This window comes from Arvicanthis niloticus, chromosome 14 (assembly GCF_011762505.2).
Source record: "Arvicanthis niloticus isolate mArvNil1 chromosome 14, mArvNil1.pat.X, whole genome shotgun sequence".
In the NCBI taxonomy this organism is placed as follows: domain Eukaryota; kingdom Metazoa; phylum Chordata; class Mammalia; order Rodentia; family Muridae; genus Arvicanthis; species Arvicanthis niloticus.
The window spans coordinates 54,123,038-54,195,126 of NC_047671.1; the positions used below are offsets into that span (position 1 = coordinate 54,123,038).

At 40.4% G+C, this 72,089-nt stretch overlaps 1 protein-coding gene and 1 pseudogene across 2 annotated transcripts in view; both read left to right on the plus strand.

Annotated features, from left to right (window-relative positions):
* Positions 1-22,127: 22,127 nt before the first annotated feature.
* Positions 22,128-22,919, plus strand: LOC117719985 (large ribosomal subunit protein uL30 pseudogene; annotated as a pseudogene).
* Positions 22,920-63,386: 40,467 nt separating this feature from the next.
* Stard4 (StAR related lipid transfer domain containing 4) overlaps positions 63,387-72,089 on the plus strand; it is a 16,002-nt gene continuing 7,299 nt past the window's right edge. The window contains exons 1-3 of one of the 2 annotated variants that reach the window (XM_034518429.2): positions 63,387-63,614; positions 67,426-67,540; positions 68,413-68,462. In XM_034518429.2, coding sequence (XP_034374320.1) covers positions 63,577-63,614; positions 67,426-67,540; positions 68,413-68,462 — 203 coding nt within the window. In that variant the 5' untranslated portion in view covers positions 63,387-63,576. Of the gene's footprint in view, positions 63,615-67,100; positions 67,216-67,425; positions 67,541-68,412; positions 68,463-72,089 lie in introns of those variants that run through there. The other variant, XM_076912859.1, reaches the window with a different exon arrangement.

The following is a 72,089-nucleotide window of genomic DNA, read 5'->3' on the forward strand; positions in this document are numbered from 1 at the left end:
CACACCCAACAAAACCCCAAAACCCAAAGAATAAATAATCCTAGGCCATCAAATTAAAATAGAGGAAAACAAACACACACACACACACACACACACACACACACACACACCGCCACCACTACTGCCACCACTACCACCACCACCAGAACAAAATAACAGGAATCAACTAATTTCTGCGCATTGATAACGCTCAACATCAATGGCCACAATTCTTCCAACAGAAAGACACAGAGAAGCAGTGATTAAAAGTCTACCAACCAAAAAATACACAGGGCCAGAGGTTTTAGTGCAGAATTCTATTATATTTCAAAGAAAAGTTAATGCCAATACTACTCAAATTATTCTTCAAAATTGTAACACAAAAGACATTGCCAATTCATTTTATGGAATCCTAAACCACATAAAAACCCAACACAGAAAGAGAATTACAGAACAATTCCCCTTATTAACATAGATGCGAGAATTCTTAATAAAATACTTGCAAACAGAATCTAAAAACACATCAAAAAGATCATTCACCATGACAAAGTAGGCATCTAAGATGCAGGAATTGTTTAACATATGTAAATTAATAAATTTAATTCACCATATAAACAAACTGAAAGACAACAACCACATGATAATCTTATTAGATGCAAAAAATTGCCTTTGATAAAATTCAACACTTTTTTGTGATAAAGTCTTGGAGAGAGCAGGGATACAAGAGACATACCTTAAAGTAATATAGGCAGTTTACAGCAAGCCCACAGCTGATATTAACCTAAACACAAAGAGACTCAGGCATTTTGACTAAAATAAGAAACAAGACAAGGTTGTCCTCTCTTCCCAGACCTATTCAATATAGTACTTGAAGTCATGACTGAAGCAGTGAGGCAATTGCTGAAGATCAAAGGGATATAAATTAAAAGGAAGAATTCAACGTATCTTATCTTAAGTTTATATAATTGCATACATAAGTTACCCTAAAAATTCCATCAGGAAACTCCTACAGCCTATAAACACTTTCAGCAACATAGCTGGGTGCAATATAAGCTCACAAAATCAGTAGCTCTCCTGTATACAAATGACAAATGGTCCGAGAAATAAATCAGAGAAACAACACCCTTCACAACAAACTCAAATAATATAAAATATCTTGGGTATCAAGGAAGTGAAAGATTTCTATGATTAAAAAACCAACAAACCTTCAAGTCCTTGAAGAAATAAATTGAAGGAAGATATCAGAAGATGGAACCATCTCCCATACTCATGGATCAATGGGATTAACATACTAAAAATGGCCATCTTACCAAAAGCAATCTACAGATTTAGTACAATCTCAGTCAAAATTCCAACAGAATTCTTCACAGATCTTGAAAAGATAATTTTCAGCTTCATATGAAAAACAAAATAAAACAAAAACCTAACAAGAAAAAAAAATGAAGGACAGCTCTAAAACAATCTGGAATAATAAATGGTTGGCAGTATCACACCATTCTACGTTTCAAGTTGTACTGCAAAGCAACAGCAATAAAAACAGCATGGAATTAGCATAAAAATGAACATGTTGATCAATGGAATTGAATTGATGACACAGACATAAATTCACACAGCATCTTATTTTTGGTTAAAAAAAAAAAAAGCCAGAAATAAACACTAAACTACGAACAGCATCTTTAAAAAATGGTGCTTATCAAACTGGATGGAAGCATCTTAGAAAAGTACAAATAGATGTACACTTTACACTCTGCACAAACTCAACTCCAAATGGATCAATGATATCAACATAAAATCATGTCCACCTGATAAAAGAGAAACCATATGAAACTGAAAAGTTTCTATATGGCAAAGGACGCCATCATTTGGACAAAGGGACAGGCTACAAAATGGAAAAAATAATTACCAACTATATATCTAATAAAGGGCTAATATGCAACATATATAAAGGACTCAAGAAATGTAATATCAAGAAAACAAGACCCAGTTTTTAAAATGGGGTACAGGTCTAAACAGAGAATTCTCAGTAGAGGAATCTCAAATGGCTGAGAAGTACTCAAAGAAATATTCAACATTCTGAGTCATCAAAGAAATAAGTTCAAATCAAAACTACTTTGATATCTTATCTTAAATGAGTCATAATGACCAAAATCAATAAAATAAGTGCCAGCACATGCTAGCAAAATGTGGAGTAAAAACACTCATCCATGGCTGGTGGGTGCAAACTCATAGAGCCACTATGGTAATCAGTGTGTCAATTTCTCAGGAAGATGAGCATCCATCTTTCTCAAGATCTAGCTGGGCTATTCTTGGGCATAAGCCCAAAGGACATTGCATCCACTACAGAGACACTTGTTCAGCCATGTTCATTGTTGCTCTATTAATAATATTCAGAAATTGAAGCAGTCTAGATGTTCATAAACAACTGAATGAATAAGGAAATGATGTTACATTTATATAACAAAATGTTACTTTGTCATTAAAAAAAAAGAAAGAAAAGACATTCACAAATGAATGTATAGAACTAGAAAAAAATCATCCTGAGTAAGGTGACCTAGACCCAGAAAGACAAATATGATATGTAGTCACGTATATATGGATGTTAACTGTTACATCAGAGAAAAATAAGCTACAATTCATAAAATTCAGAGAATGGGTTCAGAATAAGGGACTGGGAGTATAGATAGATCTCCTTAAGAAGGGGAAATAAAGATAGTTATAGATGGATGGAGGCACTGGAACAGGATGATCAAATGAGGAGGGGGAAGAGGAGGACAAGGGAGGGAATGCAAGTAACAGCAGCTAAAATTAAGGAGAATTTAAGGGGTCATATGGACACCTAATATAATAGAAACTTCCTTAATTATATACATAACATGAAGCCAATGTAAATGAAGTCACCGAAGAATAGGGGAGACAGATTCCCAACTGGGCTTCCAATACTGGGAATGGATTACATCTAATTGAGTTATTGAACAAAGGCATCCATGGGCTCACATCCAGGGCTGTCACAAAGGTTATAGATTGCTGTCTATAAACTGACAGCAGGGTCCTATTGCTTAAAATGACACCTATGCAACTCACTGAACACTGAAACATCAACCTAGTTCCTGCTTAGAGCTTTCACCCCTAGTGGCTATTGTTCTTGGTCCCAGAAGGTACTCTGTACCCTACCAAAGGAGAAATATAAACACCAACCCAGCTACAAAGTCATCAATCTACAATGAGGTCAGTACTCTAACTATAAAGATGTGGTACAGCAATGGTGGTGCAGATCTTACAGGAGTAACCAACCAATATATGATCTGATTGCAGCCCACTCCAAAAGATGGAACTCATACCTGATGACCAAGAAGCTCAGACTTGATAGCCCAGGGACCTAAGGGGAAAACCAAATACTACTGAAGGAATGTAGAAATAAAATGAGACTTAATGACATTCTGCTATACTCATAGATCGGTGCCTTGCTCAGCCCATCATCAGAGAAGCTTCCTCTTGCAGTCGATGGGAGCAAATAGAGAGATGCACAGCCAGAAAACATGCAGAGAGCAGGAGACCTGGGACCATGTAGCTCTAAAAAGAATGTCTCCATCATATCCCTTCCTTTGGGGCTCAGGAAACCCTGTAGAAGAGGAGGCTGCAGAAGAGTGTAAGAGCCAGAGGGACTAGTGAACACCAAGTAAGCAAAGTGCTCTATACACAACAGGGCTGATACATATGTGAACTCACAGAGACTGAGACAACATGCACAGGGCCTGCACAGGTTTAAACCAAGAGGGACCTAGAGCTGAAAAGAGAAGTGGACACATGTTCCCATCCCTAACCCAGAACCAATCTCCAATTGGTAACCATTTCCAAATATAAAACTAGTTTTTTCCAAGGGAGTGGTCACTGAGGGAACAAACTATTCTTAAGGGTAGACTCCATGGCAGGCAGTAGGTGACTGACAGAAAATAAACTCAAATTATAAATACACATTTTGTAATGAATACCTTTAAGGAAGTTACCAGTTCATGTCTGGGACTTGTACAAGGGTAAGTTATAATTTTGTAACATCAACCAAAGGATCACAGAATTATAAAAACAACAGCAACAAAAATACCAAAAAACAGTGTTTTTGATGTTATTCAGATTATACTTGTATAAATTCAAGTGATAATGTCAACTGCAGTCTCCATAGTAACCACAAGGAAAATGGCTACAGGACTCCACAAAATGATATAAGAAAAGAATTTAAACATGTCACCATATACATAAAAATCTGACCATAAAGTAATATACGGAGTTAGGAAATAAAAGATGAAAACATACAAAACACATAGGAAAAATGTTTCCAGCCAGTACAAGCCTAGCAGTATAAGCACCTCACAAGTAGCTCAGTGGCTCCAGCTGGTACCAGAAGAGCAAAGGCAGAGCCTCAAGATGCTCACCCACATTGGACAATGAGGAATCAGGACATTTGATTCACTTTGTCCTTCTCTGACTTACCTGTGAGAAGGCTAGGCTGATTCCAGACTTCAAATTGGCAGTTAAGGAGACTAGGCCTAAAAACTTCGTAATCCAAGCAAGCCCAGGCAAGCCAATTACTAGTAGAAAAAAACCCTAAGCTCCAGCCTTCATGCTCAAGTAATGGAATGTCACAGCCACCTGGCCTAAAGCAAGGACAATAATGGGTCAACAGCAGTTTCCAGACTTCCTCAGTTACAGTTTGCAGACCTCCCCAGCAAGTTTCCAAGCCCCCACACACCTGTAATGGAATGTCTGTAGAGATGGACCAAACAGATTAACATAGAGGTCACCTACCCTGGAATTCTCTAACATGCTTTAAATCAGGCCTGCAAGCTCACTTGGTTTTCTCTCTATTCTGGTAATGGGGGACCCCAGCATGCTGGACTTCTGTAGAATAAAACACTCTTTGCCTTTACATACTATTTGAGTCCCAGGTGTCATTCTTTGGTGAATCATGGACCCTTACACCAGGATGATTTCTAGTCTATCCACATTCTCTCAGGTGACAGAATTTCATTCTTTTTTTTTTTGGTAATTGTTTTTAGTACTATCACATCGTGTTCCAAAATGTGTTCAATTGTGTCAATCAAAACTAAAAATCAATAGCAGATTAGAAACATTATATAGAAAAAAAGCAACAAAGTGACAGGAATAAGCCCTCCCTCATTAGTGATAACTTTAAGGGTAAATGTACCAAACTCTTCGATCAAAAGACATGGCTGGGGAAATGAATTAAAACAGAACAACAAACAACAAACAAACAAATAAACATGAAATCTAGAGGCTGAAGAAATAGCTCTGGTTGAGCAGCGGCTCCTCTTCCAGAAGACCTGGGTTTAATTCCCAGCACCCACATGGCAGCTCACAACTGTCTATAACTCTAGTTCCAGAAAATCCAACACCCTCACACAGTCACACATGAAGGCAAAACGCAAAGGCGCATAAAAATGAAAATCATTTCAAACAAAACAAAGCAAACACCCCAAAACATAAAATTTAACTATTGCTGTTCATGGAGATTTACTTTAGATACAAAGACACAAATAGATTAAAAATAAAAGGAGAGAAATAAGAGTTCTATGAAATAGTAATGTTAAAAGAACATATTCAAATAAGTCAATAAACATCATCTCAATTGATGCAGCATAGAAATGGAAAAAAATCTATTGCAGGGTATAAAAGAAAAAAACAGCAACGTATGTATAAAAGACAACAACTTCAGTATAATAAAACACTAATATGGAAAAATATATGACAGAATTGTATTGATGGAAGTACTATACACTCTTCTGAGAACCCTAAGGTAATTGTAGAGGTGATATTTAGAAAATGGTGCCTGGTCCAGCTTGTTCCTGGGCAGCCACCATTCTCCTGCTGCTCCGGATCTAGAATCACTGGCCCTGGCACCCACGAGACACCAGCATGGTGGCTGGCTCTGCCAATCAACGGCAGAGCCCAGACCATTTAGTACCCGGTAGACTGAAGGCTCGTAATGCTTAAAGATTATCCAAGGGATTTATGTATTTGGAAATGCTCAATTAACAAGATGCCCACACAATTAGAATTGTTGCCCAATTATCTAACCTAGATATTGTAACTACCTTAGACTGCTAGAGACACGTGTACATACACAGCCATCTTCTCTCCTCCTCCTTCTCTCTCCTCCCCTTCCTCTCCTTTTTTCCTCTCAACTCCTCACCACCTACCTTTCATACACTCCCAATGACCGAGCTTTATTGAAAATGTAGCGGGAAAATATCCCATTACATGTCACCCTTCTTGTTAGAATAATAAAAAATAAAAAATAAAAAAACCTTTCCCTCAAAATATAATTTGGTTCTGTACCTGACTTATATCCTGGCTTTAGAAAGAATGTCAGCTACAGGTAATAAATAAATTCAGCATAGTAGCTGTCAACACCCTCAAAACAAAATCAGTTACATTTATGTACACTAGCAATGAGAGTTCTAAAAGAGGTTATTTGACAACAATTCATTCTTAAATATGAAAAAGTTAAAAAGCTAAATATGGTAGTTCACACTTGAGATTCTAGTTCTTAGAAAGCTGAGACAGGAGGATCTTCATGAACTAAAGGCCAACCTGGGCTACACTGAGTTGTAGGATAACCTGAGCTAAAGAATAAGAAGGAGGAGAAGGAGCAAGAAGAGAAGGAAGAAGAGGAGGATAAGGAAGGTGAGGAGGAGAGGGAAGGGGAAAAGAGAGAAGGGAAGGAGGAAAGGGAGGAAGCAGTAACTTAAGAATTAACTTATCCAAATAGCAAAAAGCCTGTATAATGAAAACAGCAAAATGTTTCTGGAAAAGACTAAAGGACACTTAAGTAAATGGAAACAAATCTCATGTTAATAAGCTGGAAGACATAACATTAAGATGTCAATACTATCCAAATTAATTCCTATAAAAACTCTAATGTCATTTTTTTGTATGATTAGAAAAATGCAACTAAAATACTTATGTGAAATCTCAAGGAGACCAGAACAGTCAAATAGTCTTGGGGGGAAAACAAGGTAGAGAGAGAACTTACCTTTCTTAATTTCAATACTTATTAGGTGATAAGAGTAATCACATCTATATAGTAGGCCCATCTAGACAGATATATGGAACAATGAGATGGGATAGAAGGCACAGAAATAACTGTCACATGCATGATCATATGGGTCTTACTAGAGTATCTGGAGCATTCAATAGGAAAAGGGGAATCTTTCCAATAAACAGTTCTTGGAAAATTATATATCTTCATGCTAAGAAATGAAATTAGATCCTTACCTACCCCCCTATTCAAAAACTAATTCAAGATTGAAAAATGTTCACCAAAGGTTGGGTGTAGGAAAGAGGGGATGGAATGAGAAACAGGGATGTGTTGATGAAAACACAAATTCTGTTAGACTAGAGTAAGTTTTAATGATGTATTTGTATTGTTTGGTAATGGCAGTTAACAATAATATACTCTATGTTGCAAAATCACTCCAAGAATAATTATTTTACATTTGTATCACACAAGAAAATACATTGATGAAACAATGTTAATTAACTTGATTGAATGTCTCTACAATGTATACACAAATAAAATCATCATATTGTGACCACAGACACAATTTTTATTTGACAATTAAAATTTAATAAAATGGCAAAAATACTAAGTCAAACTACTTTAAAGACCTGAATATAAGAGATATTGAATTTTTAAAGTGTGTGTGTGTGTGTGTGTGTGTGTGTGTGTGTAAAACTTCTTGAACTCTGAGAACCTGGCAAGCACTCTATCACTGAGCTTCCCAGTGTTGTAATATGCATTACTAGATGTTCAAAAATTTACACAATCGATACTGAGTCCCCATTGCCCTCTCCCATCTTCCTTTGGACTCCCATCACCCATTAGATTTATCTGCCATGTCCCCACAAACATCTGAGCTCCCCAAATCCTTTTTTAACATGGCAACATGTATTTTGTTTGTTTTATTCAAATTTTATTTGAAATTTTCAGTTTCCTCTGGTCTTCACTTTAGGTACCAAAATTCTACTTACCCCAACGCTGCTGAGAGTTTTCAGTGCCTCTAAGAAGCAACTTAGTTTTAGAAGATCTTAACTATTTGCTTTCAAAGAACATTCTTTATTTTCAAGAACTTTTAATTCACCTTTCTTTCTCTAATCTCTTCCTGAAGAAGCCCTGGGTTCTGAAGAGCGTTTTCTCTTCCATCTACTTTGGCTTAAGTTAGAAAATCACCAAACACAATAGCACTTCTGCTCAATTCCTTAAACACTGGAAAGTACTGCGCTTCCATTTAAGAGCTATGAGAGTCTTAGACATTATGGTAAGTCAGCTCCAGGGCACAAGCACTGATTCCTCAGTGGGTCACAAAGTTGTCATGTTCTTCTCTTCAAATGAGACCCAAGAAACCAACCTGGCACTCGTGAAAGGCCCGGCATAGGAGGACTAGCTGTGCAGCTCGGCATATTCTCTTCCTAATCCACACAGTAAATATGCAATCAAGTCTCATGACACTGGGAATCAATGGAGTTCAGCGACTAGAAAGTCTTTGGAGGGCAATCAGGTGCTATTAAAAATATGCTAATGATAGCTTGTGATTGAGCAGCAGGACCCCAGGATTTGGGGTTGGCATGGTAACTGCCAACAGATAGTTCATGCAGAACAGGAGGGAGAGAATTAGAATGAACTGCTTAAGTGTAAGTGTTAATGAAATCCCAGGGAAGGGTTAGTGCTCCCACGCCAAAAAAAAAAAAAAAAAAAAAAAAAAAAAAACCAGCCCAAACTCAGAAAACACAACCTGAAAGGAAAGCTGAGTGTCTCTCCAGCAGTAGAAAGAGAGGCAACCAATGGGAATTCAGTGGGTTTTTTTAGTCTTTTACCAAGGACCTACGACTCCGACTCTGTTGTAACCTCGGTGTCTCATAAGTGGGTGACAGAATTGTCATAACTGTATGTTGCATATGTCTTCTAGCCAAGGCTAAAGGCAAAGTTCTGACAGCCAACAGATTTTACCAATGTATTATATGGAAGGTAATGCAGATCTCAGGTTAGCTATAGAGAAGACAGTGAAGATGGCAGGTTTGCTTTTTTAGCTTAACTGGATACCAAAGATTTAGAGAGAATCTCTTGTACTGTATGGGAGCATCACTTGTCAATAGATAGCCTATGGCCAATGAACTGAGGCAGGATTAGACGGTGGGACATCCAGCAGACAGAGAGAAGATTCTGAAAAATAGTCAGGTGCGAAAGATTCGCCCGAGCGCCGATGAACACAGACGCATAAACCTGATGAGAGGTAACTGACCATGTGGCATGACTTAGACTAGTTTAAACAGGTTAATTGAGGTATGAACTAGAGGAAATGAGCCACAGCTATTGGCCTATGAAGCTATTGGCATATGAGGCATATGAAGTATGAAGCCTCAGAGTCCTTGTGTCACAGAACAAAGAGGCCAGGTGGGAAAGCCGGCAGTTACAAATGGCGCACTGAATGTGATGCTACAATCCAGGCGTAGAGCCTGAGAAATCACCTGGAAGGACGACGGTTCAGCACTCTGCTCTGTAGTAGCTGAAATCCTTCTGGCCATAGGAGCCAGCAAATGGTGGGAATAGGAAACTTCAGAGAGGTCTAATGCAGTTCCTTTAGAGCCTCTGCAGTACAGCAAGGGTGGCGACCAACTGCTGTGTTCTTGAAGGGCCTGTGAAGAGCAGGCTCACCAAGCAAGTGCTGCATGGCAATCTCTCGGGCAAGTCCACTCCTGACGGGAGGGGTCCACAGTTTCCTGGGCCAGACACTGCAGTGGCAGCTGGCAGATACCACAGAGAAGCCTTCAAATGGCTCATAGTATTGAGGGGTCACCTCTTCCTGTATGGTAGGTCATGGCCGGAGGCTTGGCCCTTTAAGGCTTGGCCTGCACAGCACAGTAGACAATGGTGGCAGGGATCTGTAGCCAGGCTCAGAGTGAGAAAAACCTCTGAACATAGACAATATGCTTTAAAAATGTGCTTAGGTACTAAGAAAAAATTTTAAAAAAAACTGTGTACAAAAAAATCATAGGAAGAAATATTTATTTTGAAAATTAAAAGTTAAATCATTAAGGAGAAAGAGATTAAAAAGAAAATATTTTCTATGTTAAAAAAAATGGGAAAAAATCCACAATGACAGAGGGCACTTGGACCCTGTACAATTTTGTTTTACTTATCAGCATACAAATAATTATTTTTTCAATAACAATTACAATTTTATATACCCTTTAAAAGGAGATAAGAATAAAACAGGCTTGGAAAAAGAGAAGACAGAAAGAATGTTAGATCTGAGGCCATAGAACTGAGGTTACTGATTCTTTAAATCAGAATAAAGAACCTTCAGAAGAATCAAATCTGGAATCTACAATAACAGCAAAAAAAAAAAAAAAAAAAAAAAAAAAAAAAAAAAGTAGTTCCAGATGGGGAAAATGCACAAGGGCTTGTGGCAATTCAGAGAGATGCAATATATTGAATTAAGAGTACAAAATATGCTTAGCGCTACCTTAGAGCAACACCACATAATAGCTTATATGTTTTACTTTGTAGCATTTGGAGAATTAAGATATGTGCATACATGTTGATACACCATACTATTGATACATATTCAGAATTCCAAAGGGCTTCTACCTGAAATAGGATTCCAAGATTGCATATTTATTAGAGACTGTGGCTATCTTTAAAATGTCTTTGCAGACTGCAGCTGATAATGCTTCAATGCATATATCCATTAGAATACAACAGTTTTTTTAGACATTTTGGAATAAAACGTGTGACAAATATATCTTATAATCCTACAGGTCAAGCAATTATGGAAAGATCTAACAGGATTTTAAAGGAAATGCTCATAGAACAGAAGGGGGAAAAGATCTCCCAGAGATAGATTAAGTAATACCTTATTGACTTTAAATTTTTTTAAATGTCAATGAGACAGGTAACACAGCTGTTGACAGACAATGGGTTATTTAAAAAAAAAACTGCTGAACAAAATCAGCTGTTTATATTAAGGGTGTTCTAACTTCACAAAGGAGGGAAGGAAATATGTTATACTGGGGGAGAGGTTTTGTATTTGTTTCAGTAAAGGAAGAGCTGAGGATTCCTTCCAAATTGATAAATCCAATTTGACAGTGGGAGACCCATTGAAGATCTAGGCTATACTCATGAAGGAAGAAACCAAGAAGAACAAAGCAGGTAACATATCTGATGACCCTCTGCTTCTCCATGGGAACAGCTGTGAAGCTGGATGAGACATGAAAGTGTCTCCCGGAGAACTTCAACTATGCATAGCCAATAAATCTTGTTGGCTACAGAATCCTTAAGACTTATCATGCCATCCTTTCAAATGGCATAGGGAGAATTTTATATTACAGTTTGGTTATACAATCCAATCTAATTTATAAAGAAAGATAAATACCTTACTTGCTCAGAGAGCAGAGAATCATCTTTAACATTTTGCTACAGTATATTATGTATATATGTTTCAACTCTTGTTTAAGGTATTTAACTATATAATGTGAAGTTCTAGTCCTTGAAAGCTGCTATTGCAAACTGTCTAGGATAATTACGAAATGCAAGTTAGAGGAGGCTGAACTCCCAGGAGCTCTAACACACCCAGGACCTACTCACACCCAGGTAAGTAGGTCGAACCCTCCCCCCACCCCACACACACACCGAACAGGGAATAACTTGGGACCTTCGGGGACCTAGGAACTCCCTCTAGGCCAGTGGTAGTGGAACCCTTCCAGTCTGCACCTGCATCTGGAACATAGGATAATAGGATCACAGGATCTTAGGAGCTTGGCACACCAGGATTTCAGGATCCCAGAAACAGCCTAACTCCCAGGAGCTATCGCAACCAGGGTCTCAGGATCACAGAGACAACTGGACTCTGAGTAGTTCTGCCATAACTAAGTTAGCAGGACAAACACGTTCCAGTAAGAGACAGTGAGTGAAGGTAGCACTAGAAATAACCAGATGGCGAAAGGCAAGAACATAAGCAACAGAAACCAAGGTTACTTGGCATCATCAGAACCCAGTTCTCCCACCATAGTAAGTCCTGAATACCCGATGACACCAGAAAAGCGAGATTCAGATTTAAAATCACTTCTCATGATGATGATAGAAGACTTTTAAAAGGACATAAATAACTCCCTCAAAGAAACACAGGAGAACACATGTAAACAGGTAGAAGCCTTTAAAGAGGAAACACAAAAAATTCCTTAAAGAATTACAAGAAAACACAACCAAATAGGTGAAAGAATTGAACAAAATAATTCAAGACATAAAAATGGAAGTAGAAACAATAAAGAAATCACAAAGGGAGACTATCCAGGAGATAGAAAACCTAGGAAAGAGATCAGGAGTCATGGATGCAAGCATCGCCAACAGAATACAAGAGATTGAAGAGGGAATCTCAGGTGCAGAAGATACCATGGAAAACATTGGCAAAACTGTCAAAAATATAAAATGCAAAAAGAAATAGAAGTTAATAGTCAGACTTAGAGTTATGTTAGATACTAGTTTAGTTAATTACAGAAATATTCGTCCAAGGTTGAACAGATAGGAATAGCTAGAAACAACTAACATTTGCCTATTCAGATACTCAATAGATAATAAATAAATAGATAGATGGATGGATAGATAGATACTTTTCTAAAACCTCAGAGACCTACAGATTATGACACCTAAAGATGTTTTATTATTAAAAGGCCCCTTTTGACAATGAGACAGGTCTACACATGGCAGCAGCCCCATTGGACTTCAGAGAAGATGAGCATCCAAGAACTTTCATATGGAATGTGCTTCACATGTGGGAAGCTGCCACTGGGTAAGAAACTATCCTTGCTTCAACTACAGACTGAATGCTGTCTAAACTGGACAAACAAAACTCAGGAAAGTCAACTGCCAAGCTCTGTAAGGACAAGGTACACAAGTCCTTCGTATTTCCTGCTTCACAGAAAATCTATTAGATATTTCAGGGCCGGAAGGGTGAAGATAGGTACTCCAATGTCACAAAGAAGTTTTGCAGGACTGTCCTGGCAGCCAGACTTTTCTGTCATTTCTATAGTTTTGGAAACGGCTTGCCTGCACGTTCTGCATACTGACGTAATTATTCTTTCTCAAGACTCTGACGGGGTTGAAGATTAATAGTTATAGTCCTGCAGTTAGGCTTAAGTTGTTAAGGATTTAGGAAAGTGTTTTAAGGTCTAAAAAAAAAAACCTGTTTTTAGGTTGTTAATGCTAGTTATGATAGAAATTGATTTAAATACAGAACTCTGAACTAACCAAGATAGGATAGATAGTAAAATACTTTCTCCAAGGTTACCAAATACATATGGACTGGACATTATGAATATAAATCTTACCTGATAGTTTTCATAATTGTTATTATTGTTTATAATTTATTATTGTAAGAGAAAGAGGCTTTTCTTGGACTAAAAGGGGAAATGTAGAGAGACTCTCTTGTACTTTATAGAAGCATCGCTTGTCAATAAAAAAGCCTGTGGCCAATGAGCTGAAGCAGAGTGATCTAGCCGGGACAATGGTGGACAGTGCACCCTGATGGTGTAGGTGCAGGAAAGCTAGCAGGCTGGCCAACCCAGCTATCTACCAGGCCCAGATCCAGGGCTTTGAGTTGGCCCGCCCTAGCATCTACCCCATCTGTGATCTTCTGGAGTGTTTGAAGGGGCTGGTTCTGCAGATCAAAGCTGCAGCATCTCCATGACACAGGGCATCAGCAGTCTATCCAAGAGGAATGCCTGTGAAGATCCAGTATAAAGTGGAGCAGAAGCCTGAGACCTGGAAACAGACCAATAACTCATTGCAATGAACATTTGCCAGTAAAGATGTGTGGACAAAAGTATATATTGTATGACACACTGTGACATACTACAGCTTCTATAACAGTATATTTTATTCTATCTTATTTTATTTTTTTGTAGGGAGGTTGGAAGGGCAAAGGGTGAATCCAAAGGGCGATGAATGGGACTGGGGTGCATGAAATTCACAAAGAATCAATAAAAGGTTAACAAAAAAGAGAGCTTCCTCAAAAGCTTATCTTGTAGCATGTGGTGAGGTTGAATCTGGGATAAAAACCAGGTATATATGTCTTTATGTTTTATGGAGTAAACATGATGCATGGTACACATGCATGTGTTCTCACAGCATAGCTGGGCTCTCTACACCATATCTGTCTCTGTCTGAAGCTACCAGTTTTACAATAAAGTCAGCTTCTGCCACTAAGGGCTTGAGACCACAAAGCACAAGATGCTTCCCTCTTCCTATTTCAGGGCTCCATGCTGTTGGAGGGGATTATCTCATGGTTCATTAGCTTTGCCTATCAATGTGGCTAACAGGGATTACAGAATTCACAAAGAACGTGAAAAGGAGCTAAGGGAGTCTGCTAAAGGACTCGACCAGCTCCAAGAAGACACAGGTAGTCAGAGTTTCCCCACAGCGAGGTTCTTGTGTGTGGAAGAAATGCCGAAACTGTCAAAGCAGAAAGTAGGCACATCTGTGAGGGACTTGGGGGGGAAAAAAAGAAAGGCAAACACACTGTGAAGTAACTGGGCTTGGGGAGGCAGAGAATGCTGGGAAAACTCAAAACATAGACAGAGAGTACCGGCAGGTAGGGGAGGGAGCCCTTCAAGATCTGTTTCTATCCACAATGTCCTTAGCCATGTCTGAAGCACTTGCTTTGATGTGGGGAGGGGAGTCTCTTCATTTGAAAAATATACTTTTAAAATTACTTAGACACACACTTCCTTTTCTTCGTCACTTCCTTCCTTCTCTTTGATACAATAGTGCCTTAAAGGAAAACCAGGGAAGAGCTCCAGGAGGTTCAGGCAACCTGAAACAATTGCCATTGTCCTGGGCTAGCTCAATTTAGCAGGAGCTGACAGGTGTTCTTCTGTCACACAGATGGGTCTGGACTCAACATCATATAAATAACCTCTGAAGAAACAAGGCTTTGTGGAGACCATATCAAGTTTGTATGATTTGAGGCATCTCCACTGGAGAAAGAGTTCAGGATGATAATACATCATACCAAGATCCCCAAGAGCTCAGGAAAGGGCCCAGACACGGGAGGGGCTATCACAGATAATATCTGATTCTTACCAGGTCTTGTTGTTTACAGCTCTGTGCAGGAGGAGCACCCTTCCAACAGGGGGCTTTGAGACAAGCGAAAATAGGGGTCCATTTGTTTTTTCTATTTAAATTGTTTTGGGCTTAGAATGTCCATGTCTCCGTCTGCTTATTAGAAAGGTGAAAAGGGCTGCATCCTGTGCTGCTAATAACACTTCCCGAGGAAATAAGCTGAAATTCCGAGATAAAAATCACCAAGAAGCAGAGTGATTCTAAGGTGCCAGATATATTTTAAGGATGCCTAAATGACTGTAGTATTTCACCTAAACTAAGACCTGTATCAAGTCTTGGTCTCCTAGGAGATCTGACAGAGATATGTCAGAAGCCAACTCATCTGGTAAATTCAGGCATTATAAATCCCGTGAGGGTCACTTGTTGTGAGTTGTCAGAAAATAGATCAGTGTTCAAGAGGAATCGTTTGTCTGTGAAATCACAGGAAGACCTGTGCTTCAGCTCTTAGGACTTAAGTCGACTATGTCCTTCCTTTGCTTTCCTCGGCAAAGGAAATTTGCATAAGCTAGCAAGTCAGACAGGTGTTAATGGGAGAGCTGGGATTTCTTCTGTTAGGGTGAGAATCTCATCTAGGGGCCTGCAAGGGAAGGGTCTAACTATCTGTAGCATTAGCTTGTGAAGATTCATGTTGTGTATAGTCTCATCTGGACTTTCTCCTGATTCTGCATGGCCTTGACCAAGGCTGTCCCAACCTTTCCCATTCGAATGCTTCTCCGTTAATATTCATTTCCTCAGAGTCTGACGTGGAGATGTATTCTCTGCTCCCAACACTTTCCCTCCGGTCTCTCACCTATGCTCACACAAATCTGCATGCTTTCTATTAACCTTCTCCAAACTTAATTGACTTTTTTTTTTATTAAGTTTTATGATGGCCGCTGTTGAAGGACACTGTCGAGAGGGCATGAGAGCAATGCAGCACAAGTACAGAATCAGTTCCCTTCTTCCAAGCACCTAACTGAAGTGGTCTGACTTACAGAGCAAGTGCTCTACCCACTGACTCATCTTGCTGGCCTTTCTCCACATTCTAACTGTCCTTCAGGTCCCAGTCTCACAGTCTAGGAAAGGTTCCCTCATCCTTTATGACTGGAGCTTGTCCTTTCCCGTGAGACTCAGGCTTCACTCTCGTTAGCATCTCTCACTAGTGCTGCCTCCCAGAGGACAGGAATTCTGCTTGTTTCCTGGTTTATGTGTGGTTCCCGACTGTAACTTTGGTACCCAATCTGTTGTCTGACACATAACAAGTGCTAAATATGGTTTTCAATAATAAATAAGCAGACTCCCGCCATGCTCTCATAGCATATAGACTGATTTAACCACTAATGCATACGCATCCAGTGTAATTCTGAGGCTGTATTGAATTGCCATCAGTGTATTCATGAGCCTATAAACAATTACCTATACCAACTGTGTCAAACACCCGTGCACTATGAAGGGAATTGGTAACGCAGTTAAAGAGAAGTAGTTGACAACCAGGGAAGAAGAGCAATTTCCAATGCCAAGGGAAGGAAGTTATCAGCCCAAGATTTTTCTGTGGAGAAGGCAAAGTCCTCAGAGGATCTTCTACTCTGGCAGCCATCATGGGGACACTATCACAAGAAATTTCATGTCAGCAGTGAGAATGACTAGCACTGTGAACAGAGGCAATTTTAATCATGTCTTAAGGTGGAGTCGGCACTTTTGTGCCTACTGCAATAAAGGTCTCTAAGCAGGTGTTAGTTTTTATTAAATCCCCACATCTGTGCCTTCCAAGTGAAAGGCTCTGATTTGGATGACCTCAGTGGAACTCCAAATCCCCCAAAATCACTCAGCCTCCTTTGATGCCTCCTCTGTATTTAGTGCCTCAGCATCTCATCAGACTTGAGAAATAACCCAAGATTGTATAAGAGGCCTTGGAGCTTTCTTGGAGAAGGACAATTATTGCAAACGACTAAAGAAAGCCTCCCAATGTTACCTGGAACTCTAAACCTTGAAATCATGTAATAATTATTCTGAGGTTCCTTGACAGCCCTTAAGTACAATTATCATGAAATCTTCAAGGCAAGAAACTTACTTTCAGAGAAGCATAAATTCAAAAGGTACCTTTTGGCCACTTCAGTCTCTATTTGCCCCACTAGTAAGAATCACAGCTAGGGTCACCCCCATAGACTCCCCACAGCCTCCCCCATTCCAGGTCTCCAGCTAGTCACAGAGATGTCCCCACTGACTTCTGTTCTTATACCTAGCTCTCTCCAGCTCCCTGCCCCTCTTTACCTCCTGTAGCCAGGCGGACTTTAGGTAGAGGGAGGGGGACATCAACCCATCCACAACACCTTCAACCCAAAACTTGTCCTGCCTACAAGACGCACAAAGATAAAGGAGCAGAGATTGAGAAAATGGCCAACAAATGATTCACCCATCCCAGGTAAGAGAGCCAATCCAATCCCTGACACTATTAATGATACCCCACTATGTTTGCAGACAGAAGCCTAGCACAACTGTCTTCTGAGAGGCTTCATTCAGCAGCTGATAGAAACAGATTCACAGACCCACAAATAAGTATCAGGTGGGGATCAGGGAGTCTTGCAGAAGAGGATTGAGCAAGCCAGATGGGTCAAGGACACCACAAGAGCTACAGAGTCAACTAACCCGGGCCCAGAGGATTCACAGAGACTGAACCACCAACCAGAGGTTGGAACTAGGTCCCCTGCCATTGGATCCCCTTCCCATAACTGGATTACCTGGTAGGGCCTCAGTGGAAGAGGATGTACTTAGTTCTGCTGTGACTGGATGACCCAAAGCAGGGTGGTACCCAAGGGGCTTCCCTTTCTCTAAGGAGAAGGGGAAGAGATAATAAAGGGAGGTACTGCTGCTGATGGGAACTGGAGGAGAGGAAGGAGGGGCTGAAATAGGGATGTAAAGAGAATTAAATAAATAAATAAATAAATAAATAAATAAATAAGGAAAAAAGATGGCTTGTGAGGCTCCTCCTTGTATTTCTTAGCACAGCCCTGCTCCTAGGCCAAAAAGGCCAAAGTTGTGTCCAGAATCCATCAGCTTTTGGATGATGTCACTAGTGGCTTCTTTCATCACCTGGAGCAATGTGATAACCTTGCCTTCTGCTTGCACTGACCAGGGATTCTGTGACTTTGTGTTTCCCTTCACAGACTGCACCTGGGGTGTGTATTTCCTAGGTGAAATACTCAAGCATCTCTAAAGAACTTCAGATTAACACAGAGCAAATTAACTTTATCAGCGTGTCAGATGGTGTGCTCACACTTATTTAGACTGCCATGTACAAAGGGGAGATTGGTATCAAAGGCACAAAAGTTGACAAGCTTGATAGTAATCTATTCAGGGTGAGGTTTGCCCTTCTCTTACCAGGGAACACAGCAGTGCTTACCTTCCTCCTCCAACGAAGCACTGCCCCAGTACAAAATACAGTGACTATGTTTAAGGAAAGAAGCATGAGACAACTTCACAGCTCAGGACAGGAGCTCAAAAGAGGCCAAACAAAAAGAGGGGCTCAAACGTGGCTATTTAGGACCTATTAGGAGAAAGACAATTTTCAAATCTCAGCCAGCCTCTGCCAAGCTGAGAAGAGCTAACTTAGGGCAGCAGTAACAATAACTCAGGGACAAGCATAGAGGATGGAAGAACTGGATTGTGAGAGCAGGCAGGACGGAGCTCTGCTTCAGTCATCACGAAAACTCAAGCTGCAAGCTGTGATGAGCCCTTAGCCGTGGGTGAATGAATACTACCCCTTCTCTGTGCAGAAATCTAAGTTGTTTTTAGTAGTAGCATATAGTAAGTGAAAGCAGGGGAGGGGAGAGAGAAATGGAAGGTCTGAGAGTATGGGACATATCTGCTGTCCGTGACTGTGATCATGGAAAAGGCTGCAGGTGTGTAAGGTGTATACGATATAACTGCTGTCCTTGAATGTTATTAAGGAAGAGGCTGTGAGGGTATACCTATTATAACTGCTGTCCTTGAATATTATCAGGTTTGTCCCTGTTCTCACGGTCGCCTCAAATAGCAGCCCAAGTCTGAAACACCACCCCAGCGGGCAGTCACACCTTTCCCTGACAACTTCTACACTCAGCCCCTGCCTCAAGAGCCAATGCTAGAAAGGTCTTTATAAATGTTAGTCTCCCACAAAAGACAGAATATCAAGAATGAATTTTAAAATAAATCAATAAATTTTAATGTTTTGTCTAATCTGTAAATATAAGGGAAATAAGAGAAAACTCGTAAGTAGAAAGAACTTTCCAAGTTGTGTAAAATCAATATAGTTGTGAAAAATCACCTGTGCTGATTTTTGACTCGAAGTTCCATTTTATCTTTTTAAGCAGTGTTTGGTTTGGTGTTTTTAATGAAATTGTGGGTATAAACGACTTAACTGCTCTTTAATGAACAATGGATAAGCAAATTACAGTATGTTCACAAAATGCCATTTTTAGGTATTAAAAGAAAATCTACCAATATTAAAAAAAAAAACTTGTATAAATTTTAGGAGTTGTTCTGGCTTAGTCTTATGTCAACTTGACATAAGGTAGAGTTAATCTGAAGGGAAGATGTTCCATTGAGAAAATGCCTCCACAAGACCCGGCTGTAATGTGTTTTCTTAATAAGTGATGGATGGAGAAGGAGCCCAGTTCACTGTAGGTAGTTCCATCCCTGGGCTAGTGGTCCTGGGTTCTATAAGAAGCAGGTTGAGCATGGGCAGCAAGCCAGTAAGCAGCGTTCATCCATGGTCTCTGTATTAGCTCTGGCTACCAGGTTCCTGCCCTAGTTGAGTTCCTGTCCTTTGGTGGTGAACAGCAATATGGAAGCGTAAGCCAAATAAACCTTTCCTCTCCTGCTTGCTTTTTGGTCATGGTGTTTCATTGCAGCAATAGAAACCCTAAGTAAGGGAGAAGTGTTATGTGAACTAAGAGAGACAACATCAAAGAGTTGCATAGTATAATAGTCTATGTATTTGACACATTGACAAAAATTAGGTCAGTGGTTGCTAGAAACTATGAGTAGAAAGAGGATTCCAAAGGGATAGTTCAGGAATGTTTTTTTTCTTTTTTGAATAATTCAAGAGTTTGGTTTCTTAGCTGTGGTAACACTTACAATCTATACATGTGTTAAATCTTACAGGATTCTGCTTCAAAGACTGATTTTACCATATGCTTATTTTTGAAAATTAAGTTAAAATGAAAGCTAAAGAGTTATTTTTTTAAGGAAAAATATCACTAAAATGTTACTAGGGAGGCAGCCAGATGGCCCAGGATAGAAGAGCCCCTGGAACCTCTGTGGAACCTCTGGACTGCTCAAGCCACAGGTGTAATGTGGTTCCATCTTCACTTTTTCTCTTGGAATGTCCAGGTGCTGCTGCACACCAAGCAGGGAAGGATGCAACAGAGCTGAGTTCCATGACCCACTCACGTCTTCCCTCGGGGTATCTGGACCCCAAGGCACACAGGGTGGAAAAGGATAAAGTGAAATCCAAAACAGGTGGGTCAGGAGGATTACAGCTCTTTTAGATGCTATACAAAGAAAGCAGGCAAGGTCCAATGTAGTATAGCTTGTCATATGCACTGCATTTGGGGCAAACCAGGGCCGTATGTATGTATGTATGTACGTATGTATGTATGTATGTATATATGTATATATGTATGTTTATGAACCTTGGATAGTGAGGAGGGCTTCTTCTTAGGTTGAAGTTTCATTGGATGAGGTTTAAAGTACTGGGGATACCTCATTTTCATCGAGAGGCATTCCAGAAAGTTGAACTTGTTATTTTCCGTCAGGTAGAGTGTGGGTTGGGCTCCCCAGGTCAAGGAGAGAAGAGGAAGCCCCACTAAGAAAAGAGAGTCCTCCATTTGGAGCTGAGCTCGGGAGAGCTGTCTGGACATGGTAGACTACAACCTAACTAGCAAGGTGCAACAGTACAATTTAAATGAAAAGAGCTTAATAGACAGAAGACCTCCCAACTGTCTTACAGATGCTCTGACAAAAGAATACCCAAAATATGAGATAAATTCAGGGCATTCCTGAATCTCAAGGTACCCATGTAGTAACATTTATGGTGAAAGGAAAGACACCCCATACCAAAATGCCTCTTCTATCAATAGGAGAATAGTCACATAGAATTTCTCATTCGGTGATTTTTTTCTCATTGCCCTTTTCATTGTTTCTTGTTTCTAATTATTATTTCTTTTTAATAAACATGGATAATTGAGTTTATTATGACACCTTTGCTGTGTAATATAATTATAACTCCCTGACTACCCATCTAACTCATCCTTCTACAGCCCTCTTAGACATGCTAGTAGCCTTCTATTTTCATGCCATACTGTAGCATACAAGTGGATACACATGACTTCACACAACGGTTTGCTTTTCATTTGGTATTGCTAACTGTGCAACTAAATTCTGTGTCTTGATAATACTTTTTAACAATTCAGAAAGCTTCTAAGCTTTTATCTAAAGAAACATAAATACACATGTGGATTGAAGAATTTTCTAACAAAATATCTGAATTTTCCTACAGAAATTCTTTGTTAGTTTTGTGTGTGTGTGTGTGTGTGTGTGTGTGTGTGTATGTATGTATGTATGTATGCGTATTATATAGGTGCCTTGCCACAATGGTGCCTATGTGGTAGTCAAAAGACCACACTCTGGAGTTGGTTCTCTCCTCCCACTAAATGGGTCCCAGAGATTGAATTTGGGCCCTCAGGCTTGGCAGCAGGTGCCCTTTACCCATTTTTTTCACCAGCCCTCTTTCGGTAATTTTTGTTGTTGTTGTTTTTTTTTTTTGTTTTTTGAGACAGTGTTTCTCTGTGTAGCCCTGGCTGTCCTGGAACTCACTCTGTAGACCAGGCTGGCCTCGAACTCAGAAATGCGCCTGCCTCTGCCTCCCAAGTGCTGGGATTAAAGGTGTGCGCCACCACCGCCTGACTGGTAATATTTTAAAAACAATTTTTGGTCTCCTTTTCCGGCTGGAACCATGGAGGCTGTTCCAGAAAAGAAAAAGGTTGCTGGTATACCAGACACCCTTAAGAAAAAGGTTCCTGCTGTGCCAGAAACCCTTAAGAAAAAGCGAAAGAGTTTCGCAGAGTTGAAGGTGAAGGGCCTGAGGAAGACGTTTGCCCTGAAGACACTTCGAAAGGCAAGGCAGAAGCTCATCTATGAGAAGGCAAAGCATTGTCACAAGGAATACAGGCAGATGTACCGGACTGAGATTCGCATGGCCAGGATGACAAGGAAAGCTGGCAACTTCTATGTGCCCGCAGAACCAAAATTAGCGTTTGTCATCAGAATCCGAGGTATCAATGGAGTAAGCCCAAAGGTCCGCAAGGTATTGCAGCTTCTTCGCCTTCGACAGATCTTCAATGACACCTTTGTTAAGCTCAACAAGGCTTCAGTTAACATGCTGAGGATTGTGGAACCGTACATTGCATGGGGGTACCCCAACCGGAAGTCAGTAGATGAGCTCATCTACAAGCGAGGCTACGGCAAAATCAATAAGAAGCAGATTGCCTTGACAGATAATTCCTTGATTGCTCTACTTCTTGGTAAATTTGGCATCATCTGCATGGAGGTTCTAATTCATGAGATCTATACAGTTGGGAAACACTTCAAGGAAGCAAATAACTTCCTGTGGCCTTTCAAATTATCTTCCCCACGAGGTGGAATGAAGAAAAAGACAATTCAATCTGTAGAAGGTAGAGATGCTGGCAACAGGGAAGATCAGATAAAAAGGCTTATTAGACAGATGAACTAAGGTGTTGCCCCTGGTATTTTTGTAATATGGTCAGTTAATAAACAGTCACAGCTTGGCAAATTTAAAAAAAAAAAATAAAAAAATAAATAAAAACAATTTTTGATTTCAGTATTTGTTCTTAGTTAGATGTTGCGGTTTGGTCTGGTGCTATGTATTGTAATGCTAAGTACTGGCCATGGCTGCCCCCAGGGATGTGAAGATTCCCACATAGAAGCAAATAATCCTATGTAACCTTGCCCACCAAGCTATCCCTGATTGGTGATGCCATGGAGTAGGTGAGTCATGAAAACTGGTGATGGCCAGTTGGAGGGAAGAGCTGCCCACATGGAACACGGCAAGTTATAACTTGGGGTTATTGATGGGGAAATAGATAAAGTAGCTTAGAGGGTTGATGTCTGCCCAACTCTAGTTCATTAAAGGCTTATTATAAATGTAAAAGTTTTGTGTCTTTTATCTGGAAACTGAATGATCAAAGACAGGGTTGAAACCTTTGACTCAGATTTAATAATCAATATAACAGTTATACTTTAAGTTTCTCAAATACTAAAACTCTATCTGGATTATATTTTGTCCAGTATCATGTTAGACACAGAGGAATGATCCCGTAAATATGTATTTAGTTGAATCAAACATGAATAGATGCCATCTACAATGCTGTTCTGTGATCTTTGGTATTTTTTCCTGTTTAAATTCCTTGGAATTAAACAAGTTGTCATTACTTTTGACATAAATCATAGTTTCTTTCCTAAAATAGTCTTTTCTTTTCTTCCTTCTTTCCTTCTTTCCTTCCTTCCTCCCTTCCTTTCTTTTTAAGAAGGTTCTCAGTTCTCATAGAACCCAGGATGGCCTCAGACTCACTGAGTACCAGAGGCTGGCCTCGGACACCTGTTTCTCCTGCCTCCGTCTCCCTATGTTGGATATTATTTGTTGTCTTAAGAGCATGATACTCTTGCTTTCTGGGTTGCTCTCTTTCTTTGCTCTTCCCATTATTTATTTACTGATATTTCCTGGAATTCTCCATTCTACCTTTCTGTTCCTTTGGCAAAAATACCTCAAACGCAATGACATTACTTCTCCCCTTCCCCTTCCTCCTCACAAGCTACCTCCACCTTCTGTGCCCCACCACACTCCCTCAAAACAAACTCCCTCTTTTTCCATTATTATTATTGTTACACACACATGCACACACACGCACATGCACACGTATGTATGCATGCATATGTATTACTCATATATATATATAAATAACCTGATAAGTTATTTTTGTTGTTTCTGTGATGTAGCTTCAGGGCTGACCACTTTGTATTGTACAGCTTATCTATTAAGGGGCTTACTGCTGGGAGAGCTAAACTCTCCCAAACTCTCCCAGCTATGAGAATCCATCAGCTGCCTGTCGTTCGTTGTCCAGAGGACTGACCCTTGAGATGTCTCCCCTTCCCACGCTAGTGTTCCTATTGTCACTGCCATTGTTCAGATCTTGTCTATGCATCATTTGTATGACAGACTGCTTGTCAGCAAGCTTCCTGGTATTCTGGCTCTTATGATTCTTTCCACCCTCTCTGCTGTGATGTTTCCTGGGCCTCAGATGCAGGAGTGGCTACGCAGATGGGGGCTGGGCTCTGCACAGTACATTGATATCTGCAGTGTGTCCAGCTGTGTTTTCCTGCGATGGTCATTATCAGCTGAAAAGAGAAGCTTCTTTGATGAGGCCTGATATTTGTATTTATCTGGAGGTAAAAGGATAGATTTAAACTGTAGTTAGGAATTGTGCTGGTCTAGCAAAGTGGTGGTAGTAGATTCTCTTCTATGATCCAGGACCTCACTAAACCTGGGAAGTTGGCTGGATTTCTAGTAACAGGCATGGTTTCCCTCCTGTTAAGTGAATTTTAAATCTAATTAGACAGCTGTGAGTGCCACTTACTACACCTTTAAGGATACCTTGCCATTCTGGTAATTGTCCTGGTTCATAGGTGTCACAGTTGTAAAAAGGTATATTAATTACTTCCTTTTTTTGGTGGCATCCCTTCTTCTGACACCATGGAAGCTAGACTTCAGGATGGAGGGTTTACACTTACATCCATTGAATAATCTAAGTTGTGAGTCCTAAGTGTATGGTATTTTCAGCAACCGTGAGAGGCAGCTAAAGGTGGCAGCCATAGTCAGCACCATTTTGAGAGTTACCTGGACTAGCCTGATCAACCATTTAAAAAGAGATCTCTGGCCTACTGCTACAGTTTTCATTAGCCCATGGTTCTTGTTGGGAACATTGTCAGCTCAAGCAGCAAAACTTCCTTTAAAGGTGTGTGTGTGTGAGTGAGTGTGTGTGTGTGCGTGTGTGTGTGTGTGTGTGTGTGTGTGTGACTGGAGTTCTCTTTGTCAGATCATCCTTTTCTCCTTTATTATAGATGCAGAGGTTCAACCTTGGCAGTTTGAACTATTTGACCTGAATTTAATTTATTCAATGCTAATTCAATCAGTTGATTTAATGACTCTGTAGCAGTATAAACTTTTTTATGATGGAACTAAGGAATATTAAGAACATCTTCTAAACCTTGAACTTTAACGACACACAAAGACATGAAATGCTCTGAGCCACGTGCAGTAGATATATTATGTCATTGCTTTCTCAGTATCAGAGCCCAATAATAAAGTGACTGCTGCAGAAGGAAAGAAATGTTGGCATCTCAGTGTGTATTCTTCCCTTTCCCTTTGCAGAAGATATTTAGGAGGAAGAATTTTTTAAATTCACTACAAACAGCAACACTTCTCTTGAAGAGGACTCTAATTGAAGACTTAGACTTAAATGTGCTAGAGAAAACTTACACATTTCTTCCTTTGAATGTCTTCTAGTGTGTTTTTCCCGTGTGACAAGTTTTAATTCTGTCATACATCTTACATTAATTCCCATGTGAACAAACCAGATAATTACATTTAAAATGTACTGTAATTGAGAAAAATTAGACAGTGAAAGAATAGAGGGATATACGAGGGAGGTTATTTTCAAAACAGAGGCTCATGTTTCAGGAAATGTAATCTACTGTAGGAATGATTTTATGCTCTAGACAGAGACTAATGGATCTGGACACATCTTACCAAGATGTGCACTGCTGTTATTTCCTTACGTCTGGTGATCTGCACATAAATGACTTTCTGAGAAAGTCTTTTTAAGAAAGACTTTTTAGAAACTAAGACTAAGACTTTAGAAACCAGTTGACTCTTTCAATTGTTCATGCAATAACACCACTCGCACATGAAGGTACTAATTGTTCTTGAGCCACTTACGAGTGAAAGTGGCCAGGAGCACAGACTTAGATTACCTCCAAATCTTAAATTCTAATTTCTTACCACTTCTATGAAGCATTTAGATTAATATAGCAAAGAAAATAATTTTGTAAAAGCATCTTTCAAATACATTGAGAAAACATTAAGTAGTTGGGCTAAAACAAAGTAGGGGTGGGGGAACTTCAGCTACACACCTCAGATGTTATCTGATGACATTCACAGCATTTTGATTGGTGGAAATTAGGTTTTTATTTTTATGTTAATAGAATCCAAATGATTTTTATCTATTAGTCATCGCCTGTTAAGTGTGACACAGAGGCAGGCAAGGAATGGTTATTTGTGGGGCTAAAAATACCTTCAGATTAATTTACAATTATACATGGACCTATAACTTTCCATCCCATAAAGTCATTGGCATTTTAACCTGTTAATTTTCTTTGCAGACTATTCTGATGAAGACAATTCTTCAAATGAGGGTTTCTCTTCCAAGGTATGTCCAGCTGACAATCAAGATTAACCATCACAGTAAGTATCATGCTTGGTAAGGTAGCACTTGATGTCACAAACACGTCAGAGGTCTTGTTTCTGCAATCCCAGAGTCTCTGCTCTGGATAGTCATTGGGTAACTTCCAGAAATGCAGAATAAATACAGAATTTTCTCCAGTCTAACTCTTCTCTAGATCTAGTGCCCTCTCAACCTGGCTTAGGGAGTTTTCTGTTTCTGTTGTAAGATACCATGATGATTAAAGCAATTTAGGAAGGAGTAATTTTGGTTCACAGTTTAAGGTTATATAGTTCATTACTGCAGGAAGGTTTTAGCAGCAGGAGCTTGGGATAACTTGTCAGAGTATCCACAGTCAAGAATCCAGTAGTGATCAATGTTTGAACTCAGCTCATTTTCTCCTGTCTACACAGTCTTGGATCACATCGTAGGGAATGGTGTCACTCACAGTGGATAAGTCTATCCACCTCAACTAAGCTATTCAAGATAGTCCTCCACAGGTATGTACAGAGGCCCATCTCTCAAGTGATTCTTGATCTTACTAAGTTAACAATTGAGATTAACCATCACACTGCCCTTCCTGAATCTTTCTGATGAAAGCAAGGACTCATTAAGAGATCTACCAAGTTACAGAAACAAAACAAAATAAAACAAACAAAAGAGTCACAGACAGAAAACTGCAAGCACAAATATAAACAGATGCAAATGGCCAACTGCAAAATCTGAACTGGAACACACGACTCTAACTTACTTATATAGTGACTGGTCCTTCTAAACAGCACCCTGCATCTAAGGACAGCTTGCTTTGTCCCTTGAGGTTATAGCCTTTTTCATCTGAAGCATGTAATCATATTATATGAAATACAAAAACATTTAAGTGAACACTTGCTGTACTTAAAAGATTTATGTCCTCACTGTATATTCTTCTGTCCATTCTCTTCCACAGAATTTATCATATCCTGTGGATCTTAGTTATTCGTGTCTCTAAGCTCACTATAGGTCCTTTTTGCAGAAAGAATTGATATTTAGTTGATTCGCTGTTATGTGACATCCAGCTGTTGTGTGACTTGCGTTGGGGACACATGAACAAATGTCACCCCAGACAGTACACACCAACTTAGATAAATGAGTCCACTCAAGTCTAGGGAACCAGTGAGCTTCCTGGAGTTCTGCACAGGATGATGGCTTATCGACACTCAAGTGGATGACTTAAAAGCAAATGCATCATTGAAAACCCCTCCACATGGATGGCAGCTCAGGAAAACAGCTTCCCAGAGCTCTGCACACAGCTTGCAATGTTCAACTCCTTGAAGGATCTTCTCTCTGAGGCTGCTGGTGCTGATTTCATAACTTTTGGGTTTTCTGAATCTCATTCTCCTCAATAACTTTCTCGTGTTTATTTCTTTGGTCTTAAAAAAAGATCTCCCTCCATGAGGGAGTATTTGAATTTTGAGATTAATAGATACAGAACGCCAGCAAAGTTGCTTAGTAAATATCTTTTAAATACAGGAAATGTTCAAATGCTTTAACAAATGCAAACATGATCACAAGTTTTCAGGTCACAAGAAGTGTTGTACAGTAATTCTCCTGTAGGGGAAAAAATCATGGGAAATTATTGTTACAGTCCTGAAAAGGTATTGTTTTTGGTAATGAAAATGTTCTGGGAAAGCATAGACTTACATTTTTATGAATGTCTTAGTGCTCCAGAATTATACATGTAAAATGATTGGATAGTCCTAAAGGCTTAGCTCTGCCGTAGACTATTTCCCTAGCATGCACAAAGGTCAGAGTTTGATTCCAACTGTGGCAATGGAAGATTAAAGTGGCCAATTTTATGATTACTAAATTACTAAAAGGCAATCCTCCTTGACAGCTGCATCCATAGAAAAAAACATTTTTATCATTATAGGAATAAAGAATGAAGACTGTGTTTAAAACGATCTAGAGACTTATTTTCAACCTAAAAGTTACTCTCCCCTTCCTTACTAGTGGGGGGTGGGACATAGAATGTGGGTCTGTTCCCAGCTCTAAATCCAAGTATAAGAAGTACGAAGCTTCTTCTATAGAAAAAATCATTCTCACTCTCTCTCTCTCTCTCTCTCTCTCTCTCTCTCTCTCTCTCTCTCTCTCTCTTCTGTGTATGTGTGTGTGTGCACATGTTCATTCTTTTGAGAAAATATTCGGTTTTTTTAAAAGTAGATTATCTTTACAAAGGGTTGTGGACGCTGCAGTTTTCATTTAGTATGCTATGAGGTTTTATACATCATGCAGTTTTGTAACAAATGTAATGGCTGTATCATATATAAAACAACTTGTTCAATTGACTTCATGCTTTTGAATTGACTTTACACTTATTTGGTAAAACAATTAGTCATGTATTTAGGGATCGGTTGTTTAGTAGTCCTTTCCAGGCAGAGGCATCAGCAAGGATCATAGAGACATTATTCCTGTTGTTCCAAATTGGAGCCATTTCTGGATGTAGGGGGTGGGGTTGGCAGAGGGACTGGCAATAGCTACCTCCAAGAGAGAACACTTGGTATTACAGTGAGTCTGAATTTCAAATCCAAGTGCTTTGGGGCTGCAGATACAAAGAATATGCTGCATTTGCAGATAGAACAGAATCTCTTGCCAGTTAAGGCTGACCCTAAAATTTACACAGGTTTCATGAGTTACTGAAAACCAACACCTCTGCGTCCAAAACCTCTCTGCCTCCCTCTTTCAGCTGCTTCTTGCCCCCTATAGAATCAGCCCAGAACAGTTAGCCAGAGCCTGGCATTTAAAAAGTCTCCTTTTATAGTTAGGTAGTAGTGAGGTAGAGGATTAAGTCTCTCACATCAAGAATGTATGCATTGGTCAGGCACACTACCTTGGCCAGGCTTCTTGCTTGGGTGAGCAGTCAGGCTATGTGGGTCTCCACTTCCTCTGGCAAGCTCACTTTCCTCCTCCTTCCCCAGCTGATGAGAAGAAGAATAGAAATCATGAAATAAAGGCTCACTACTGAACACTTAATAATCAAAGTTACATGCAGTGGATTTCTAAAAACCATAGGTTGTGTTTTATTCCCATCTAGTGGTCAAAATTGGACTTTACAATTGAAATTTTATCTTATTTTCTCATACATTAAATGGCTTGTGGTCTAGACAATGAAAATCCAAATTGTCTAAAGAGAATAACCATGAGGAAGCTAAATGTAGGGGTCATTTCAGAATGCTTCCCTGATAATCCATTAAACTGACTTTTCCAAATGGACACATAAGACCTGAACAAAGATATGAACACAAGAGGGCAATCTTTATATGATAGCTAACATTTATTATGTGCTGGATAGCATACAATATTCTAAATGCCTTTATTACTGTTTTATTATCTCTATAAAAACTCTTTGAGGCAAGTTCTCTCATGCCTAATTTTTGGAGATAACAGCAAACAATTTTCTCCAAGGTCAGTGAGCAAACTGATGAACTCAGGAGTTTAGTTTCAGAACCACACACCCCACAGTGTGTTCATCACAGCGTAAACATAGACTTCATGTTCGCTTGAGTCTGCAGTCTTGCTGATCCAAAGGTCACTTGTACTTTATGTGGTTGAACTTCAAACATGTGGGAAACATGGAAGTTGATAAAGATGTTTCTGAGGCGTTTCAGAGCCAGCAGGAACTTAAGAGTCGATGTGAAGTGGACAAGCCTGGGAAGCAACACAGCCCCCCAAATGAAGGGTCATCAGGAACAAAGTGGAGTGCGAGTAGGGCGTGGCCACTGAGAATGACGTAAAAAGAAGAGGGCGTGCGTGGGATGAGAGAAAACTTAAAAGGCGTTGCTCTTGAGGATTTTGATACCTCATTAGGAAATTAGAACATTAGCCAAATGGTCACAGGGAACTCTTGGTGATGTAAAATTTAACATTTATTGCTTTCATAATTTATCTAAAGCAAGATTAGTCTGATGTAAAAACAAACTTGAAACCAAGTAAAGCATGAAGTTAAAAGGCCATCCTAAACTATGTTCTTGTTGATATTTGGAATGTATTTTTCCATCTCTAGACTATACACAAACGATTCCACCCCAAATAATTTCATACTTCATAAAATAATTGTATTTTATATAATTGTATCATAATGTATTTTATTACAGTAAATGTCTATTATCACTAAAGTATAAACACCAAAAACAAAACTGCAATTTTGAGCTCCTATTAGTAAAAATAATTTTATTCTTTGTATAGAAACATATATATTCATACATATGTGCATACATATATGTGACATCTTTTTGAAACTTACAGCAATTTCATTTAAAATCTCAGAAGAATAATTTATAAACTCTTTTGGATATTACAGGTTTTTTCTTAATATATTAGGAACAAATACATTTTATAGAAAAGTTTAATGGTTATATTATACAGAAAATCATTATTTAATTAATTTCATTTTTTTAAATGTCTCTTTACTTTTACTGAAAACAATTGTCCATTTACTTCAGCTCTATTGATGAATGGTTCATTCTGCTTTCTTGACCTATCTGCCTGTCTTGGTTACAGTATAGCAATTTTGAGCAGTGTAGCTCTGTGGACACATAATAGTCAGAATATAGTAAATAGTCAAATAGTAAAATTAGACAACTGTTCTGTTTTCAGAAATACCCTGGGTCTCATGTCCCTTGAATCACCAAAGGAACCTTAGAATCACTGTCAGCATCTAAAGTAGAAAAAAGAAAAGACGGTCACTGGGGATTGCATTGTATCTATGGATTAAACTCTAAAAGAATCGATACCTTATCCATTAATGTGTAATTACCTGTTTATGATTTCTCTTCTTTCTGTGTGTTTCCAGTTTATAATTTGCACATTTTCCTCACTTCTATCCTAAGGCAGCTCATATTTGATGCTAGCATAACTGATATTGTTGTGCTAATTGAAATTCCAGTTGTACATCACTAGTGTATAGACTACAACTGTATTATAATGGATTTTTATCACTTTCTAGACATAGCAAATATCCATAGATACCACTGTTTTGTTTGCCGTTTGTTCATTTGTTTGTTTGTTTTAAACAAAGTTAGTCATTTCATTTGTAAAGGAAATTTCAGTTCTTTGTTTCCAAACTGAGGACCTTTTCTTTTTCTGATTGTATGGCTAACACCCTAGCTCACAGTTGAACAGAAGTTGCTGTCTTATCTCCCCACCAGGTGGACTCTCTTCCTCTAGAATTGTTAAGTCTCAATGTTCTCTGGATTCTGAAACTTGCCTTGGTCATGGCATTTTAACCAAGAAACAGAAAAGTCACTAACGCAGAAGTTAAAATGGTAATTAGAGGATTGTTTTTCTATTTTGCTGAAAATATCCTCATTTCAAAAAAGAAAAACAAAATCAGTCTATTACATTGTTTTTTCCAGAAGGAACAAGAAAGGAGTCAAATTCCTTGGGAAATACAAAGTACCAAGCTTGTTTAAAAAGAAATAATTTGAGGCCTGGTAGAGCTTTTTAAAAGTTGACTTTGGAGTTTTAATTTCTGTCGTCCCCAATTTAGCTTTCAGCTAGCTGCTAGTGAATTCTGTCAAAAGAGAAATAATGAAGCAAGCTCTCCCAGGAAAATGAACACATTTCAACTAATTTTAGCAGCTAGTATTCCTGTAATACTAAAACCAGGAAAGGTACAATAAGAAAATTCCTAACAAATGCTAATAATCATAAGCATAGACAGGACTCTTACCAAATCAAGCATTGCAGTATATCATCCAAAAGATAAAAATTAGGACCAAGTGGACTTTGTTGCAGAAATTGAAGGTTAACATCGGAAAGTGAACCAATATCATCACTTTGCTAAAAGAATAAAAATGAAAATAAATGTAACTCCAGTAGATTTACAAAGTGTCCAGCATCTCTCACAAGTCAAAATCAGCAAGGGAAGGCTACAATGTGTATGTCAATCTGATAATGGGCATCTAGGGAGGCTGTAATACTGCACTGTGCTTAAGGCTGAAGCATCAGTGAGATGGCAAAGCATGCAGAGATAGTGTGCTTGTACACACACACACACAAAGGCACGCACGCACATGCACACAAATCTACATGTGCACATGTGTACACACGTATGCACGTGCACACAAATGAACAAATGCATTTTTAATATGCTTAGTTTCCTTTGTGGGTTGTTTTTTTCTTTTTTTCTTTTTCTTTCTTTCTTTTTTTTTTTTTTTTTTTTTTTTTTTTTTTTTTTTTGCAGGGAGGTAGATTACATCCAGACTTATTTGCTAATGTTTGGAGGAGTTTTTTGGGGGTGAGGGAGGGGTTGCCTAGATAGTTTTTACTTTAACTGATTTCCAATGTAAATCCATTGTGGTCAGATAACATTCTTTGTATGTCTTTCTTTGCTTGAATTTGATTGTAAACATAAATTCAATCTCAATTTCTTACTATTTTGTATCTAAATTTTGTGCTACTACAAGCAGTTCCACACAGACAGACCAGACATTTGGACTCTTTGTTCTATTTCTTTGCTAGTTTCTTAAAATTCCTGAAACAGAAGTTTTGAATGAACGAGTATTTATTTGGATTTTGTGCATAATTGTCTGGGTTGCTCTTTGTTTATGTTCAGTCATATACAAATCCTTCTGTAGGATCCACAATTTTCTTAGTAGCATGTTTTTAATGACTTACAAATTTCCATTCTACTGAGATACAAGGATATTTATAGCATTCTTACACGTTTAGACATCTCAGCTTTCTCTAATTTGGAACAAATTTCCATAATGCTTGGATACGTCCCATGTGGATGTTTAGTAACAAGATGGACCTCATGAATACAGTGAATTAGGAAAATTGTCAGGTATCAGTACATAAAGTAGTACTGGGTGGCAGTGGGAAGATCCATTAGAGACTATTATGATTATAACATAATAATGCTCTCATCCTGAGGTTGTAGCATATCAGACAGAGGGAGATGTAGGAGGAGATGGAAGAAACACAAAAGCAAGACTCACACTCAGCTACTCATTTAGTTGGAACTTAAATTCAATAATTTTCACAGAGCAGCACTTTTGGATGAAATTATATCTTCATTTTTATCTTTAAAATATCCTTTCTCAATATTTGCACGTACTTATCAAGCAAGTAGTGATTGTAATTACCCAGAAAGAGGAATTTCAATAGATTGTAGAAAGCAATTGGAGGAAACATTTCTAAGGTAATGATAGCTAAAGAAGAACATGACATATATGGCTTGTTACTATTTAAGGAATTCTTTTAACTCAGAATGTTTTGCCATTTTGAATTACGTACCTATCACAGGAAGACACAGAAAATTGAGAGCTGTCTTTAATCTCATTATTCTCAGTTGTTCTCTGCAGTTTGTTCTAATTGTAATATTTAAAAGTAAACCTCTTTTAATGGCCGCATGCAGTCACAGAGAACTCCCTGTGTGTCTGCCCAGCCGCACCTTGTCTCTGCAGCATCTCGTCAGTGCATGGAACAGGGCAGGAGCTTGTCGCAGAGTTCAGACAAACAGCTGAGTCCTCTAGTCATGACCTGCCTCGCCCATCTCCTCTTTGTTCTGTCCTATGTCACTCTAACCTGACATTTATTTTCAATGGCTAAGAACTATGAGCATGGTGTGTTGATTCACACCTGTAATCCAAATGTTTACATATCTGAGGCAGGTGCAGAGAGATTGCACCTAGGCTACATCAAAATCTTGCAAACAACAACAAACCCCTCAATGATATGTTTATGATTTTATACATACATTCATACATACATACATACATACATACATACATACATACCTGTGGGTGTATCATTTGCCTCTTGTTTTAACAGTTTATTTTGCTTTCTTTTCAAAATTCTCAAAGCAAACTGTACTGTCGTATTAGACTCTCTTCCAAGCATTTGTATAAGAGACTTTGCCCTAGGAGTGGCGTAGATAATAGAGGCCAATGAAGTGATCACTTCTAACCTTACTATACCAAACACAGAATTTCCCTACAGCACCCAAGAACAGATAAAGGGCATTGTGTGTCGTTTTACAAACATCAAGAACTTTCAAGTAGGTCAACTATAAAACTGCCTCAACCATAAAATCAGCTCCACAGACTGGATAAGTTATAAACAACTGAAAATTACTGGGAAACTGGGAAACCCAAGTTCAATGTTCAGGAAGTTTAGCTCCCTAAAAGTACTTTGTTGCTGCCTTTCTGTAGAGGCGGTGCATCTTCACACAGTAGAATGGAGAGAAGGTGAGAGAGTATCAATTCCCTCTACTGAGTCACTCCTGCTTTCATTGGGCATCCAAGCCCATCCGTGAATGGAGGGAGGGGCCTTAATGACCTACTTACCTCAGGCCTCACCGGATCTATCAACATACCAGTAAAGCTTGGATTCTGATGTAGACACATTCAAACCAAATAGGAGCGATGAAGTATATGTGCTTACTGCTTGTGAAGACCCCTATACTTGGGAGACCCTTCCTCAAGTCTCAGGAAATCATGACCACCCAAAGATCACAAGAAACCATACCTGGATGCAATCAGCAGAGGTTTATTAGGGAAGAAACATGGCAGCCAGCGGTCTCACCACGCACTCCCGAAGGAGTGGGGTTCGACCCCAACATCCAGTCCGTGGAGCGTTTTAAAGGGAAAAACCACAAACCAGGGGAGTGGGGAGGGGGTGAGGGGTTGCCAAGGATACATAACATAAGAATAGTGAAACATTCCAGAGAAACTCACCCTGAATGGTTAGTGTCATGTGGAAATCACCCTGCATTCTTCTCAAAAATGTGGTTTTTATCATGTCATTGTGTCCTATCCTGCCATTACCAACTATTTCAGATTAACTACCTTCCAGCTATAGCCCCACCTAGGTGGCAGCATCTTTATCTGTAGTCAGGAATGTGTCTTCCTGCCTTGGGCCTCTCCCACCCATAGGTGGGCCTATTGTTTGAGGCTTGATTCAGGGGCAGAGTGTCCTTCGCCTGGAATGTGTCCTGGGGTGGTGAAAATTTTACATCCAGTTCCTCGTTCTGGAATCTGCACTTCTGCCTAGGTCTAAGGGCAGAGAAAAAGTCTACACATTTCATAAAATGGCCTTTATAATTTTTCACTCTACACTTGCCTTATCGATGAATTGCCAGCCCAATCTTTATGCTCTACGGGTGTTTAAATCCCTCGTATGTCACATACACATGGAATATTGGTAGTGCTATTTATTCAAATGATACTGACTTATCCAAATAACCTGAAGGTCTTTAGGGCTCCAGCTCTGCTCCAGCAATCATTGGTCAGCTCTCAGCAGTGAGGACACTGAAGACATTGATATCGTGTCTTCTAAAGTTCCATGTAGTGTGCTGGCAGCTCACAGCTCTCTGAGTAAAAGTACAATGTGTGTTCAGGCAAAATAAATATTCTAGTTTCAATCTTCTCGCTTAATAATGGCAGTGACCCTGGGAATGTTTCTTACACTCTGTGTAGTGCTGAGTGGTTCTACCTACAGGCTCTTGAGCCTTTAAAGGCTTGGAATCATGGTGATGGGAGTATTTGCCACAGATTAGAGCCAGTGCTGCTAAAGAGTTTTCTTTCCCCACTGGAGTTGGATTTTCAGCTCACTATTGTCTCAGGGCCTCATCCATAAAAGAAGCATCAGGAATGTGGCAATGGCTCAGGAGTAAAGAACACTCCATGCTTTTGCAGAAGATTGGAGTTCAATTCCCAGCACCTGCCTCAAGCAGCTCACAACCATGCTTGGTTGGTCCCCAGAGAAGGGACAGTCGGTGTCTATTGTTAGAGACACCTTACACTTCAGACACAGGACTCAGAGGCCCCTCAGCTGAACTGACCTGAATGTCTTCTCTCTGACGACTGACTTTCATGGTACCAGAAGGCACCATGGAAACTTCCAAAGAAGGAAAACCACCAACAGTCCTCTCCAGCTATGACACATATGAACCACAATAATAACCAGCATGGTCCAGAAATCCAAAGAATGCACCAGCGACTTGAATATCTGAAGGGTAATCAATAGCTCTTTAATTGGATTTAAAACCTGCTTAGCAAGAAATAATCCATGCCAGGCACTGGAAACCTAGCCAACTCTTCAGGGCTAAGGAGACATAGATCTTGGAAGAGAACCTGTAAACAACACTTTACTAAACAGGCAAAAACCCTAACTATAGTTTAAACATTTGTCCTTATACCCACAGATAAGTCTAGTCCTCAGTCCTCATCAAGGGAACTTCTCTTATGCAACAGAGACCATCACAGAAAACCACAGCCAATCAAAACGCAGAGCTGTGGAGCCCAGGCCCAGTGGATATGTCTACAAGAAACTTTTGTACCTAAGGCTCAGGGAACATTGTGGGAGATGGGGCAGAAAGATTGTAAGAACCTGAGAATTAGGGAGTTTGTTGTGATATTGTGCCTGTTAGTAACATCAGAAGCTGCAGCCAGAAAGTCTAACCACCTACATGTAACAAAAGCAACAAAAATAGTCATCCCAACGTGGAAGGGAAAAGCCCACAATCCATAAAGAAGTATAGGCAAGTAAGGAATGCTGACAGCAGAAGAAACCTTCTTCCCCAAGGAAGAATACACCGGTTGGTTATCCAATTCAAAATGGTCAGCCCTGAAAACACACATATATTATATAACATTATGTAAAGTGAGAAAGTTATATTTGGAAATATATATGAGTATGCATATATGAATGTAACAAGAATTAGAGAAGAAGATGGCATAAATTTGAAATAGAGCAAGGAGGGGTATATGGGAGCGTTTGAAGAAAGAAATGATGTAGTCATACTATAGCTTCAAAGATAAAATGAAAATAAAAACTCCCAAACTATGAAACACTGCACTGGGCAGGAACTGTGAAGAGTGCTGCTTGGACGTGGGAGTACTGAAGTTTTCTGTGTTGCCTCATTTCAAAGCCTGTGAGTCCCTTCTTATCTCTACCATCACTGGCTTTACCGTCCTGGAAGATACAGCTCTGCAATCCAGCTTGAAATCTGGGATAATGTTACTGTAGAGTGAAAACTTATAAAGACTATTTTATAAAATATATACAGGCTTTTTCTTTACCCCTAGACCTGAGCAAAAGAATGCAGGTTCCAGAAAGCAGAACTGAATGTAAGATTTCAGGCCTTCACTGCCCCGGGATACATTCCGGGAGGAGTGCATTTTCCCTGAATCAGAGGACACTTGCTAGATTAACATTCCTCAAGCCTCAGGGAAGAGAACCCACCTGTGGGTGGGGAAGGCCCAAAGCAGGAAGACACATTCCTGACCACAAAGAGAAATGCAAGCCATCTACATGAGACTGAGAAATAGTTGAGCTAGTTACAGGGCAAGACTACATTTTGAGAATACAGAGTGTTTTCCACATGACCCTGATTCACTTAGGTTGCATTCCTCTGGAATTCTCCACTATTTTTATATAATGTTTCCTTGGTTACCCCTTCCCTGCCACTTGAGGTCTTCCCAGTGTTCCAGAAAGCTGTGATTTAAGTCTAACTAGATGCTCTGCTAACCTAGATAAGCTTCTGCCTACAGGAACTGCCCTCCCTCCCGACCCCCCCAATCTGGTACAGCCTGCTGATGTTCAAAATTTGTAAAGCAACCAATCATGTGTAACTGCACTAAAATTCCTCCCTTTCCCCACCCTGTGCTATAAAAAGCCCCTCAGCTTGCTGGTCTTTTGTCAAATTCCGCTCCTGTGTGGGCAAGCAGTTTGACCTTGGCCGGCCAACTCTCCCCAATAAACCTCTGCTGATTGCATCCAGGTACGGTGTCTTGTGATTTTTGGGTGGCTGTGATTTCCCGAGACTTGAGTAAGGGTCTCCGGAGTTTGGGGGTCTTCAGTTACCTCCAACAGTTCCTTTAATTATTCAGAATTTTCTTAGCAATCTTGTGTGTGTGTGTGTACATGTGCACACGATTCCATAAGATGTTTAAGATGTTTAAGGTTTTTGTTTTGTTTTAGTTTGTTTGCTTTTTACAATTTCTTTTGGCATTTTGATCGGGATTGAATTACATTTATAGATTGCTTTTGGTAGGATAGCCATTTTCACAGTATTGATCCTGCTGATCCATCCATAAATATGGGAAACCTTTCTATCTTCTGGTGTCTTTCTCAATGCCTTACGGTTATCCAAATCTTTCACTTGCTTATTTAGATAACCAAGAAAGATTTTTGATGCTGTTGTGAACGTTCCCATTTCCATGGTTTCTCTCTCAGTATGTGTGTCTTCTGTACAAGGCGGCTGGCTACTGATTTGGCGGGTGTTAACTTTGTATCCTTGTTGCGTGTGTTTGTAGCTGTGGAACTGTACTGCTGGAATCTTACTGTGTTTTACATAGAACAGCAAATCATCTGCAAATGAAGATGTGTTGATTCTTTCTTTCCTCTTTGTACCCCCTTGATCTCCTTCAGCTGTCTTGTGTAGCGTAGACTTTAAGAACTACATTGAATAGGCATGTAAAGAGTGACTTGTTTCTGATTTTAGTGGAAATGCTTCTAGTTTCTTTCTGTTTCATCTCATATTGGATGTGTGCTTGCTGTAAATTGCCTTTATTATATTACTGTAGAGTTTCAGGTCTCAGTCCAAACTTAAAATTGAAAAATCCCACTGTCCCAGGACACATTCTGGAAGAAGCACATTCCTTAGTCAGAGGACACTTGCTGGATTAACATTCAAAGGAAGAAGGGAGAGGCTGATTAACATTCCTCAGACCACAGGGGAGGGAACCCACCTGCTGGTGAGGAAGGCCCAGAGCACATGTGTAGACACATTCCAGAAGGGCCCAGGATGGGAGGTGGTCAGGAAACCGGGCCCTGAATATAATAAGCCTGGGCAAATGAAAGACACTCATTGTCATAAAAATAATGTGCGAATCTGAGTCACCTAGAGACAGGAACTGGGAAGGTCAGCCTTTGTGGTTGCCTCGTGAACTCTGTATAAAAACTATTCCCAGCTTTGGCTCAGGGTTCCTCTTGTCTTCGTACAGTGAACTGGTTATCATTATCATTAAACCTCATGTTTTTGCATTGAATCCCCTGTTTGTGACTGTTTGTGCGGGAGCGTGTCCCCTAGTTTTGGATCTTTGGGTCCAACATTACCATAGATTCCTTCTCTCTCTAAGACTTTTATCCAATGTCTTTCCTTGGGGATGGGGTCAAAGGCCTCTTATAAATCTAATTATATCATCATGTAGTTTTTTGCCTTTCATTCTGTTTATATGGCTGATTACTTTTATTGATTTACATATATTGAACAACCCTTAAATCTCTGGGATGACTTGATAATCTTTTTGATGTGTTCTTGGATTTGGTTTGCAAGTACTTTACTGATAATTTTTGTATCTACACTCATAAGGGATTTAGTTTCCTGTTTGTATCCCCTTGATCTCCTTCAGCTAGCCTATAGTTTTTATATGTGAAGTCTTTATGGGGTATGGGTAAAAGGATAATTGTGACATCATGAAAATAATTAGAAAATGTTCTTTCAGTTTCTATTTTACAGAATAATTTAAGGAGTATTTGTGTTGTTTTGTAGAGTGAAAAATTATAAAGACCATTTTATGAAATATGAAGATTCTTTGCCCTTAGACCTGGGCAGAAAAATGCAGGTCCCAGAACACAGAACTGAAAATAAGATTTCAGGCCTTCATACCCCAGGACACTTGCTGGATGAATTACATTCCTCAAGCCTCAAGCAGTAGGCCCACCTATGGGTGGGAGAGGCCCAAGGCAGGAAGACACATTCCTGACTACAGATAAAGATGCTGCCACCTAGGTGGGGCTATAGCTGGAAGGTAGTTAATCTGAAATAGTTGGTAATGGCAGGATAGGACACAATGACATGATAAAAACCACATTTTTGAGAAGAATGCAGGGTGATTTCCACATGACACTAACCATTCAGGGTGAGTTTCTCTGGAATGTTTCACTATTCTTATGTTATGTATCCTTGGCAACCCCTCACCCCCTCCCCACTCCCCTGGTTTGTGGTTTTTCCCTTTAAAACGCTCCACGGACTGGATGTTGGGGTCGAACCCCACTCCTGCGGGAGTGCGTGGTGAGACCGCTGGCTGCCATGTTTCTTCCCTAATAAACCTCTGCTGATTGCATCCAGGTATGGTTTCTTGTGATCTTTGGGTGGTCGTGATTTCCTGAGACTTGAGGAAGGGTCTCCGAGTATGGGGGTTTTCAGTTTCTTCTTTGAAGGTCTGGTAAATTGTGTGCTGAATCCATCTGGTCTTGAGCTTTTGTTGTTGTTTGGAGGTTTTCAACTATTGCTTATGTATTAGTCAGGGTCCTCTAGAGAAACAGAACTTACAGAATGAATCTGTATATATAGAAAGAGCATTTACTAGAGTGGCTGATAGGCTGTGATCCAGCTAGTCCAAAAATCCAGTTCAATCTACAAGAATGGGTGTCTCAGCTTGTTGGGGGCCGACTTTTAGCAGAAAGCGGCTATCAGCTTTGCAGCCATCTTGAGCCATATACCCTGACATGAGATTTAAATTACAATAGCCTACAACAGCTGAGAACACTCGGATAATCTTGGTTTAGATACCTTGAGATTAAAAGTGTGTGAGATTAAAGGTGTGTGACTTAATAGTATACTTAGAAGTATAGAGATCAGAGTTAGAGACAAGACCTAAGGGCATGATTAAAGGTGTAACTTAGAGGCGTGGCTTAGAAGTGAGACATATAAAAGGCAGAGACAGAACAGATCAGGATGGAGACGATAGATGACAGAACCAGAGATCAGAGAATATAGAGGGATCATCAGAGACGAATCTCAGACATTAGGTAGAATCTGCCGTCACCCTCGCTCTTGCTGAACCCCCCCGACCTAAAGACAGGAGCGGCAGCTTGGGCCGGGATACAGTAGCCGCCCAAACGTGGGTTGGCCCGGGCCTCAACATTTTGCTCAGGCCGAGACATTTTTTGGCCACCCCAATGTGGGACTAGTGCGGTCCCCAACATCAGCTGGTCTTCAGAATTTGTCTGAATCCCAAAGAAGTAGACTCTAACTCCAGTGAAAGAATGGACTTTCCAGTGGGAGAGGGCAGAAAAAGAATAAAACTTCCTTCTACTGTTAAGACTCTGGTGAGTCTTAGCTACCAGGACCCCCTGAATGAATCACACAGAGACTGGAAATTATTGCAAAAGCAAGAGGAGTTTATTGTTCTAGCATGCTGGAGTCATCTTGCATCCAAAAGGAGAGGCAACCCCAGGCAGCTCAGCTGGTGGACCATTATACAGTTTCCATGGGGCAGAATAGAGAAACAGCAACTAGGCACAATATGATTGGCTGAACAGTGTGACTTTTAAACTCATTGGTCCTTAGGGAATAGGTGGGAAGAGCTTTTCTTGTCTGCAGGGGGGAAGGGTGGGGGTGGGGGTGGGAGTGGGACTGGAGGTGGGGGATGGGGGTGGGGAGTTGGGGGACTGGAGGTGTGGGGAGCAATAATTGGTAGCCCTGAGGAATGTGTCTACATCCCCTTGTGGTCTTCCTGAGGAACATAATTCAGCCTCTCCCTTCCAGAAGGGAGGGGTGCCTACCTGTTCTACAACCTCTCTCTCCCAGGAAGGGAGGGGGTGTAATTTTCCAAAGACTTGAAGCTGACCTCTTCACTATCATAACCTTTATATTGTCTGTCACCAGGCAATGTGACCTAGATTAAAGGTGGATCCTCCCACCTCAAAAGATTTAAGAAAAATTTCTCACAGGTGTAATCAACCACTTGGGTTTCAGTTAATTCTATAAGTAGCCAAGCTGACAACCAAGAATAGCCATCACACTATCTATTTCACTGTAAGTTATGAGCCAGTTCACATTGTGTATTCCAACTTGATTTAATTTTAGTATGTCATATAGATCAAGAAATTCATTTATGTTAGGTTTTTCAATTTGGTGGAGTACAAATTTTTAAAGTATGTCTTTATGAGTCTGGATTTTCTCAACAACATTGTAAATTCTCCCCTTTCATTTCTAATTTTAGTAATTTAAATGTTTCTTTTGGTTAATTTTACTAAAGGCTTGCCAACCTTCTTGTCACTGATTCTTTGTTTTGGTTTTGGTTGGTTGGTTCTGTTTCATTGCTTACAGCTCTTAGGTGATTTCTTCCCATCTACTCCTTTGAAGTGTTATTTCCTCTTCCTTTTCTAAGGATTTCAAGAGTATCAATAAGGTGTGGTTTTTGTTTTTTTGTTTTTGTTTTGATGTTTGGTTTGGTTTGGTTTGGTTATTTGATGCAGGCACCTAGCTCTGCAAGCTTGCCTCACAAAACAGTCCCAACATTGTCCCATAGGTTGGAGTAGTAAAATATTTTGCCACAGAGTAAAATAGGTCTCTGTTTTTTCAGTCTGTTCCATTTGCCCTTGCCATCTGATGCTGAAAGGTCCGGGACTCCCCAAAAAGGGGTCCACTTAAGTCTCAGGATAACACGCACCCAAAGGACACACGAGAGACCGTCTTGCTGTAAAATACATGAGGTGGTTTATTATATCAGAGCTCTGGGCCAGCCCATATCCCCATATCTCACATAGGGGATAGAGGGACTGACCTCGTGGCTCAGGGGCATAGCGCTTATATATGGGCGGGGTAGGGAAAAATCGAACTTTCGCGCGGGTGCACAGGATTGGTTGTTTTACCTTTTTTGAACACTAGTAGGCCGTACCATGGGGCAGGGTGTAGTTCTTCCCTTGGCCAGTCAGTTTCTGGGATGTTCTTAACAGGCCTTTGTACTGTAACTCCCCCCTCCTCTGTAACTAATTAGATGGACCCAAACCTGCTGGCAGGTGCTTTTCTGCCCAAGGTCTAAGGCGAAAAATTTATACATATTTGATAAGATGGCCTTTATAATTTTTCACTCTACATCCCCACTTTTTCCGATTTGGTTATGTTTTTAATCATAAAAACTCAATTATTAATAGTCTATTTTCACCCCACTTTTTCCGATCTGGATCTTTAGAAAAATTTAAACTCCAGTATCATAATTATCATTTTTTTTTTTGACCCAAAGTCCTATATTGGTGGCGCAACACAAAAAGTTGAACAGCATTTATTTTTTCTCTAACAAAAGTTACTAATCTATTTTAAATGTAGGGGCCTATGGTTAAGAGCAAAAGTAAAATCACAAGGGGTCCAGCAAGGGAGGATTGAACCAACTCTTGAATCAAAGTTGCTGTGCATCTCTATCTTGTCTCTGGTCTAACTTTTTTTCTGAATTTACTCTCTGGTCACTCTTGAATGGTCTACATAATAGTAACATTTTTTCTTAGAGCAGCACACAGACTTTTTCCTTTAAGAAACAGCAAGTCTAGTAACAACTTAACTTTGTTACTGACTGTTCTAGGGCTCTCAAATCCACATCAGTGGCAGCCCTCAGCTGATGAAAGTAATGAGGTGTCTGTATCAATGTAGTTACACCTGTCTCTATACCTATGGCCACTCCTAGTCACAATGTAACAGCTAGAGTCAAGGAAAATAGGCTGTCTGCAGAATCATCTAGGGTGTATCTCAAACTCAGTTCAAGAGTACCTGCAGGATCTAGCTGGACAAGTACACAATAATCTTTGTTTTCATCAAAGATAGCAGTGGAAACACATGGTGTTAACCCGGAGCTGTAAGTCTACCATTTATCAATTTTAGGCACTAGGTATCTGTTAGCAGGGGTTCTTGGGCTCTATTCTATTGACTAGGGGTTTCAAAGCATTTCCTTTTCTTTGTAGCACACTTTCAAAGTTGTCTTCTGACTTTTCCACATTTTGTGGCACATAGCTGTCTACATATACATAAAACCACATATATAATAAAGAGAAATTGCAAAAGGAACAAATCTATATAACTCTAGATTCACATTTCAACTTCAATCTTGTAATCACAAGCTGTCATTTAACCTTGGGTGTACACACACTAAGTCCCACCCTCCAAGGCAGCATTTTCCCTGTGCCTCTGGGGTGGTCTCAGGAGTCAAGGCCTGCTGCTTCTTTAGCCTTGTAGAATAGCAGAAGACCTGGAGCCAAAGAGTAGGGGGTTGTTCAGGCATCTGGATCTTCTCCAGTTGACATCAGTCACAGGTGGTGATGGTGAACTTCAAGGAGGTCGGATGGTCCACAGCACCAGGAACAGTCTTTTAGTAGCCTGAAAAATCATTTCTCACACAAAATGGGCATTCTGGGTATGGAGCAAGAACAAGGGACACTCTAGCCAGCGCCAGTTCCCAAGGGTAGTTTAATTTTAGGGTCCTGTATATTCTCTCTACCTGTCCTGAGCTTCAGAGACAATATAAACAGTGGATCTTCAATTCCTGACTTACCTTAAAACTGCTCTCTGATCTAATTATCTAGGACACTTGAAACCTCGAGAAGGTCCCTATGTTAGGCTGTTTTTTCCTAGGTATTTCTTATTTACCCTAAGTCTTATTATTTTTCTGGCTCAGAACCTAAGGTCCCTTATACGCTTTAAGTCTCTTGGCTACTTGGTTGTATTCATATCTTAAGAGTCTATCTGTGTATTTAGCCTGGTAAATCCTTTGTTTTCTGGGGAGTATAGTTCTCCCTTCTTGTGTGCACCATTGTTTCTTTTTCTCTAGATAGTATCTGGCAGGATGGCTAGCAATCTGAGTTCTTTTTCTTACTCTGTGCTTTAAGTGAGGCCATCTCTTAGGCCCACAACTGGAACAGGCTGCCGTATCAAGACACTTGATCTGTCCGGTTATTGTCTCAGGCCACTGAGTCTCCTCCCTTTTGGTGTCCTGGGCAACGAGTACTCACAGTTGCTGGCTTCATCAGGGTTTCTTCTCTTGGTATGTAGTCCTGTAGACATGGGCTGTGGCAAAAGCATACCTGTTGTCCATGCAGATGTTGGTCTTCTTGTCAGCCCCAAGTTCCAAGGTTGTTTTCTGCACCGATGATCTCAGGGGTAGGGAGTCAGTCCAGATGACATTTGTGTCCACCACAGTAGTGCTGGCTTGCCTCTGACCAGCATGGAGAAAACTGCTCCCGTCTCTCGGCTCCCGGCTGGAGTCAGTAGGAGGAGCCTTTCCTCTACCTGTGAGTTCTTGTCAGTTAGTTTCAGCCTGTCTGGGCCCCAATCCTGGGGAGTAAGTCTCAACCCAACAGAGGGTAGGAACAGTCTAGGATGACCATAAATGAATGGGATACCCAGCCCATCTCTTAGTCCACCATTTTCGGGTAGTCCATGAATATATTTTGACCCATTGGCCTGGAGGAAGCCCCTGTGTCTATCAAAAGTTGGGTGGCTCCAAGCTGCCCCGTCTATCTCAATAGCCGTCTTCACACAGAGCTGTTATCTTCGCCACTTGGGGTGTTTTTCGAGGCCTGGGATTTTCTGGCCCTGGCTTCTATTTTTTAGGGCCCTCTTGGACCCTGAAGCTGGCTCCTTCACTTGCAATGCGCACACTGGTCTTTTTCAAAGAGTTTTATCTCTCTTTGATTGGAATCTCTTTTTTCTGCTTTCTGTAAATTCTTTCCTGTCACCTTTCTCTTTCTTCACCTCTCTCTAGTCTCCTCTATTTCTCTCGATTCCTCTGGACTCACAGCAACTGATCTCTATTCTTCTTCTCTACTCTTTTCTTCTAGACTTACACTAAACCTTCTCTATTCCTCTTTTCTATTCCTTTCTTTTAAATCTTCTCTCACTTGTTATTACCATCAATCATTTTAATATGTAGTATATTTCTTAAATCTTTCAATGACTTATCTTGTAGTCTCTGTAGCCTCTGGAGCCTTGTCTACACTGACAGAATGTCTCTATGAGCTAGTCTAGAAAGGCTGTGGGTAACTTATCTGATCTCTGCTTAACCTCATGTGTCCTGATCAAACTTAGTGGGGTCTCATATAATCTTTTTTCTCAAGACCTATCAGCGGAATCTGGCGTGGGCCTCTGGGTGTCCCTTACCTTCTGTCACATGGAGGTCTTAGTCAAATCTGCTCCAAATTGACCTGCTGCTGACCACGGCCTGATCAATTGACGGGGTCCCCAATCTGAAGACCAGAACCTGCAAAGGTCTTGTGAAAGCAAGGCTTTTACCTTATCTGTAGCATTTCACAGCAAGGATTATTAAGATGTTGAAGGTTCATACAGTTATTAACAATTTTTAAAAGGCAACTTGAGTTATATTTGACACTTATTTGAATTTAACTTTTAACAAAATAGAAACTTTGGTCATAGTTCTATAAAAACCTTTTAAAGAGTTATTTCTGATTACAACAAGAACAATAAAGTAAACATTTTTATGTCTAACGTAAGAGCACAAGTCTTTACCACTTTTTTAATTTTATCTTGTCAGAACTCTCATCTTTGAACCAAATCTTAATGAAAATCTCATATAAATAATGAAATTGTCTCAAACAGTAATGGCTAAAAAATTTATCAAAACTGAAGGATATATATATATATATATATATTCCTGACTCATATATATATATTCCTGACTCATATATATATATTTCTGACTCAGGGCAGCCTATAACTTTTAAGCTGTAATTTTAGAAAAAAGCACTCCTTTATTTATAAAACTGGGAAAAATCATTATCAACTTCCTTATTACATACAGAAGCTAAAAAACTGCTGGCCCCCCTTTTTTTTTACTTTCTGCTGGTGTCCTTCTCCTAGCCACAGAGCAGGGCGAATTATCAGTTTTTCTTGTGTAAATCAAGACTGCCTCACAAGTAAGTTTTAAACTAAATTAAGTAAGCAGTTTTAACCAGTTCTTGTCTCTCTTTTTTTTTTTTAAAAAAAAAATAATTAACTCTCAGGTGAACAATCTTGCTGCGGCTGTTTGTCTAGCTGTCCTGGCTCCACTGCCAGGTTTTTTTCTTTTTTTCTTTTATCACCTGGGTTCTCATCTATCTTCATAGGCGGCAGGTGGAAAACCGCCATTTGTTGTACTAGTGACCTCAAGGTACCCAGTACAGCCAGGAATACCAAACTAGGTAGCTGTTGCACGCTGTTGCTGTGCTGGGGAACCACGAGTCGTAGCCCGCCAAGTGGGGGCTGGGTGAGCGGGCTGGGTGAGGGCACCCTCCATGTGCTGTTACCTGAAGCATACCCTACATGCGGTAGGCGGGCTGTAGGAACACGAACCGCAAGCACGAACCGAGGTAGCTGCCCCTTATTAAAGGACCTGCCCGCCTTTCTGCAGTTGTATTCTTGTACCGGCGGCTTCATTTCTCTCTCTGTCGGCAATCATGTTACCTATTTTTAACTCAAGATGTTTAACACAGTAGATTAACAGCTAACACACAGATGATTTGCCAAGAAAAGACACACACATATAAAAAACCAAAAAAATACAAATAACTCACCCCTCTCACGGGTGGTACATAAAGCACAGATAGCTCACCCCTGCCACGGGTGGCACAAATAACACTCAACCACATTTGGTTACGACCCCAGATGGAGAAGTTTTACCCCAGCGACAGGGGAGGGGCCGGCAGCCATCTTGGCTGTAGTTCCCTAAGCCACAGGGCCTGCTGGGTAACGTAGTTTTTAGGTTGGACACCATCTTGGAAGTGTCTCTAGCAGACAATCACTCGCGACCCGTGACGTGAAGAATGGCCTGAAGGGCTGGCGCAACCTGCCTGTTTTCCCCGCCTATCCGTGTTCACACAGCCTGCCCTGCCGGCGTTCATTGTCAGCCCACCGGTCCTCTCGGCGGGAGGGCGTCTCTCCGTGCCGCACATGCGGCGCCACGTGGCGCGCCGTGATTGTTTCACGCTCGGCTCTTTCTCCCCAGCGTGCAGCCGCGGGGAGAGGCTGTCACATCTCATTAAAAAGAAACTCAAAACAACATATAGACAACATATAGACAAAGGACATTAACATTAAAACATAGTCATCCGCGTCTAGACTTAAACAACCAGCTAAACTCGAGTCACAACGGGAAAAGCAGCCACAACCATCTCCCGTGCAGGGAGCACTCCAGCTCCTTCCTACTGGGACGTCTCCCAGATATTTGCAGCTTCAGGCCATTGGACCTCACGGTCTCACAACGGCAGCTGACAAACACTAGAATCAAACCAGAAAACAGAATCGGCGGCACACTCATTGGATCTCACGATCACACAATGGCAGCTGCCAGAAAAACGGAACCAGAATAGAAAACAGAAGCGGCGGCGGGTGCACCCAAATATAGCTCACTCACACAGACACACAGACAGTACACAGACTTAAACCCACCTCCAAGGGGTCTTCGGAAGTCCTGGGGTAGCTGCGTAAGCCTGGACGAAAGTTTCCCGGTCAGGGAACCAAGATGAAAGGTCCGGGACTCCCCAAAAAGGGGTCCACTTAAGTCTCAGGATAACACGCACCCAAAGGACACACGAGAGACCGTCTTGCTGTAAAATACATGAGGTGGTTTATTATATCAGAGCTCTGGGCCAGCCCATATCCCCATATCTCACATAGGGGATAGAGGGACTGACCTCGTGGCTCAGGGGCATAGCGCTTATATATGGGCGGGGTAGGGAAAAATCGAACTTTCGCGCGGGTGCACAGGATTGGTTGTTTTACCTTTTTTGAACACTAGTAGGCCGTACCATGGGGCAGGGTGTAGTTCTTCCCTTGGCCAGTCAGTTTCTGGGATGTTCTTAACAGGCCTTTGTACTGTAACTCCCCCCTCCTCTGTAACTAATTAGATGGACCCAAACCTGCTGGCAGGTGCTTTTCTGCCCAAGGTCTAAGGCGAAAAATTTATACATATTTGATAAGATGGCCTTTATAATTTTTCACTCTACAATGCCTAGCCCATTCAAGTGAATGATATACGTGCAGTAACAACTTTTAGAAAATGCTCATCTTCTGTTTCAAATTTCAAATTTTCTAAACTTTAGTTTCAGAGAACAGAAGTTATTTTAGATAATTTAAGTAGAAATGAATTTGATTATACTTATGTTGAGGCTTAGAGAATCTGTTGGGGGACTTAAAAGCAGCCAGTGGGTGTTTTGAGGGCGAAACAACAGAGTCTGACCCCTGTTAGAAAGGTTTTTATTACTATAGCAAACATATGAGATGGTCAAATTATTAAAACAAGAAACAAAAACAAAATCAAAGAAACAAACAAGCAAAAAATCCAATTGCTTAGGCTTCTGGTTTTGAAGTTTCAGTCCGTGATCAGTTGGCCACATTGTTTGGGGCCTCTGCTGGCACATGATGGTGAAGGTGTGTGGTGAAGTAAAACTACTCACCTTATACTGAGATACAAAGGATAGAAAAGGCAAGTGGCCAGGGTTGCACTATCCCCTTCAAGGAAATGTTTCCAGTGACTTAAAGAATGTCCACTAGGCACCACCTCTTGAAGATTCTACCATCTCCCAGTAGTGCCTCACTGGGTTCCAAGTCTGTAACACGTAAGTCATTGAGGAACCTGTTGTGATTGCAAAACAGTCATAAACTAGAAAAACAGTTGGGGATCTGAAACATATCGTAGATGCCAGGGACCAATAAAAGCATGAATTACCTTATAACTCTATTAAAAGTACACCTGACCAGGCGACTCTAATCATGGGTGTATCTGAAAGACTATCTGGCAGATGTCTCTTGTTCTAGTCTATGACTAAGAGTCAAGGTTTCTTTTTCTATTAGAATATGTAGGGGAGAGATTATCAAAAGCAAGTAGTCATTGCGGCTATGCCAAGGGTCATTGTGGTAAAGAGGTCCTTACTGTCCCACGGATTTGTGGACCCCTAATACAACTACTCTGTGAAAGGGGGAAAGGGTGACATCCAAAGTGCAGGATTGAACGTGTGACAGGAAGACACTGTCCCTTGTCACTCCAATATCCCCTAAAGAGGGGGAGTATAGTCCTATCTACTGCTTTGGAACACTCTTGTGCAACGGTGTTTTCTAAGTTGGCATCTTTACAAGTGCAATTTCTGGTTAGGAATATTCATCCTATGAAGTAATCATCCCTGTACGATTAGCATCATAACCAGGTTAGTTTATTCATCCCCTATCTTTTTCTCATGTTTTCATGCCCCGTGCTTTTTGATTCCCACAGTGTAAGGATGTATTAAGGCTCCTGGATGTGTATCAAGCATGGTTTTATCACTTCAAAATCTTAAGTTCTTCATCCAGACTAAGAAGTACATTTTAAAGTAGAGGTCAGCAGAACATTTTACGTACAAGGTCAGATAGTAATACTCTCTTTCAGTTTACGGGCCATAGAGTGTCTACTGCAGTTTCTCAACCACAACGTTTCAGCAAGGAAAGTATTTAAGATAGCACAGACATGAATGAGTGTGCCTATGCCCCAGTAAAACCTTATGTATAACAAAGGTTTGAGCCTAATTTGTCTCTTGAGCTACAGTTTGCTGACTCTGATTTTAGATAACTGCAGACAGTAAACTTTATAAAAATCATAGGTAGCTTGTTCTCTTAAGGTGTGAACTCTTAGTTGGTCCCTTCCCTTCTCTGCTAATAAAAGTTGGTCCCCTCTTTTTCCTTGTACTGTTTTTGGTTTGGTTGGTTTTGAGTCCACCCTTGCTTCTGTGCGATCCAATTTAAGATCAGGTCAATCTTATTCAGACCATTTCTGAACAAAACACCAGATGAAATTTCTCTTCTTCAAAACGATGGCAAGTTACTGCCTTCTCCGGTCCGTTTTTATTTCAGCAGCAACTGTTTGCAGCATTCCCCAGTGAGGTGATGCTGGGGACAGCATACAATGACGGACTGCCAGCAGTGGGCCGGGATGGAGCCATCTCAGAAGCCCACGGCAGCTCCTTGTAGAAAAGGATGGTGTCTGGGACCCTGAGAAGCAGAAGACACATCCCTCCAGAGGACCCGCCATTTGAAATAAGGGACTGCCTGCACTAGGCCAGAATGGCGACATCTCAGAAGATGTCAGCTCTTTGTAAAACAAACAAACAACAACAACAACAAAAAACAGTTGTTCCCATTTCTCCTAATCTTAGTCCTGGACAACCACTGTATAGATTTCATTTTCGAGTGACTGCTTTCCAGTTGGCCTTGGTGTGTGTAATTATTCTATTATATCTGACTGTCTTACTTCTTTCTCCTTCTGCTCTGGTGAATTCTGTGAAACTAGATGTTCCTTGATGCAATGATTCTTAAACAATTAAAAATTGAGGCTTGGGGCACAACACAGCAAAGTCCTAATGGCCCGGGTGCATGCTGTGTGTTCTTATCTTAGAAACAACGTAATAACTGCACAATGGTAGTTCCAGATTAATGCTTGACTTGAAAGAAAGTTTGAAGAAATTATCAGAAAATTAAGTAGAACCAACATTGAGACCCCAAGAAAGAAAAAACTTATTAAAATTATAAAATAACTTTTGCACAATATTTAAGAGTAGTTTCTGGATAAGAAAGTGTAGAATACATAAAGTCTTATACTAGTAAACTAAGTCAAAACACTGGGACTCTGAGGAGAGTCGTTGTGTGCAATGTACAGAAGCAGACAGTTAGCAGAAGTACTGAGTTTAGGGTTAACTTGATTCTTTCTGGCCACTGCCTGGCAGCTTTGCCCATGTCATTGTATGCTGTCCCCAGCAAGGTTCTGATGTACTGTAGGTTCCTTGAGCACCTTTGAGCACATGTGGCCTCTTACACTCAATTAGAAATTCCAGTTAACCTTTGTCTCAATTATTTGTTGCTGACCTGACCTTATACTGAGAAAAAAATAGTATAGCCAATAACAGTATAGAGTTCATACAACCTACTTCAACCATTAGCCTGTTACGCTCCAATATCCCCTAAGGAGGAGGAGTATAATCTTACCTACTGTAAGCCTGCGGAACATTCCTTAGCTGTTATCTACACTGGAGACATTACATATAATGCATGATGATTGCAATCTTATTTATATAACTTATAATGGCTATAATGTAATTTATTTGTATCAAAATATTTGAATAGGTGAATAGATACATTTTGATTTTTTCTACTTCTTGTTTTTGTTCCCACTATGGTTTTCTAACATCAATGCTTTCTACGCAGTATAGAATGCTTTACTGTCTACTTGCTGTAAATTTTCTCAAAACATATTTTAAATTGATTGAGCAAAACAATACAAAACTACAAAATTACACACCACAAAATAATACATAACAAAACTACAACAGAAGAATAGGCTGTGGCCAACTCAGAACTGACCCTCAGATTCCTAACAGTTGCCTCTTCTCTGGCCTTAAAATTTCTCACACAAAACTTGCTTCCTTTTCTTTTCCTCAAACAGAAGTCAGACTCTTCTTTAATTAGTCATGCAGCCTCAGCCTGTGTGTCTTGAGGAGTGTCTGGTCTCCCACCCCATGGATGATGATATAGGCTTTTTAAAAAGATTTATGTATATGAGTACACTGTCACTCTTATCAGATACACGAGAAGAGGGCATCAGATCCCATTACAGACGGTTGTGAGCCACCATGTGGTTTCGGGAATTGAACTCAGGACCTCTGGAAGAGCAGTCAGTGTTCTTAACCTCTGAGCCACCTCTTCAGCTATAGTAGGCTTTTAAAGGATAAGTTTGGAACCTCTCCTGATGAGACAGGACATTAGGAGAACCTGCCTTGTGACTCAGTCATGTTTGCTCCAAGTTTTCCTCCATTATCCCTCCTACTCTTTTATTTTTAAAACCAGGATCTCATTATGCATCCACAGGTGGCATGACCTCAGACTCATAGAGATCCACCTGCCTCTGTCTTCCAGTGCTGGAATTAAAGGAGTACATCACCACATCCACCCACACCATTTTCTTTGTACTTAGTCTCCAACCACTGCCTCGAATACTTACAAACACCTTGCAAAGATCTGCTCTTTCTCATGCATTACAGGGTCTGCTAATGCTCAATGTTAAGTACATTGTCCAAAGTCTCTTCCTGAGAGAATAAACTGAGGTCTGGCACTGTACATAAAATGTAGCAAGGACACAGAATATTTTGGGATATTAAGGCTTTTCAAAATATTTTCTTCAGTGCTAATCTCTGATATTTTTACTTATAAGAGCAAGTAATGAATATCACACTTGGTATTATTTCATTCACTTCACCATAGTAAAGGCTGTATTTATGGGGATAAGTGAAACCTTATAATTTCCATGGAATTCTTCATAAGGAATTCAGATACCAGAAAAAAAAAATAAAAGAACATATTAAAAGTATCTAGAAAGATGCTGGAGAGAAGGCTCAATGGTTAAGAACATTTATTGGTAATATAGAAGACCTGGTTGTGGTGTCCAGCACCCATATCAGACAGGTCACAGCTGCCTATAACTCCAGTTCCAGTGGATCTAATACCCTCTAGCCTTCATGGACACCTGCACATATGGGGGTCTAAAGAAACTCATGCATAGATCTTAGTTAAAAATCAATAAAGGAACTTATATATTTTTGTTTAAAGAGGGGATCTAGGGAGAATTCATGGAAACAAAATGTAGAAAGAAAAGGATATCTTGGTTTTGTGAAAGCTGATTCCAACCTGTCCTTGGATACTTGAAGTACATGTAAAAACAAAGGCAGCAAGCAGTCTCCTCTGTGTTTGACTATACCTATACAGTTGCTCTAAGCAATTGTGTAAAAATAAGGGAGTTACTCTTGCCTATTGAAACATAGGGTGGGCACATTACAGGCCCTTCTTCCAGAAATTAGCTACTGCTAGGATATCTATTCTCAGCACTCCAACTTCACCTGGTCTCAGATTAAACCAAGGAAGAGTGTGTTACAGGAAAGGGGGTCTCTGATCATGAGGAGTCTTTTATCCTAAGTGAGGGAAAAATGAGCTCCAGCTGTTCTAGAAGCCATACAGAAATGTACTAAATTCCATACATAAAGGTTCATGGAATCTTGGATTCCATGGTTCTGGAATTGGATGACTCTAAACACTCAGACAGTGGCATCAGGTCACAGCCTTATTGTACAGACTGGGCTTTCTTCTGTGTTGAAATGCAGACAAGTGAGAGTCCAGGCTTACTTTATCCCATAGGTCAATGACTCTATCAGAACAATCATTTCACTTTCTTAACCCTGCCCCAAATCCTCGAGGGAGTGAAGCCCATTGAATAGATTTGGGTCATCTGGCCATCGGTAGTTGATTCTTTTTCCTGAGTAACTGTGGTAGACTGATTAGCCAGATCGTGTACAGCCTAGGGCTACAAGAACAGGTGAGCCACGGTAGAACGAGAACTACAGTTGGAGAAGGAGTCATCCCTAAAGTTAAAATAGGATAAGTTTGTAGAATAAAGGAAAGTGGATCCTGGGCTGTCCAAAATAACTGCTGTTCTCTTCGATGCCTGTGCTTCTCCCCAACACTAGCAGCATCCTCACCCTCTAGTGGGCGTGACTGCTGAACATGTAACAAAGCTGCTCAGAACCAGAGAAAGAGGAAATGTGTGGGTTACGGAGAATAAGAAAAAAAAAACTGTGAGCATGTTTCTAAAACCTATGAGAGGAGAGGAGGGGATAAGGAGCTCACTGCATTCCTTTGACCCTCTCCAAAGCATAAAATTGATTTTGAAACAATTTATGTCAAACATTGTCACCACTTCATTGTTTTTTTATCAAGCTTTTTTTTCTGATTATTGCCTCATTATTTCAACTCATTCTCAGAAAGCTATTAATATCTAACTGTTGTTGCCCAACGAGTTTATGTAAGGTGATAGGCAGGTAAGTGGGGATCTAGGATTAACTTCATAGTTCTTGTTATAACAGCAGACCCAGAAGTAGGTTACCAGTTCAAATACTCACCTCAGACATCCTATTTTCCAGGATTACAGCAAAACAAACACAAACAAACAAACAAAAAACCAAAACAATAACAACAAAACACCCACCCCTAACCCATCTTTCTTTATTCACTGCTGCATTCCTTTTTCAATTCCCAGTAACTTAGCATGAAAATAAGCTGTCACCAAGCTCATCTTGACCTCGAGCCTGCTATGTCTTTCTACTTATGCCACCCTACAATAAGCATTCGTCCTTTTCTTCCAAGTTTATTTTTCCCCCCAAATCCTTCTTTTGTCTTCTTACTACCACCAAAGTATTGGCAGACATCCCTTAAGGTTGAAATTAATCTAATAATGTTGGTTCCTTCTCTTCACTTTAGATAGAATTCAAGACTTCCTGGAATTCCCCAAGTCCCAGAATCCCCAGCTTCTTAGACCCCTCCCCTTTGGTGCTTCACTCTGTGCTGCACACACACACCTGCATACACACACCTGCATACACACACTTGCACATGTGGCATTGACTCTGTATGTGCTTCTTAAATCTTAGTAACCTTAACAATTATAGTAAAATAATAAAAGCAAGGAAAATTTTAGAAGGCTTTCATGAGCATCAGGTAAATAGGTGCTGAGAGCATATTCTCCAAGACATTTCTGTCCATGTGACAGCTTTGATCCTGAACTATTTTTCCAAAAGAAAACAGCCTTGGAAGACAGAGAGAAAGGAAAATCTAAATACACTAGAGAAGTAAGTGGAGTCCTTTAGCCTTATGTTTTTGATAGCAAAGAGATTTCCTATGGAAAGTTCCCTAAGAGTGGTGTTGAGACATAAAATAGAAGACACCCCGCATTCCTGATGCTTCTGCTGATCTGGACACCTTCAAGGTTTAGCTGGATCTCTGAGGCTTGGGTTCTGTGAGATGACTTTGAGTCTTGCAAATATATTTTTATGCTTCTTCAATTTCTTTGGCTTACGTTGAATTTCTGTTTCAAAAAGGTCAAAACTGATTAGTTTCAGTAATTTAGTTCTGTCTGCTGCATGTTTACATATTTTAGAAAAAGAAACCATACATGATGAGGGCATTTTCACTTAGGTCAGGGTCTTCCACTTACTCCTTCCTGGGTGACCTTATGAACTTTCTCCTTTCAGTGAGTTTCCTACAGTGGGCAAGATAACAGGGTATCATCTTACTGAGACACTGGCAGGCGTTGGTTTCCTTAGTCAGGAGACTTAGACCTTAGACCTTAGACTAGCTAAATAAATTTCACCCTGGCTATAAATACACAAGAATTCTTAGTGCCATCCCTAGAAACTTCCAAGGTATCTCTGAACTTGACTTTTATGTGCTTCTCTTTGCTACTTCCTGGGCAGAACCTCACATCTGCAGCTTCCCTGACACTCTTAATAGTCTCTGGATTGTTTTCCTTTGGTCCCCAGGGAAAAACCATCTAGGAATCTACTTATAATCATTAGTTGTGCCAGATGCATTCCTTGACATCAGTGGTATTCTTACTCCCAGGTCCTCAGTCTGTGACCTACTTGCCTTACTAAAAATGGCCTCACCAGTTTAGTCTCAAAGGAATTTCCATTGAAAAATAATCTTTTAAAATAGATTGTTTTGTATTGCTTGGATACTTAAACATCTTAGTAACACTTCCCCCATGGCATAGTGACTTACATCAGATATGATCTCCTGAACTAAGTATATTAAACAACTGTGTTCAGACACTGAGAAAGAGTCAGCAGGGGAGTTTAACTCCAAAGACATCAAGATAGCACAGGAAACAACTGTCTATCCTAACCACAAAGGCTTGAAAGTGTGCCAATCATTGAGCCTTTATAAAATAGTTGAAAGGAAGAGATGACTTTATATTACTCTATTTGATAACAGGAGGATGTGCTTAGATTCAGTGAAAATATAGCTCCGTCTCCCCGGGTCCAAGTGATGAAAACACACAGTTTACACTGGGCACAGACCCAGAAGAAAGGTGGAGTTTTCATTTGGTTTTTTGTTATTATGCTTGCTTATGTATTCCGTTTCTGCTTACATATTCTCCTGACTGAGCATTTAATCTTAAGTTTTCTCTCCATGATGTTGATTATTTCATTGGTTTCTACGTTTTTTTGCAATATCTCACTCATCTATTTTAGTTTTGTTTTCTGTGCATTATAATTCACAGCAGTAGCAAAATTACAGTTAGGAAGTAGCAACAAAAATAATTTTATGTTTGGGGGTATCCACAGCGCAAGGAACTATATTAAAGGACTTTAGTATCAGGGAGGTTGAGAAGCTCTGACTCAATCCATTCTGAGTTGTTTTCTGAAAGTTTTGTAACTGGTGAGAGACAGGACGACTAGGTTTACTTTCTGTATGTGTTTATCTGTGTATAAAACTTTTTCTTTGGTAATCATTGTAAATGGAATTGTTTGTTTTCTTATTCATATCACTTGCTGTTGACACATAACAATATTACTAATTATTCACATTGATTTATACCCTCCAACTTTCCAGACTTCATTAAGTAGAGGTGTGTGTGTGTGTGTGTGTGTGTGTGTGTGTGTGTGTGTGTGTGTGTGTGTTAAAGATAGGGTCGCACCATACTGCACAGCTTGCTCTGAAGCTTGCTCTAATTCCTACTCTGACCTCAAACGTGTCACGGTCCCCCCACCTTTCCCTCCAGAGTGCTGGGATCGGTAGATATTGTGACTCTCACATAACGGCTGGGCTACAAAGTTGCTTCGCAGGACTAATTTTGCTGGATTCTATTTTCTGAAATGTCCCAGCTTCTAAACTTCTCAATTAATTTTTCTAATATTCTTGCTTTTTTTTTACTTCCCGAAGTATAATTTTAAAACAGTATTTAAGAAATTTGGACTGTAAGTGTAAATTTTGATAACTCTCTACAGTCTTAGATCCTGTCAACTTTTAAGTTTGGTTTTGATACTTTTGAGTCGTGGCTATGAGCCAAGCCTTTGTGCTTCCTAACAGTGCTTCTTGTGGTGCATTGTGTACACAGGGCAGGTTGCAACACTCAGCACATGATGCCAGCACTCGGGGCAGCTCACATCTTGAGTCCTAAACTTTCATCTCTATCTCTCTAATACATCTTCCTAGTATATATTTGGATTATCCCACTCAAGTGCCTATTATATGTGAATAAATAATTCCCACTTAAAACACGATATACCTTTGGGGGTATTGTTGTTGTTTGTTTTTGTTTTTTGGCAGAATAGTAGCAGGTACTTAATATGTGTTGAGCTGAATTAAAATTACATGTTTTCCTGAGTTCAACTTATCTAAGTAACCTGTCATACTGATTGACTTTGATATATGCGGTTATTTTGATTGATATTATTATTTTGAAATTACTATTCCTCAATATAAAATGTTTGCTTTTTTCAATAGTTTAGAAAACAAAATTCATTTTAGTCTATTTTTATTATTTAATTCGAACATGATAACTTCATTTCTTTCCTCCCTCCTACTCTTGTGTCTGACACTCTATTCCTTCCCAAATTCATGGTCTCCTCTACTTTAAACATTATTGTTACATATACATATACATTTACCATAAACTACAGTCTGCCGAGTCAGATCAGTTCAGGGTTGCTTGCATGTGTGTCCCTAGTGCCGGGCACTTGGGATTGGATAACCAGTTACAAGGCTCATCCCAGGGCAAGCCTAATTCTCCCTCTCAGCAGTTGTTAACTGTCAGAGAGTGGGTCCCAGTGAGATTCCCCTCACCTACACTGGGATGTCAACTGTCGCTGGAAGTGTCCAGGTCTAGTTTAGGCTGCCATGTTGTTGATACTTCACGGGTGTAGCTACCCTGTCATAGCTAGAAGGCACAATCTCAAAGCAGTCTTCCTGATCTCACTTTTTCTACTCTCTCCTCCAGAATGTTCCCTGAGCCTCGGGTGCTGGAGATGTGCTGTAGATGTCAGCAGTTGGGTCTGAGCACCCCAATTAGTTGTTCACCGCATTTTAACTAGCGTAGCTTTCTGTAATTATCTGTTGGGGATGTGGTACATTTACACAATGGAGTACTACTCAGCTGTTAAAAACAATGAATTCATGAAATTCCTAGGCAAATGGATGGAACTAGAAAATATCATCCTGAGTGAGGTAACCCAGTCACAAAAGAACATATTGTATGCACTCACTGACAAGTGTATATTAGCCCAAAAGCTTGCAATACCCAAGATACAACTCACAGACCACATGAAGCTCATAAAGAAGGAAGACCAAAGTGTGGGTGCTTTGGTCCTTCTTAGAAGGAGTAACAAAATGCTCACAGGAGCAAATATGGAGACAAAGTGTGGGACAGAAACTGAAGGAGGGGCCATCTGGAGACTATTCCACCTGGGTATCCATCCCATGTCACCAAAGGTAACCGCTGATGTGGATGTCAGGAAGTGCATGCTGATAAGAGCCTGATATAGCTGTCTCCTTAGAGGTCTGCCAGAGTCTGACATATACAGAGGCAGATGCTCACAGCTAAACATTGAACTGAGCATGAAGTTCCCAATGGAGAATTTAGAGAGAAAACTGAAGGAGCTGAAGGGGTTTGCTGTGGCCCCATAAGGAGAGCAACAATATCAACCAATCAGAGCTCCCAGGGTCTAAACCACCAGCCTGGGAACACATAAGGAGGGACCCATGTCTCCAGCTGTATATGTAGGGGAGGATGGCCTTGTCGGGCATAGGTGGGAGAGGAGATCCTTGGTCCTGTGAGGGCTGGATGCCCCAGTGTGGGGGAATTCAAAGGTGGGGAGGCGGGAGTGGGTGAGTGGGGGCACATCCTCATAGAAGCAGGAGGAGGGAGAATAGGGGGTTTCTGGGTGGGGCGGGGGAAATGGGGAAAGGGGATAATATCTGAAATGTAAATAAAAATCCAATAAACAATTAGTTAAAAAGAGAAAGCTTCTTTGATGAAGGGTGAGATCTATACTTATCTGTGGCTACAGAAGTAAGAATTTAGAATGCAATAAGGAATCATCCTGTTTCAGGAAACAGAGGGAACAGGCCTTCCTCTAAGATCTACAGCTTCAATATGCAGTTGGCTGTTTACAGCAACAGACATGGTTTCCCTTCTGCTATAATCAGGCCTCAGTCTATTTGCATTACTGTTGGTCATTGCCAAAATGTGAGCACCTTTGGGTATGTCTTGGCATGCTGGTCACTGACCTGGTTCACAGGCATCATAGCTGGTAGGTCCATAGAGTTTTAAAAGCCAACTTTCTAAAACGTTCAGGGTGCTGGGGACGTTTATTTGTCATTTCATTCTATTTCTAGATGTATTACTTACAGTTGAAAGGAAATTGTTGCTGTATTGTTTCTGCTTGTGAAATCTTTTCCTGCTTGCCTTTAGGTATTTCCTGTACTAATTCAGATGTCTGGTCTTGTCCAGGAAAAATAACTTACCATGGAGCTGTTCAATTTTCTTTTATATTTAGATCTAAATGGAAACCTTACTTTCTCACTTTTCAAACTATTGGAAAGGTATGTATTCTATCTGTTGCCCTGTATGGTGGATTCCTTTCATACCTGTGAAGACAGTGGTGTGTGGAGAGCTTTGGGGGCTGCTTGGCAGGAATCTGACACTGGCCAAGGACAAGGAAATGGGCGTTAGGCAGGAATCTGACTTTGAGCCATGACAAGGAAGTTCAGGCAGGAATCTAATTTTAGGCTAAAACAGAGAGGTAATTTCAGTCAGGAATCTAAGTCTTAAACAAAGAAGTAGGCCTCAGACATGAATATGACTGTGGGCTAGGACAGGGAAGTGGGCTCAGATATTCCTGTCATCCTGATGAGCCCTTAGAAACAGTGATCATGAGAGTGATCACAGGAGTGATCACCGGGACTTTGTTTATTGCCTTGTTTGTTCCTTGACTATTTGCATCTATTGTATTGCTGGTTCCTCAACCTAGAACTGACCTAATACTTGCATGTAATTAAAATGGTTTAAAAGAAAATTGAGAAAAAATAATCCCGCCTCAGCCTTCAGCCTCAGGACTGGCTGGGGTCATGCTGCAGTATTGTCTAATCGTCTGTTTTCTTTTTAATTCTCACTGCTGTGCTGGAGAACCTGTTGACTGACCGAGCTGGCTTGGTCAGTGGTAATAGTACATATCTATGTTCAGATATTGTACTGGGATTAAATAAGTTAACACTTAAGTTTCAAAAACCTTAAAATTGTGCTTTGAGTATAGAAAGCTCATAAATAATAGGACCAGGTAATATCTTCTTTTATCTGAGCCCAAGGTCTCGCTTTACTGACATTCTATTTTGATAGAGATAGTGGTTTCCAATGACCCTAACTTCATTCTACCCGAGAAACCACAGGGCAAAAGATGAAGAACAAAGGGGAACAAAATAAAAGTCTCCGGAACCAGAGCCGAGAGATCACGTGTATGCACATGTGATGTAATGACGTCATGAAGAATTTCCTTCACAGAGGCAAGTGTGCTTTATTTAACACATTCTCCAGGCATCTGAGAGAATGTATACAACTGCAGCTGACTGGTGTTTCCTGTCTAAAATTCTAAGAATTTAACGAGGAACATTTTTCATTTTCCCAATGTTATCTGTCTCTCCTGCCAAATCTCCAAGGCTGGTTCTTTCATGTCTTGTTCCGCTGCTGCACATAAGTGTCTGACAAGAACAATGACGCACAGTGTGAGTTTTGTGGCGACCAAGAGTCTTGGTTTTAGAAGATCAGATGATCAAATTCTTCTTCAGCCACTCCTTAAGCTAAGTGCTCTAAGATCTACGTGCGGGTTCACATCTGTAGCATGCACCTTTCTTGGGGCCGGCTCAGTGGTTAAGAGCACTTGCTGCTCTTCAAGAGGGGTTGGATTCTCAGCACCCACATGGCAGCTCACAATGATCTGTAACTCCAGTCCTAGAGGATCTGATACCCTCTTCTGGCCACTTGGCCTCCGCGAGCACTATATGTGTACACATGTAGTACACAGATATATATGCAGAAAAAAAGATACACATAAAAACAAATATAAAAATAAAAAATTGCTGTCCGAGAAGAAAAAAATGTAAACTTAGGAAGCTGTTCAATAGATTCAATGCGCTATAAAGCATGAGAACTAGCAAGTGGTGCTTAGTGATTCTTTTAGCGAGGCAAATTTAAATTTTTATGGGGCATTATTTATTCTTACTGCAGATCTATCAAAAAAAAAAAAAAATGATCTCAGTCCCTCCTCCTCCCGGTTCTCAAGATAATGTTATCTTAGTAAATGTAATTTTGAAACAACCGGATCCTCAGAGTTCAGACTTGCAAGAATCACATTAGACCGATAACTTCATAGCTAGGATAAATGTTTCTCTTGTTCGAGTAGACGAAGACCAGAGAACACTGCCAAACACCTCTCCTCTGCTTTCAAGGATGTTCTTTGAACTTTCTTATCTGAAGACAAGAAAAACCGTTTGGGTAAAGGTCAATTTACACTGCGATTGCACGGTTTAGTTTTACCCTCCAGCACCAGGCTAGACAGCAAGCAGGTGGATGGGTCATCCTCAGAGGAAAAGACGTTTCTCACCAGACTTTGCAGCCCGTCTTAGCAGCATCTGATTTGAGATCTTCACAATGGACACTTTGGGCCCTTCCATTCTCACCACTATCCCTCATTTGTTATTTCTCCCCGCAGCCTTACAATCAATGGGCCATGGGGCACTGTCTCTGATTAAAGCTCAAGCATAGGGAGGGAACTCTGAATGGCTCCGGCCAGCCCACAAGCACGCGGAATCGGTCCATCCTCGGAGGCCAATCGGCTCCCTTCACGCTGAAGCGCTAGCCAATCCCAGCGAACACACGTTACTCCACCAACATTCCACGGAGGTCCCCCATGGGTCCGCGTGGGGCGGGGCTGAGGGCGTTGCTCGCCGTGACCTGAGCAGCCTGCAGCCTTCTAATTGGCTGTGGCTGGAAGGCGCCCCGCGCCTATTGGCTGCTGCCAGCCGTGCTGGGCGGGCCGGAAAACAGCTTCTGAAACGCGCGGGGTTGCAGGAGCGGTGAGCAACCTTTTCCTGGACTCGGAGACTGCCTGGCATCCTCCGGTACCGGACAGGAAGGAGAGCAGTCGACCGAGCGGGGTCGAGCGGGGCCGAGCGAGGCTGAGCGTTTCCTGGAGCTGTCCCCTGCAGAGGGGAGAGAGATGGCTGACCCTGAGAGCCGGTGGTCACAGAGTGGCAGGTGAGACCGGAGCCGGACCGGAGCTGCTGTGCCGTTCAAGGGCTGCGAGCCCAGCAGGACTCAGTTTCCTCATCTGTTAAATTGTAACAGTAGTCGCTGTCCCCGGGCTGTGGGGAAAGTCCCGAGGAGCGTGCTCCACGGAAACTCTGCAAGGGACATCTCTCATGAATCTTCCACGGTGACGGGGTCCTCAAGAGACACTTTCTCAGTTCTCAGTAGCTTGCAAGTCTATGGTTTAAAACAGGAAAGCTACTGCTGCGGATTTCCTTCGTTTCCGCTTAGGGGAGATTATTTTAGGTTTGGGGATTCCGGAGCTAGGATAGCAATTAAATACACTGTGGAGGCCAGGCTTTTATGTCTCATCACAGAGGTGTGTGTTCATGAATCACTCCTCTAAATCAAGCAAGAGCCGGTCTCAAAAGTGGAAAGCTACTGCTCTTGACTTGACTTAGAAAAGTTAATTACTGGCTCAAGATAGGTTGGAAATTTAGCGTTTGTTAACATTTTTATGTTACAGTGTATAATTTAATAAGGCTTTAGTTTGGTATCTTGTCTGTGGCTTGTTAAATTGGCACGATTCACATAAAAACTATATATAGTAAGTGAATACTGGAAGGTTAACAGTTCTGATACAGAGAACCTTTAATAAAGTGTGCTAAACTACAAAAGAACAAATAGTTTATGGGGATTCTATACGTATTTTCTTTCCAATTTTGTGTATGTGTGTGAGTGTACGTACACACATGACAGCTCGTGTGCTACTTGTGGATGTCAGAGAACAACATGGGGGTCACTTTGGGGAATCAAACGTAGGCAATTTTAATCACTGAGCCGTTTCCAGGGTTCTAAAACTGTCTTGTGTTTAAAAGGGAACATATTGTCATTGCATTGTGGTATATACTTGAGAATGACTGGAATTGTTAGTCAGGACTTTGTTGCTAATACACAGCATCAAGAAAATCTTTCCAAGCCCCAGTAGTTTCCATTCAAGAAAATGTGGACATAGAAAACGTCAACATAAGGCTAGCTTCAAAAACCGTGTAAAGCAGACAATAATTAACTCTTGGCCCGAGGATTAACAAGATTAGATGACCTTTTGTATGGAGTGGTTAGAGTTTGTGTAATTAGGCAGTGCCTCTTATCTCTGTTATGATTGGAGAAGTTCTTGATAGAAGGTCAAGAAAGGAAAGGATTGAGTTAATAAGGGAAAATCCAGGGTGATTTAAAACCATGTAAAACCGTTTCCACGGTTGAAGAGTGCAGGAGGGTGTACTGTGTGCTTTGCTTTCAGTTGATCCAAGCACCTGCTTCTATCAGGAGAGAGCTGAAACCTGGCCAGCTGCAGTCCCATCTTCCTCCACTTTAGACTATGTTTTGAGAGGGGCTCCAACAAACACATTGCAGCTTATACAGTTACCACTATTTATCCCGGACTTCCATGCAGGAATTCACCGATGAGTGAAATACTTGAAGGATTAAAAGAGAACTTTTGATGTTATTTCTACTTCAATCTCTGCTTGCTTCCTTCTTCAGCATCCTTAAAGAGGCTGTTAATCAGAGTTTCTAAGTTTTACCTTTATACTTGTCATGGAGATTTATTTGAAGGATGGAGTAAGTCAAGTCTGAGAGCAAAACCTGGATCTTATCGATTTCCACTGTTTCGAATTGAATGTATGCTAGATACAGGTAAACAGTAGCTTCCCCTGGAGAAGCTGTTCATTCGGATGGTAATTTTGTTGTTGTTTGGCAGTTCAAAAATGATTGGTATAAGTAGCAATGCGTATTTTATTCATTTGGTTTTCTATAGCATGCTGGTCAGAAGAGCTCAACCCTAAGCAGCTATATTTAACGCCCCCAAAGACTCTACAGCTAAATGGTAGGATGTAAGGGATTAGTTACAGCGTGGACTGCAAGAAAATGCTGGAGGGGAGCCAACCAAGACTCTAGGGCAGCCCCTCAACAAAGCATAGAAATGAGACAGTGAAGCTCAGCACATGTAAGCGGTGTCAAAGGCTTGGAAGGGCATTGATGAGCAGATGGGAATGATTACCAGGACAAATGTCTCCAAGTTCCAGATTCTTACCTTTATAGGCAGCTTGTGCTGCTTGTATTCCTCTCCTGGCTTTGTACAAGCTAATGCTTGGTTCTGACAATAGTGGCTTTTCAGTCTATTTGATTCCTATCAAATAATTTTGAAAAAAAAATAAGCTTATCTGCCATCCACCGGAAGCTAGCAGGAGACCTTTGGGTTTATAGACTGTGGCTTAATCACAGTGATCCCACTACTGGATAAGTGTCTTTTATAAGCTCTCCAAGACTTTACACTTGTTTATAGCCCAGCCTTGAAAGAGGCCATTGTGCTGGCTATCAGGTTGGCTCCTGAGTGGCTTCGTATATTTTTGACTGATAGACTTTAGGAGTGAGCTCATCCACTTTCTGTTGATAGCTGGGATTTGTACTTATACATTTTACATCACTTTTTATGGATCTCAAGTTTTAGGTTATTGAATTTTTCATGTATACTTTCGCATCTTTCTACTCAATGTTAGTGTTTGAGGTTTCTGTACTCCGCAGTGTGATATTTAAATATTGGCTACAGCTTTGATTTATTCCCGTAACCTTTAGGTTTTAGATCAGTTTGTCTCAGCTCTGGTTGGAAGACAGAGTTGTTAATGAAGCTTTTACTGGTTTGGGTTTTTTTTTTTTTTTTTAAGTGATTCGATGGTTGTATAGTGGGCAGCTTTTCTCTGTTAACCTTATACAGGAGTAGAAAGGGTAGGGATACTGTAGGAATTATGCTAAGAAAATGGGATCAGCATCAAAAGACGGTAAAAGAATACCAATTCTTGAGTGTGGAAAAAAAAAAGCCATTTCAGCAGTGATATGAAGCCTACTGTGTGCCGCATGGTGTTCTAGGTGAGTGTTAGTTCAGCATATGACAAAACCCCACAGCGTTGGTATTAAAATCCTACTCCGTGTCACATGGTGTTCTAGGTGAGTGTTAGTGGCGCATATGGTGAAGACGCTTTCTTACTCATGAGGTAAGGTGGTAAAGAGTGTAATCCTGTGTGAGCACATAAACCGGCTTCAGACACCGCTAAGCACAGTGAGGAGTGAAAGATTCAAGTCACTTGAGAAGTGTGTGGCAAGGGCAGGCCTTTTAACTGCAGTTGGCATTGTACTTTGTTAGTTCACACTAAGATTTGGAATCCAGCAGTCTAGGCAGAGAAGTCCCAAGTCCAAAGATCAAAAGCCTTGACAGGCTTGGCCTGAGGAGCACAAAGCCCTAGGAAATGGAACCCTAGGCAGTGGGGGACGGTGGTGTGAATAGAAATCTCTGGTGATCATTCAGGGTGATTCCCAGCCTTTTGGCTTGAGAATCTGGGCTCGCTTGTCATTTTAATAATAACTTGCTAAGAAAATGCTAGGCACAGAGAGATGCACTATCAGATCAAAGTTCTTGGTAGGTAGGCCTCTGGATGTGGACTTTGGAACTGCCTGGCAAGCTGAGAATGAGAGGACCCCTTGAGCATTGACAGCCTACAGATGAGAGAGCCACCTCCCCACTCTGCTGCCGCTTGGCTCGTCTTTATGATTTTATGTGAGTGATTCTAATAGGCGAAGAATGAGCTGTTCTTCCCAAGGCTTCAGGAGAAACCTCCTCCCAGCTCCCACTCTCAGAGTTTCTGATTAGTTCATTGGGAGTGGGGTCCACACTCAGCCGTCTTTTATAGCTCTCCCAGGAGAATTTATTCTGAAAGATTTGACTTACTTCAGTGTTTTCTGACGCTAATCTTGGTTTCTATAACAGGAAGATCAAAATGGAAGGACTGTCTGATGTTGCCTTTGTTTCAACTAAACTTCAGAACACTCTGATCCAGTATCACAGCATTGAAGAAGATCACTGGCGAGTTGCCAAGAAAGTGGTATGTCGTTGCTGTTTGGGTATTTAATGTATGGCCAAAGAATTGTCTGATGACTTTTAAAATATTAGGAGGAATATGTGTGATAAATAATGTGTTGAATGGATGTACAATTGATTGTTCAGCATCTTACAAAGAAATGAACCCAGTAGCTCTTTGTTTGTTAGACTTGATAATAGGTTCATGGCAATGAGAGCAGTGGACAGTTCTCCAAGTCAACAAAGAAGGTAGATCACTGTCAGTTTAACCAAGGATGGTCATTGAACGTTTGCACTGTCTGGTAAGACATGAAGAGTGTGTGAGTGGCCAGTTAGTGTTCTCTTTACCATGTGACTGGGCCAAACTGCCAATGGCTGAGTGTGAGAGCCAAGCCTAGAATCAAGGCTCTTCTCTAGTGCTCTAGTTAATTTTATACTTAAGAGCCAGATGGGAAATGATTGGAGGAAAACGTAGGAACTAATTCCATATAACATAGTCACAATAAGTGTGAGTTATTTCAAAAGTGCATGAACAGTTTCAGAATGAAATATCTAATGTTCCTAATGTCATAGACTGAATGTTTCAGTAATAGTAAATAGCTAAGACCGGAATGAAACTTATAAAAACAGCCATTAATATAGTAGTACGACCATTGAATTTTAAAGTCATCGAGTCTCTAAGCTACTGAAAAATCTATAAGATGCAAGATGTAACTACAGTGTGATAAAGAAGAAACTCAAATGCAGATCTCTTTGTGACACGAGTAACTACTATCTCTGAAAAATTGCTTATGTTGTTTTTTAATGCAAAGTTAAGCGCTCTGAACTGCAGACTTACTTTTGAGTATGAGGGTCCACCTATGTGAAAATCACCGTGTACTGTCTTTGTTTTTCTAGAAAGATGTAACAGTTTGGAGGAAACCCTCAGCAGAGTTCAGTGGCTATCTGTAAGTAAATGCTCAGCCTGCTTGCTTGCTTGCTTGCTTGCTTGCTTGCTTGCTTTCTTTCTTTCTTTCTTTCTTTCTTTCTTTCTTTCTTTCTTTCTTTCTTTCTTTCTTCTTTTTTTAATCAAATCATAATTTTTACTTTTTCACACAGGGGTTATAAACACAAAAAGGCAGGATGTGGGGAAGGGGATGACACAGGAGCATAGGTGTTCAGGGGGAATACAGATATCTTTCAGAACAGGGTATCGGCTGGGTGAAGGTTCAGGGGACAGGTCACTGTGACTCTGCCTGTGATTCACTTGTCCTTATCTAAGTTGGTACTATCCACCAAGGCTGCCTATTTACCATGTCTATGACTACTCAGGCTGGTAGATTTCCACAAAAGCTGCATTTTACAATAGCTTATAGACATCTGTTTCAGTGTTTTTTCACAGAGACCTAAGACTTTGTGTTAGCAGGCATATATGTGAGACCTATTGCTGATTTTAGGCTTATGGCTGATTTTAGGTCTTCAGTGTATAAGCGGGGCTGCCCCGACATCTCCTCCCTTCTCCAAGTATAGAAGGGCCTTGGTGAGTCTAATCTTGCGAAGGCAGGAATAGAAGCCTGACCTCCAGTAATTAAAGGGGACCTTGTAATGGCTCTAGTCCTCCTGTCTTTGTCCAGTGAGGCATGAGGGCCATACCCATCCTGATGTCTTTCCTGGAGAGGGGATACTTTTGACATCAACCCCTATGCAGTCAGGCTTATCCCTCAGGGAACCCAGAAAGATATTTTTAACTTTTATTTATATTCCCTTGCAGTACTTAGCCTCGCAGCCTAAGCAAGAATTCAGATCACCAGTCAGAGGGGGTTTGGGTGGCCCCTCTCTGCTTGGTCTAGGGGCTGAAGTCCCCTCTTTTAGGTTGGGTAGAGATGAGTTTTGGGAACACCTGGATAGAGTAACAGCCTCATTTTGAGTCTTGTGGTCCTCCATAGCTAACTTATGATAATGTATCTAAATAGATTTTGCTACCAAATTATCTATCTGTTGTTTCACAAAGTTAGCCTATTTAAGGCCCAGGGACCAAAAGAAATAAGCAAAAATAACCCAATGAATGGTCCCAAGATGGAAGGTAAACAGGGTTGGCAACTATGGAGAGGTTAAAAACCAATTCTTGTATGAGCTCTCATCTTTCTCTTTCTCTCTCTGTCTTTTCTCAAGGCCTTCTCTGACCTTTTTCATGTTCTCTTTAACCATCCCTATCTTGTCTGTGTAAAAGCAACATTCTTCTTTAAGAGCTATACACAGTCTTTTCTATTGTAAAAGAGTAAATCAAGTCCAATAAAGTCCTTTGCAATTTTTGGAGATCACTTCAGACAGCAAGACAAGGGATTTCTTCAGATTAGTGATGTCAGTCTCTAGCTGTTTGATGTCCTTGTCAACGGCCCATCGAAGGTCTGAGTATTGTAAGTCCAGGGGCCAGCATCAGGATTAGAACTTCAAACAGCAAATATCACAGGTATTTTTACCTGGAAAGGAAAAAGAAGAGAATTCTCAGGGAGATTTCTCTTCCCTGGATGTCGATTGTTATTCATCTTATTTATAATTGGGCCTGGCTTGGCGGGGGTATCTATTTATTTCATTAATCTTTTTGGTGGCCATTTAGCTGTGCCTTCTGTGGTATCAAACAGGCATATCAATCCTCGGCCCCGTATGAGAACTGGGTCCGGGCCATTCCATTTAAGGGTAAGAGGGTCCTTCACATAATGCTCAGTTTTCTAACTCAGACACTGCATTACATGATCAGTGGAAAATTCAGCTTTCGGTGTTAGGGTTTTAAGCTTTCTGAGAAGCAGGTTGACTCTGTGAATTCAGGGCCTTAAGAATGGCCAAATACTTTGTCGGTTGAGTTGGACATAAATAAAGCAGTAGGCAGATACAGATCTGAATTTCTTAGCATTATATACATAACCTTTGTAATATTCTACATTGGTAAGTGTTTAGTTCTCTTAAAATATGATTCTTTTGAGTCAGGGTGGCCTTGAACTCACTATTGTATTGAGTTAGTTCTCATGGTCATGGCACGCTTCCTACGTCAGTTTTCTGTGTGCATGAATTCCTATGCCCAGGTAACATTCTGTTAAAAAATTATTGAAGATCCTATCAAAAGATAATAGTGATTTATGTATTTGATGGTAATATTATGAATATTAGAAACTAAGCATCTTGATACTAAACTTTGAAAACATTTGTACTTGGTAGAGTATTGGTAGCCTATAATTTTATGTTTTAAAAGATTACCTAATAATGAAAGAAAATGTTCATACTATAATACAAATAAGAGATGGAGAGATGGATACTCAGCACATAGGCTTATTTTAAATATATATATTTTTAAAAATGTTTTTACCTAAGACAAAATTCATCTCTAAATAGTAGTATTTTGAATAACTTTTATTCTTCCTTCTCTTATAATTGAAGATGAACTATGCCTATAGTCAAGAAAAGTATGTTGATTTTTTTTTTTAAGCCAGTATGGACAGTTGCCATCTGGAATTAAGTAAAATGTTCAATGCTTAGGACTCAGCCCTTTTTAAAAATGAATCTGCTGACCCCACTTCATACATGCAAAATGTTTTGAAGATACCAAAAATACTATTTCCGGAAAGATGAGTTGTCCGCTATTTTTGACGTGGACAGGCAGATTGGAGTTGAACCAAGCATTGTAAGCAGTCTAGGAATTAAGCCTTTTGATCAGTGGTTCCCAGCTGGGATTGAGAAGCATGGAAAGGGCTGAGGGAACACCCCTCTCAGAGACTTGAGAAGGTTTCAGGGAGTGCATAGTTTGCTTGAGACTCAAAGAAGAATAGATGTTTCTTTAAGAAATGAAAGCAGAAGAATTGTCTCTGCTGTTTAAACATGGATGAGAAGTTTATTCAGAGAAGAAGTGGTGCCTACACAGCTGGAGCACCAAGCTTGGGCTGCGGAACCAGGCTTTTGAATGGTGCCTCAATTTTATACGAAGAAATGCAGTATTGCTTGCCCTCTGCCCTAGTTCTGTCCTCCCTCGCCTGATCCTCAGAAGGTCTTGAATTTACTGGAGTAATATTGACAAAGACAGGAGTGATGAATGAGAGTTTAAGGGGCTTTATCGGGTTTGCTAATAGGATCCTGCAGTTCCTCTGGGTTGTATACAAATTTGTGATAGTGTGCAGCTTCTTAGGGAGAGAGCTGTGGCCGTTCTTCAGCTCATATCCAGAGACCTTTTAAGTTAACTATGTGAGAGTTTGAGGAGTGAGTGAAGTGGTATCCTGTTAGTGTATATTTAGTTACAGTGAAGCTGAGTCTGTTTATTAATTTTTTGCATTATCCTAAATTGCTTTGTTCATCTTCTGTTGGATTATCATTTTCATTGATTTTAAAGAAATTACTCATATTACCTCTATAACAACTGTATGTGCATATATATGCATATATATGTATATATATACATATATATTACATATTACATATAATATATATATTACATATATATATTACATATCCTTTTCAAATCTATGTCTAAAAAGTTCTTAAAAGCCAGTGTAGTCGTGTGTGGGTGCAGTTTCTAACATTACAAGAGGACAGAGTCTCACAGCAAACTC